Source organism: Phaseolus vulgaris, chromosome 2 (genome assembly GCF_000499845.2).
Source record: "Phaseolus vulgaris cultivar G19833 chromosome 2, P. vulgaris v2.0, whole genome shotgun sequence".
NCBI classification, from domain to species: domain Eukaryota; kingdom Viridiplantae; phylum Streptophyta; class Magnoliopsida; order Fabales; family Fabaceae; genus Phaseolus; species Phaseolus vulgaris.
The window spans coordinates 28,167,618-28,228,565 of record NC_023758.2 but is presented as its reverse complement, the minus strand read 5'-3'; the positions used below and the strand labels follow the sequence as shown (position 1 = coordinate 28,228,565).

At 32.0% G+C, this 60,948-nt stretch overlaps 4 protein-coding genes across 6 annotated transcripts; 3 read left to right on the top strand and 1 right to left on the bottom strand.

Annotated features, from left to right (window-relative positions):
• Window positions 1-10,002: 10,002 nt before the first annotated feature.
• LOC137811230 (uncharacterized) lies at window positions 10,003-12,978 on the top strand. Its single transcript, XM_068612885.1, has 5 exons — window positions 10,003-10,204; window positions 10,340-10,446; window positions 10,879-11,492; window positions 11,891-11,993; window positions 12,391-12,978. The coding sequence occupies exons 1-5, from the start codon at window positions 10,127-10,129 to the stop codon at window positions 12,431-12,433; spliced, it is 945 nt and encodes a 314-aa protein (XP_068468986.1). The 5' UTR covers window positions 10,003-10,126; the 3' UTR covers window positions 12,434-12,978.
• Window positions 12,979-14,036: 1,058 nt separating this feature from the next.
• Window positions 14,037-18,440, bottom strand: LOC137811228 (uncharacterized protein At1g32220, chloroplastic). The gene is made up of 7 exons (XM_068612882.1): window positions 18,169-18,440; window positions 17,098-17,191; window positions 16,910-16,998; window positions 16,753-16,808; window positions 15,849-15,995; window positions 14,793-14,918; window positions 14,037-14,496 (listed from the first exon to the last, which is right to left on the bottom strand). Exons 1-7 carry the CDS (start codon window positions 18,282-18,284, stop codon window positions 14,216-14,218), a joined length of 909 nt encoding a protein of 302 aa, XP_068468983.1. The 5' UTR covers window positions 18,285-18,440; the 3' UTR covers window positions 14,037-14,215.
• A 254-nt stretch (window positions 18,441-18,694) lies between these two features.
• Window positions 18,695-21,089, top strand: LOC137811229 (dolichyl-diphosphooligosaccharide--protein glycosyltransferase subunit DAD1). Its single transcript, XM_068612883.1, has 5 exons — window positions 18,695-18,941; window positions 19,030-19,077; window positions 20,167-20,254; window positions 20,459-20,502; window positions 20,784-21,089. Exons 1-5 carry the CDS (start codon window positions 18,858-18,860, stop codon window positions 20,865-20,867), a joined length of 348 nt encoding a protein of 115 aa, XP_068468984.1. The 5' UTR covers window positions 18,695-18,857; the 3' UTR covers window positions 20,868-21,089.
• A 15,212-nt stretch (window positions 21,090-36,301) lies between these two features.
• LOC137811226 (glycerol-3-phosphate acyltransferase, chloroplastic) lies at window positions 36,302-45,891 on the top strand. Of its 3 annotated transcripts, XM_068612881.1 has the most exons (14): window positions 37,325-37,479; window positions 37,596-37,619; window positions 37,719-37,816; window positions 38,363-38,449; window positions 38,609-38,706; window positions 40,951-41,008; window positions 41,597-41,698; window positions 41,795-41,856; window positions 41,964-42,074; window positions 42,526-42,604; window positions 43,707-43,826; window positions 43,901-44,014; window positions 44,665-44,841; window positions 45,386-45,891. In XM_068612881.1, the coding sequence occupies exons 3-13, from the start codon at window positions 37,784-37,786 to the stop codon at window positions 44,797-44,799; spliced, it is 999 nt and encodes a 332-aa protein (XP_068468982.1). In that variant the 5' UTR covers window positions 37,325-37,479; window positions 37,596-37,619; window positions 37,719-37,783; the 3' UTR covers window positions 44,800-44,841; window positions 45,386-45,891. The 3 variants fall into 3 exon arrangements, with proteins under 3 accessions (XP_068468980.1, XP_068468982.1, XP_068468981.1); XM_068612879.1 differs by lacking the exons at window positions 37,325-37,479; window positions 37,596-37,619 and adding an exon at window positions 36,302-36,860; XM_068612880.1 differs by lacking the exon at window positions 37,596-37,619.
• The last annotated feature ends 15,057 nt before the right edge of the window (window positions 45,892-60,948 follow it).

Genomic DNA, 60,948 nt, shown 5'->3' with positions numbered 1-60,948 from the left:
TGTAAAAGACACAAAACAAAAAATAGTTAAATATGTCATTAAATTAAAGTATTAATTAATTATTGTATCTGGTTGGAACTTTATCTTTTGGACATGAGAATATGAGAATATGTATTGAAGAAGATAGAACTGTAGAATTAAATAGTGTCCTATGACTGAGAGCAATGCCAGACTTAGTTGTTGAAGAATTTGGTCAACCCTATTAACACTTATAAATATGTATTTGCTACAATAAATTAATCATATGTTGAATTAATTCTGTCTTTATTTCTTTCAATTTCACCTTTATTATTTTTAATGAAGATAAGCTGGTGTTCAGAAAATTCTTCCAAATAATGCCTTCTCATACACTAACTTTGTTGTTTGCATTCTATTCACCACAATTATACTCTGCACTTCTTTTATGATGTTGTTTTGGTACAAACTCAAGTGTAGTTATTTTTATTAGTGTTTTTAGTTATCAATATATAATTTAAATTTATATAAATAACGACATAACTTGAAATAAAGATATTATGTAACATCCAGTGTTGTAAATACTATATCACATTCACTTCTGATAGAGAAAGGTTATATATTAAATTAACTATTTTATTTATTATTTATTATTTATTATTTAATGTTTAATTTTTAATATTTTAAGTTTTTTACAATATAAAATGTATATTAATAGAATATTATATAATTTATTTTATTTGTTATTTTAATATTTTTTTTATTATATTATAAAATGTATACTAATAAAAAAGGTTAATAATATTTATAATTGATATACCTTCAACTTAAACTTTATAATTGTTTACGTAGTAAATATTTCATTGTCATTTAGATGATTAATAATTATGTGTATTATTTTTGCAAATCCTCATATGTTAGGAAGGAAAGATTATCATTGAATATTTGTATTTTTCTTTTTGCTTTTTTACCTTTTAAAAATTGAATTTTAAGTCTAATCTTATAAAATTGATTCATAAGTTGAGATTTGCATTCACTTGTATACTAGAAAATGTTATAATTTTTAACACACCTCACACCGAGACCTTCCAACTTGTGTGTATATAGTGGACGGTCCGGTGTAGCTTGATAGTAGATGACTTATAAATCAAACAAACTCTTATTAGAATGGACTCTATATGACTCTAATACCATCTTAAAAAGTGAATTTTAAGTCTAAAACAATATTACAAAATTGATTCATAAGGTGAGATTTGCATTCACTTATATATTATAAAATATTTTTTTATCTATAATCGATATAAGATCTTCAATATTGTCACTTTAAATCTATCCACATAAAGTGTTAATTAGGTATAAACAAACACGGAGTAAATCACCAACACATTTTTATTTTGTCACCTATGAAGTAAAAACATGAATACGAATTTAAATACAATATCATACCAAAATACAATTAAATTGAAACTTATTGGACACATCACTATTTATATAATTATAAATCTATTAGAGTATATTAAAATTATGTACTAATTATAAAATTCAATAATTTTATATTTGTAATGTAAAAAAAAATGAAATAAAAATATCATTTAAATTAAAAAAATACAACATAACATAACTATATAATAAGTCACATTTAAATTCAAATTAAAAAATATAAATAAAATATAATAAGAAAATATATTTCAAATTTAAAATTTTAATAAAAAATAAACATATAAACAAATAAACAAATATGTAAGTAGTAAGCAATAAACAATATAAATAAATAAAATTTATGAAATAATTAATTAAATAATAATTTTGTATTGTCTAATAAACAATATAAACAACTATGTAACTGGAAAATAGTAAATAGTTTATAATAAACAAACTAATAATATAATATTATAAATCTTTCTTGTTGAAAAATGTTACAGATGAAATAATTTAAACTCTTAAGTTTATTTGTAACGTGTACTTATCCTTTTTTATTTTTTTTAATACAATACGTTTTTTTTACAATACAACATGTTCTTTCTTTTCCAATACAAGTTATATAACACATTTTTTTTTTCAACACAACACGTTATTTCTTTTGTAACCGATGCTTGATCAGAAATAAAATTTATGGGTCATATGTCTATCTTCTCCTATCGGTCCTCTCCTTTTTCATAGAGCGTTGAATACATGAATAAGATCACTAATAAAAAAAATGATATGTTCCTTATTTATTTCTTTTAATTAAAATAGATTCACCTATGATTTCAAGCTAAAACATGTGTCCATGGGTCTGGATCATGTTAACATTGACACGTCTAAGAATTTGGTTGTATTTGGCCTAAAATAGCATATTTGACACTGTCATTCACACATCCGTTAAGTGCACATGCTCACAATATGTTTAGGGTTTAGGTGCAAAAACACAACCTCAAAGTCACGTCAAAGTTTTATAGATCCTAACACTTACAACATGGATCTCATAAGTTGTGTATGTAATTACTATAGTTCAATTCAAGTTAAGTTATCATTCAATTAAGAAAAAAAAATTATAATTATTTGTGTTTTCTATTTATTTATTCTTCGTGAGATGGAGTCTCGAGTTGAATTTCTATCGGGGGATATGTATACAACTCCCTATAAGAAAATAATAAAATAGAATATGATTTTAGAGACTAAAATAATTAGTTACTATTTGATTAAATTAAGGACAATTTTATAAACTAAAAAAATTATTGGTATATAAAGTAGTTTCTATTATTAATATAAATTTATAAAATGGTTTCTAAATTGGTATCTAACCATTACCTACCAAGGTTCTATCTACTTATTACTTTATATTCTAAATTAGTCTCAATTAGTCTTTTAGAGACTAATTTTAAATCTAAAATATTAGTAGTTAAAACTAAGGTAGCTAATTTAGATACCAATTTAGAAATCATGTTATAAATTTTTATTAATAATAGAAACCACTTTAGTTATGAATAATTTTTTAGTCTCTAAATTAATATATAATTTAGTCAATATAGTAACTAATTATTTTTTGTCTCTAAATTTGATTACTATTTAATAATTTTTTTTTAGTAACTACAGGGGTGCACTTTGTTGATCTACACTCAAACTTAATAAACTGCATAATTCTTGCTTCATTAAATGTTCTGTTATTTAGCATTATTTAGTTCCTCTTCTTCCAAGGACTTCATACAATCACAAGCCAAAGTCCTATTCAATATACTTGAACTTACTCAAACCAAACCTACATTGATAGAAGTGTGGTATTGGCTTGCAAGGGAGAATTGTAGTTAAATTTACCTAACTATAGCAAAAGGTTAACACAACATAGGATGTGACAAAGTAAAAAATGCGACCTTACAAAATATTTCTTTTCCTTAGATTATTCTTAGTCAATAGTCCATTTACGAAAATCTCCATGCACAACATTTAATTTGATGGAATATTATCACAAGAGTTTAAAGGTAAGAATTTCGTTGTTGTTCACCATTTCATATTTGAGATGTGTCAATATGACAAAATTTATGCCACAAGTTTTAGTCTCTTATACCCATATATCATCTATACATATTTTGTTAAACTCGTTTTATCAAATAAAGTTTTTATATGTAATAATAAAAGATTATCATTCAAATAATTGTCTCCTCACAATAAACTTTCAATCTCACTTATTATCCACCCAAACACACATGTCTTTGACACATTGATTTTGTTGTTTTGATTTACGAATAACATGTTGAATCTTTGTATCAATTGATTCTCTTTGTCCAAAATCTAGTATTTGTCTCATCTCCCACTTTTCTATTTACCATATAGTCAAGCCATTTCTATTGATTTTCTATACCATATGCTTTCGTCATTTCACTCCACTAAATGAAGCACTTTTTATTTTTCTTATCGCCATCCAAATATGTACAATCTCCATATTTGGATTTCAATATTTTAGCTCAAAGACTTGTCATGTGATTAGAGTTTTCATCTCCATTTTCACATGATACAAGCTCACTAACTTTCACATATATTAGAATAATTTAAATCCAACCTTAAAGAAAACTTGCACAATACCAAAATACCAAATGATTTTCCTCTAATAAACAAAGAGAATTATCACGAGATAGTCAATCCGAATGTATTTTGCAATAAGTCTTCCCCCAAGTCAATCTTAAAGTTCACAAGTAGACAAAAAAAATCCAAAATCACCATACTTATGTCTAACAACACTCTTATTGTATCAACACTGAAATATGGATTAAAAAAATTGAGTAAGGAAGCAGATGTATTAAAACTCACCACTTTCCTAAGAGTAACTATTTTTTCAACAGTGGTTAAATCTTCAAAAGCTATACTTCCCCAAGAATAATTCTACCAAATATTCACTCCTAACATTTGATACATCCACAAACTAAATGTACTTTCAAAAGTTAGGCAACCAAAATGTATTTTGCAGCAAAATCTCCACCATGATAAAAAACACAACTAATATGCAAAACAAATACACCAAGACAATTAACATGTATGACTACACCTCCTCCCAAACATTATTGCATCCTTATGTAGCTACATATAACCTCAACAACTAGCCAACCTATACAATACCTAGCTTTTAGAGCTTCAAGGGCAAAACTATGTACTATGAGCCTTCTCCTTTATTATCATGTTGTTGCACCAAGACCACCAATTTAAGTAATCCAACTTACATAAAAGCATAAACCATTATGCCACATAAAGACTAAGATCCAAACAATTTCAAGTGTACACCTCCTTAAGCTAAAAAACACTACCTTATAGACTTAGCCATATTGCTTTATTTTTACATTACCAAAGGTTAAAACTTCCATTAAGTGGTTTACCCTGGGTTGCGATTTCCCTCGCTAAACCATAGGTTTCAAACCTCCGTAAAATAAAAACCAAAGCACCCACAATTAATATTGCAAAGAAAGCGCATCAGCCAGGATTCGAACCCAAGTCCTCCCAATAATCAGGGAAAGATTAACCACTGGACCAGAGAAGTTCTTTAGTCATATTATCATTTTTATTTTACTTATAATTATTAACATAATTTATACATATTAATATTATATTAACATTATTATTAATATTATATTAACATTATTATTAATATTATTATTATAATTAATATTATATTCATATTATTAATATTATTCATATTATTAATATTATTATTAATATTAGTATAAATATTATTATTAATATTATTATTAATATTATTATAAATATTATTATTAATATTATTATAAATATTATTATTAATATTATTATAAATATTATTATTAATATCATTATAAATATTATTATTAATATTATTATAATGAATAGTTTCCAGTGTCTCATTCTTCAAAATTTGATACTGTAAATGTAACCAAAAAATAAATTATGATGATGTATATATGTGATAAGTTAATGTCACTTCACAAACAACTTATTTTTACTTATTGAAATTCATAAAAACAATCTTTAAGAATTGAATAATAATTTCAATTAATGAAGTGCCTTCTAACTTCAATTAATGAATCAACCTCTAAGACCTAAGTTCAAAGCATATTTAAATATATATACCAGGCTAAACTCACTAAAATTTTTAATTATATCTATTTATTAAGAATTGAGAAAATATAAAATATAAAATATTTTATTGATGTTTTACAATAAACTTTTAACACTTAAAAAAAATTAAAAAACTCTATTATTTTGATGAGATTTTAGAATAAATATTTAGAATTTAACGAAGGTTTTAAAATAAACTTTTGGAAATTAACGAAGGTTAAAAAAATCTTTGTTATTTTATGGAGGTTTTAAAATAAACTTTTGTAAATTAACAAAGGTTAAAAAAACCTTCGTTATTTTGTGGAGGTTTTAAAATAAACCTTTGGAAATTAACGAAGGTTAAAAAAACCTTCGTTATTTTGCGGAGGTTTTAAAATAAACCTTTGAAAATTAATAAAGGTTAAAAAAACCTCTGTTATTTTACTGAGGTTTTAGAATAAACCTTTGGAATTTAGCTAAGGTTAAAAAACCTCCGTTATTTTGTTGAGGTTTTAGAAAAAACCTCCATTAATTAAATCAATTCCTAAGGTTATATTAACCTCCACTAAATAACCTATATTAAAACCTTTTTTTCTTGTAGTGCTAAATCAAAGAGGTTGTTCTCTTAATGTGATTCCAAGAATTTAGGCCACAAATACCCCACTACATCTCATAACATATACTAGCAAACACAATCCTTACTTCCCCTCTTTTTCCTCCTTGAAATTGGTTTATCTTAGCTCCTTTATTAAGCATAAACCAAAATTTTTTGACCAAAACAAATATGAGATTTCCTATTGCAAAAAAAAAAACATGCAAAGGATAAGTTAAATTTCTCACTGGTCTCATTGATCGAAATCCACTCATCTACACCATTCTCTATGAGATCTGTTATTGCAAGGACCTAGAAACAATCTTCTTTCTTCTGAGACTGTTGACTTCTCGGTCTTCTTTCTCGGTGCGAGTTCTCGGTCTGGGCTTTTGGCTTGGACTTCGATATGACTTGTAGACTCTCAGTTCTCTGGGCTAGGTCAACTGGATCTCTTGGTTCTTGGTATCGGTCTCCTCTCACATATGAGTGTGTACCTAAAAGGTGCTCCGATACTAAAGTAAGAATTGGTACTAGTTAATTATTAGATAAATTCACTCTACTTACCTCTTGGGTTGACCACCTATTTATAACACTTTCTTATTGGACTTCAATTCCAGTTGGGTTTTTACTCTTTGCACCTGATCTTCTTTAAGCACACCCTTTATGTTTTGGGCCTTTTAGATGGGCTTTGCTATAATAACTATTTATTTATTTATTTATTTAATTTTCACCTTTTAGTTTTCCTATCGGTCAACCTTTCGGCCGTAGACAGTACACAATCCAAGTTATTAATTTTAAGAACTCATGATGGAATTTTACACTAATAAGGTTACTTAATAATTTTCTTCCTAAACAAACCAAATTCTTCTTCATAGGAGTTTCCATATCACTCTCCTGTATCTTTTGTAATTTCCTTCTTTTATTTGGAGAAAAAACATTATTGAACTATGAAACACGCTTTCTTCTCATTCATTTTTCAAACCATAAACCTATAATATTATAACTAACATGATTATTTTTTAGAACAACTTTTTTTTTATCAATTGTGGAATTCAACATAGTAACTTTTTGATAAAAACCATAAAATCTCGATAATTTATTAATATTATATGAAACAACCACTTCCTCTATATAAAAGGTTGTGAATAACTTTTGTACCAATATATTAATGATATAACATGATAAATGTGTATTTTAAAGCTTTAGTGTAATATATTGCATATTTATTATTAAGAAAGATCTTTTTTTTTTCCGGTAAAGAATGAATAAATAAAATAAAAAGTAACATTTCAGGGGTGCCCTAACCCTTGTACAAAAGAGAGTAAGATTAACTTACTCAAAAGTCATAAAACCACAAGCATTACAAGAAAAGACAAATTAAAGTCTAGCTTCTTGATCTATCCCTTCCTTTTTAACATAACTACCTCAACACTGGTAACTGCATAAACCAATATTTCAGGATAATTTCCAAAACCAACAACATGGATACAATGACTTTGACATATTCCACAACTTCCAGAATTAACAGTGTTGACTCCACCAAGACAACGTATCCACAAAGATAACTCCTATATGTGATTAAAGATGTTGATGTTGATGCTCTTTTGCCATTCTTTATTGACAACTTTTAACACCTTTTGCATTAAACTCTTAAACTCCAAATAACAGCTATAGGACCTGGCTTCCTTGCTTCAAACTTACCACTCACTCTGCACCTACTAGACCATACTACCCCATCATTCGTGTAACATCATGACCTGAACCAAAAAACTTAACCTTTCTCTCCTCTCATCCATATGACAGATATCAAAGCATAACAGTTCTATTTGACAACAATAAACATGCAACAAATTTAAATTCAAAACCATAGAACAAGTGAACAAGTTAAGCAATTATACTCACCAAATTATTTTGTTACCATGTTAATGCAAATTAAGGGTGATAAAATCCAATCAGAAAATGAGAAGTTAATTTTCCTTATTTTATGTTTCAACCATGCCCATGATTGGACTTGTGCCATGGTGAGAATTTCCTCAGCATCTATCTTTGCATGATTAAAAATAGTTTTGTTTCTATGCTTCCAAGTACACCATATCACAGAAACTCATAGGGTTTTCCACAACTTATTGCCTTCATTGTTAAGGCAAATGGTGGAAAATTGTTCAAAAATTTTAACCACCTCATTAGGATTCACCGAACTAATCCCAAGCCACCTATTGCACATATTCCAAACTAAGATTGAAACCTTGCATGAAACAAGAATGTGTGATATCGATTCTTCTTCCCTCCCGCATAATGTATCTGTCAACATTACCCCTCTTTTTATACAGGTTTAGCATTGTTGCTATCCTATCTAATAAGACTCTCCACACATAAAACTGCGTCGATGGCATAACCTTCAGATTCCAAAGATATGCAAACACCTCCTGGACACTCCTTGTTCTATGATTTGTTAGAATTTTATAGGCAGATTTTACTGAGAAACTATATGAGGGAGGACCATTCCATAGTCATAAATCCTCCTTATCTTGATGTAGGGGAACCTGTTATACTTGCCATAAAATCTTCAACCATAGGTTTTTCCCACTCGAACCATTCCCTTCTCCAACTAAAAGCCCACTTCCACCCCTTTGTAGACCAACTTCCAAATCTCCTAATAGGTTTATCTTTAAGCTGAGAATTATTGTAAATCCTGGGGTATCTCTCTTTAAGCTGAGAATTATCAAACCATTCGTCTTCCCAAAATTTGAACTTCTCCCTTGATCCTACTTGCCAAACCAAATTTGGAACGAACCATTTGCTTCCTTGTTCTGAGAGGCTTACTTTCGATAAGTCATTCCACCATATAGATTTATACCCATTTTGAGCCGATGTAACTGAATTTGCAATTCCCCAAGACCCATATTTCGATTCCAGTACAACCTTCCAAAGACCATGCTCGGGAGATCTCAATCTCCATAACCATTTTGCAAAGAGTGTGTTATTAAAGATATCAATGCTCTTGATACCGAGTCCCCCCTCCTCTTTCGGTTTACAAATATTCTCCCAACCAATCCAAGCATTTTTCCTCCCTTTCGAACCCCATCCCCATAGGAAATTTCTCTGTAATTTTATAATTTCCTTGCTCACTCCTTTCGGGGCTTTAAAATAAGATAGGAAAAACAGAGGTATGACATTAAAAACAGATTTTTATAAGACATATTCTTCCCGCAAAGGATAGGTTCCTCCCTTTTCACATCGAAAGTTTCTTTCTAATCTTTGATAGCACAAGTTCCCAAAAAGAACACTTAGATGGATTACCACCAACAAGCAGGCCTAAGTAAGTGAAAGGTAATTCCATTAGGTTGTAGAATTTCATAGTACATATTCACCACATTCCTATCTATTCCAATCACCCCAGATTTACTCTTGTGAAAATTTACTCTAAGGCCAGAACTTAATTCGAAACATCTTATAATAGCATTGATAACCATGATATTCTGCACTGTGGACTCACAAACAAAAAGGATGTTATCGACAAACTGAAATAAATTCACATCTACATTCTTGTTTTCAACTTTTATTCCCAAAAATAGATTTTTTCTAGTCGTTTTTACTAACTCGGACGAACCTTGTACCTTTTTTTTGTTTTTGTGGCACAAGAAAGAATTGTTTGATTTTCAAGAATATAATTTTTAGTATTTTATGTAGAGATGTTGATAATTATAATGTTAGAATGATCAAGTCCAAACTATTAACTATTAACTATGATAGTATTAAAAATATATATGCTCCATGTAAATCGGCCTTTAACTCCTTTATTATCTATATCAACTAATAATTTAGGTAGATATTTTTTAAATGTTTTGAATTATTTTTATTTAAATTTCTGTTATTCTTTAAATATTTTATTTAAGAATATATAATTATACTAATCTGAAAATAGGTTTGTAACTTTTTACCCCTTCAATTTTTTGTATCATTTGATGGTGGTGTGAGGGTTTAAATTCGAAAGGGTTTTAGGATTGGGAAGAAGGAAGGTGCGAAATCGAAACACAGAGCATGGGGAAGAAGGAAGGAGATCTATGGGACGATTCAGCTCTCATCACTGCCTTCGACCACGCTATTTCCACTTACAAGGTTCTGTTCTCTCTCTCTCTCTCTCTCTCTCTCTCTCTCTCTCTCTAATGCCAAATAATTTCGTAACCATTTTTTCACTCTTCGTCATTCAAATTATGTGTTTGTCTATTAAATTCGCAATTTATATATTTACAGAAAATGCATATCAGCGGCAAGAACAAAGACGCCACCGCTCAAGAGGCGGAGACAGTGATCGGAGAAAAAGCCTCTTATGTTGACTTCGCAAGTTCCGACCCTACAAGGTTCAATTCAACTCTCGCATTAGTGAGCGTATAATTGTTGAACCAAAACACTCGATTGAAACATGCTTCAATCTTCTTCGTGTTTATTAAATAATATATATTCTATTTTTTTTTATCGAGCTACCGTGCATTCCGTGGTATTTCTCAAACGTGTAACAAGTTGTATCGGCATTATTATTAGTATGTCCTACACTGGACAATTTTAGTCTTTGTTTAGCCTTCCACTTCTCATAATTGTATGATGGAGTGCATTAAACCGAACATAAACCGTCATAGCTTGATGCTGTTGTGCCACCAAGAAAAGGTCTCAAATGATTTTTCAATGTTAATGCTGTCAAAGAGAAATTAGGTCACGATATAGGCTTATAGTACACGGCAGTAGTTTTTATTGTTATTCATTTTTCTCAATTTGTTTTGCTTTATTGAACTCAGGGATGCTGACCCGAATGACCATATTCCAGCTACTGACGTGCTTGATTCAGGTGAGACTAGTAATGAGTCAAAACTGGAAGAGGATCATCACATAGAGTCACTGGTAGACCAATCTTGCCTAGATTCAATAAGTGGTCAAGGCATCCAGAGTGGGCAGAGCGGTTATGCATATGCGGAAGGTGTAGATGATTATAATCAGTTAGTTGCGCAGTATTATGAACTTGAGGAGAAAAGGGTGAAGATTTTGGAGCAACTCAATCAATATGGCACTTTGAATTACCAAAATGAGGCTGCTGTTTCTAGTTCTAGTGTACCATATTCTAATTCTCAAGAGTATTCAATGGCTGCATACCAAGTTTCTGATCCAAATGCTGTCTGTACATGTTGCCCCTGTTATAGTCAATGTCTGCCAGCAACCATGAACACAGTTCATGGTTGCTCTTTGGGTGGATTATCTGTTGGCAAGCCTTGTAACAATGCTTCTGTGGAAATGGATCATAAAATGTCATTTCCTTGTGAAGATGATAAAATTCGCAAAATGGCAATGGGAGCTGCAGAGAAGGCACTGTCTACTATTAGAACAACCATATCTGGTGATTTTAATGTAAATGAAGGTAAATCCATTGTTTTTCTCACAATGTTTGTGTAGTTTATAGTTTCATGTGAACCATTGTAATTTGATTTGATGAGTTAAGAATTGAATTACATTCTAGTTGGCAATAATAACTTGCCATCACTTGTTGTTTATAAAGTTTGGTATCAACTGTTTTAATGTATGTTGGTTTTTAAACGATTCACATATTGTAACATAAATATTTCCTCTTTCCTTCTTGGGTTTTGTTTAGTTTGTTGATGAAACTATCACAGTTATCAAATGCTTAATGTCCTTCGACCTTGTTATGTTTCTATGGCTTTACTTTGTTATCTAGATATGGGGCTTTATTTCATTACTATCTCAATTTTTTAGTTTATTTGGTGATCATTATAATTGTGTTTGCTACATGCAATTCAGGAAAAGAGAGAAACAATTCTGAACCTGAAGAAATTAATGGTCCTGAAACGGATCTTGCTGCTGTTTTGAATGCCTGGTATTCTGCTGGCTTCTATACTGGAAAGTAAGTGCTAAGCAAGTTTTATTTATGATTAATGTTGGTCATTTGTTATTCAAGCATATATCTAACTTGCTATAGGTAATTGATAAATTTTATTATTATTTTAACAAAATATAGTGTTTTGGATTATCTGAGTATTATTAAACTTTTCATTACTTAAAAGACTTTAGTTTTTGTCTTTGTGCTATATATAATTGTTCATTCAATTGAAACACATGATTGAAGGAAATTATTTTTGGCACAGAATAATATGATTACATAATTAGTGATTATTGAGCTGTTTGCATAAAAAACTGTCTGGTTTACATGTTTAGTGAGCTGTTTGGGTTATCTCAAACAAACCTCTACCTGTATGTTTTCCTTTCTTTTCGTATAATGATTGGTGTTATGATGATGACAGGTATGTTGTTCAACAATCCATTCAAAACAGAAGACAAATATAAACAACTACATCTTCAAGTAGAGTCAAATGGGTTCTTATTGTGATTATTTCTCAACAATTGGGTTATTGATCTTCATCGTAGCTTCTTTGGGAAATCAGAGCTATGGTATTATGATCTGATTGGACAGGCTGGCTCATAAATTTTGAAGCCCCGGTGTTAGTTTTCTTAGCAATATTTTACTGGATATATTCAGGAAGTGTTTTTGCTGTCTGCGGCAGACATGAATTTCTTGCTCGATTTGGTTTGGATCGCGGAACTTTAAAATGGATAATTTTTTGTTGTTGTTTAATGTCTGTATTTAGTAGTTGGGTATTAGCGAGAGAAAAGTGATCCCATCACTTATTACTTTTTTTCTTAACTTCACAAGGAGAGTTGAAATGGTGTTACTGGGTCTATATGATGGCTTATGAGAGCCCAACCATGCTTGCGTCGATGCCAAAGTTGAATATCATCATATGTCTAATTTAGTCTGTGGTATGATTTAAGTTATTTCTATTGGATACATTTGGGTAAATAGTTTATTTAATATTGTGCTTATTCATTAAGTTTTTTTTTATCGTGTACTTGTCTATATACAAGTTATTTCTACAATTAAGAAAAATTGTTAAATTGTTTTCGCATATTATCCATGAAAATTGGTTAAAATAAGCTTAAAACAGCTTATGGACAAATCGTTGGTATTCTACTAGTGTTCATGTACAGTGTAAATAACATGATCTAGACGCAAGTTATTTCTTCATTGAAAATATTAACTATCATTTAAGTTTTTATTTACAGTTCACAAATGCCTATTAGTCTTGTCAATTTTACACATAAACCACGTAGGGCCCAAAAGCACGGTTACTAGAATGGCTGATGGTTGTTGTGTCTAATATTCCAAGGAAGATTTTGTTTACACTTCCTAATGAAATCCCACTTTTCAACAAATCGTATTGTTAACGCACCTATTAAGATGAGTTTCATATTTTAATTATTTTTTTGCTTACTCTTGTTTTCTACATCACTTTTTAGACCTTAACACTTGATATACATGTGAGAAACTCGTTTATTGCATTGCAAACTCTCCCTTCACCTCCATACTTCACCTAATTCTCCCTTCACCTCCATACTTCACTCCATACCTCTCCCCCAGCACCTTCATATTTTTTTTAAAAATTCTATCAATACTCATTTTAAGTATGGTAAAAAAATGTATTTTAAAATTCTATCAATACTCTTTTTAAGTATGGTAAAAAATATGGTGTTTTCTATTTTCATTTTCTGGTGGTGGTTGCTTGGGGCGATTGATAGTCCAATTAAGTTTTTCAATTATTGTCTTTTCATTAGCTTATTTTTTTAAAACTACAAAGTTCAGAAAAAAAATAGTAAAATGCAACAATAAAGTATAAAACTTTAAAAAAATATTCCTGAACTAAAAAACATTGAGTACAACAAAAGAATGAAAATGTTTCAGACGTATGTGGGTGTGGGGATGTAGTTAAAGTTATTTAAAAAGGTGAAGTTATGTTTCATTTAAAATTGTTTAAATTTTTTAAAAAGGTCAAAACTGACTTTTTGCAATTAATATTCGCAATTAATATGGAGATGGAGAGGAAAAATATGGTGGAGGGAGAATTTGCCTTATTGTATTATATATGTTTTTAACACCATTACTCATGATTTTGCTCCAAAAGCTACTGCTATTAACGCAGCGAGGAAAATGACCTCAATGTAGTTACTCCCTCCCTGTACAAATTTTGTAATTGCAGCTTTATCTCGGTTGACTTCCCACATGTAGGTAAATCATACCCGTACTTTATTGGCAGCTTCCTTGATCTGATCAATTGTAAAAATGCCAAAGAAGTCATCATCTGTGACACCATTGATAACTGCCAATGCAACATCATCAACACTAACAGGTGGAGCCAAGAGTAGATCAGATGCAGGAAGAGAGCTTAAAGGTTTGGTGAAGTTCTCTACTGCTCGTAGAATTTTTTCTGCTGGCTCCCCTACCAAATCCAGAGGAACCTCAAAACCATCCACTCTCCTTTTCCCATATATGAACGCAGGTCTTAAGACAATACCTGAAGATGTTAACATGACAGTGAAATTCAAGAATGCAATCAATAAAAACATTAAGACCTATCCATTAGCTTTATATCCTGAAAAAATATGATATTCATCTTCCAGAAAATCTATTGCAGGATCCTCAACGAGCTTTCGCTATATTTGTTTCAAAATAGTCTTTTCAATTCAACAAATTGAATCGTTTACAGATCTGGTCTGGTGATGCTATCAGCAAATAAGTAACCATTGGATCCTTATTAACAAATTTGGAATATCAATTTAGTTTAAGATCATGACAGACTAGAATAATGACCTGAACTGGGGTATTTAGAGAGAACCTCGGATTCTGCTTTCCTCTTTCCCGTGAAGTACCCAGAGGAAAGTAAAAATGATGGTAAGTTATAATCGTGAACTGAGATCAAGATGAATTTGGGAATTCCTGCAATGCAGAAGTGAGTGAGAACAGAATAGCACATTAATTTATTAATCTATGGTTCCATTCATAAATTCAAAGCATCTAAAGAAGAAATACCCCGAATAGAATGCAAGTATACACATATCTCAATAGAATTAACGTGAATGTAAGACAACGGCTTACAACAATTTCTCATCCAAACCAACAAGCTGAAATGTGAAGAAAATTTTGTGCAAAATGAACATGCTGAAGAATTGCGAAAGTGCCAAGGGATTTTTTGACACAACTGGTAAGTCAGAGTTAGCTGCTTGTTAGTTCAGGTCATAACTATTTCCTTATATTTCATTAATTCATTACTCGAGCAAGATTTCATTACTAATCACATCACATGCATTGTAGATGACATTATTACAATTAGTAACTAAACCTTACCTACCATTGATCCTATTGCTTGATCAAATTTTAAGTGACAACTGAAAATGATGTAATTTGCAGTTATAAAATTAGTTGCATTGGTTAATTCCACTACTCCTTCCCTAGATCCATAAATATTCTCAAAAAATAAATAAAGCAGAGCAAATTGGAGACAGCAAAGTGTCAGATAAGAATAGAATCTCTTCGGAGAAAAGAACTCTAGAAATTACATATGGATCCGTCTCCTACTAGCATATTTGTAAATAGTTGAGATCTTCTTGATGTAATGATACTGTTAGACAATTCATTACATTTGTTCAAATAAAACTACCTACCTGTGGTAACATATGACAATTAAATAATTTAAATGAGGTTGATGCTTGTTTCATAAAGATCAGAGAACATTGCTATCAAAAGTTTACGTCTTGCATTATGGAAGGGTATGAATGAAACTCTGTCTAAAATATAGTCTAACATGAATAATAAAGGTCGAACACAGGTGAATTTAACTGCAAATTAATGCTCAATGAGATGGTTCACCATATTCCTTTGCAGCATTCACAGCCACAACATTAGCCTCGCCATTAATTTTTTTCATCTGTTCGTCACTACCAAAACCTCCAAGTGTTGAAACAACTGCAGTAGCTCCAACAAGTACTTCATCCCAGTTTACATAAAAAACATCTCCTGCACATCAGGCAATATACTGATTAGCCTCCAGAAGGAAAAAATGGATATCACTTGAAAAATTGTTTATATGCCGCAACACATTATATTTTGTATATTTCATAATATACATTCAATGATATGATTATTATGTTAACATGCTACCAAATATCAGAGGAAACAATAGGATCTTTTCTATCAGATCATACTAGGTGTGTGTACCTTCAGGCTAACGTGATATACACCAACAATTGCAAGGAACAGTAAAGAAGATAATATTAAAGATAACATATTAACATTGACATTATACTTTAATAGGTCCAATCACAGTCTATTAAAATCTGCAGAACTATTCAAAGCAAATCCTGTTTATCATAGTTAATTCTGAGTTACCATGAATTCATAATACACTAATTTGACATCTATCAATCAAATGCTTAATATCAACTTCAAAACTCCAAAGTCCTGTGCTAAGATTGTGCCATAATTTTTTGTTACGTCTGCATGTCTTTTATCTATAAAAGGGTATAAACATAAGCACAATTAGAAAGGCAACATATAAATATGCACAGTTCTGTAACATAAACATATTGGTTGACTATATGAAGTGAGTAAATTATATGCATCATTATTGATCTTAATAGCTGCCTGCTCTTCTCAACAATCCACATGGTGTTTTACTCTCACCCTACCCTCTTTGTGTGTATGCTCAGATTCCCTTAATCAATATAAAGAAAATAATGATGTATCTGTTTATTATTAGGTTAAGTTAACATGCCTGAAATCCAAGTAACCTGATCTACCCATGCACCTGTGTAAGTAGGTTGCCCTGACCTGTAAAACAAAATGTTTGTTAAATAAGCAAAAACAAAATACAGAGACGAGGAAACGGATAGACAGACAGATGCAGGCAATTGGTTGGACATTTTTCAAACCTGCTTAGGCTTATGACCTCTATGCCCCTAGATACTGCTGCCTTGCATATGGCAGAACCAACAAAGCCATTTCCTCCTAAGACTACAATCTACAAAAAGAGACATAAATGCAAGAACTTTTATGTAAAAAGATCCAAAAATACATAATCTATGCCTCATATTATTAAAAGAATGAGATATATACATACCCGTTCACTTTTAACATCAGCCACAACATCTATGGTGTTGGATTTAGAATCAGCACTGACACCTGCTTCTGCATAACTAAAATTAACTGCAAACCTGCAGAACAGTATACATAAACCATTAGGCAGCATTCCATAGATATTTAAATCATGTCTAGGATCATTCAACAATCAGGACCCATTAAGCAAAGGGGGAAGCCAACTTGATCAATATCAATCACCATTGTTACGTAACTTCCACAATAACCCTCTGTACCAAAATCACCATACCATATCCCCATTAAGCAAAGGGGAAGTCAAACTTGGTCAGTATTAGTTACATAGCTCCCTAAATAACCCTGTATACCTCATATACTGAAATTCCCATACCATGCACAGCATACTGAATTCACCGCGTACCACCAGGTTCTCCTAAAAGGAGGTCCTGTAATGATAACGTAAAAAGTGATGAACTGTGCGCCTGTGCCACGGTAACAATGCATGACCATCACCAAATAGCTAAGCAGAGACCATCTAAACTTAATGCAAAGTGTTTGTCACATGCGACACAAAAAATTGAGAATTATATTGAAAAGAGTATGTACACTGCAGCACAAAATTACTACATAAGTGCTTTCCTTGATCAATACCAAATTCTTTTAGTTACAATCCAATGTAAACCATTGATCCTTGTTAAATAAGTTAACCTACAACATGCTGAAACCCCACCTTACAGTTCTATGTAGCCTAAAAAGACTTAGTTTCTTTTTACCACCCCAAACCAAATATCTAAAATCCTTAGAACAGAAACCACTAGCATAAACTCCTTCACTGAACAACCCTGAAATTGAACTTACAATCTATTACATCCACTTCCACCCTCAAACTGAAATTGACGAGTGTGAAATCAAACCACCCATCACCGAACAAGCAAAGAACCCAAACCCAGTAAACTAATTTCCCGGCCCACGTGTTCCAAACACTGACAAATAGCAGAAAAAACAAGAATTCCAGTTTTATTTTTAAAATTAAACCAGAAAAAGAAAATGAAGGAGAAGAAATTGTGAAGTCGGGGGAGGGGATTGGAGTACTAACCGGTGGTTTTTGAAATGCATGTTGGGGTGAGCTTGAAAAGGAGGTCTTGTGAGGGAGAAGGCTCTGGGAATGGGACGAGCGGAAACGGCAGGGAGAATAGACAAAAACGACGCCATTTCAGCTTAGGCACTTGTCAGAAGAGAAGAAGGGAGAGGGAAGAAGAAAGAAGAAATGAGAGAAAAGACAAAAAAAAAAAAAGGAAGCTGCTAAATTTATGGGACTTATAATTTGTAAATTTTGAAACCACTAAAATTGGTAAATGTCTCCTTCACTCTTCCCTAATCTCACTTTTCCTTATATATATATTTTTTCCATTTTGATTGCAGCAAAATGATACTATTTATAAAAGTATTTAATGTGTGAAATTTTTTAAATTCTAAATACATTAGAGAAAAGAATCTCTTTTATACCTATGCAAGTTTTGTTCTCTTGCTATTTAAATTATTTTTATTAACACGACAAATAAATAAATTTAAGTAATAAAGAAGTTGAAATAAAAAAAAAATCGGCTATTTTTTTTTGAAGTGGGTTAGGGCCTAAGCCCAACAGACAAAAAAAATGGAAATTTCTTGGAGTGATTTGGCAAAGACGACTTTAGAGTTCTGTGCGTTGAAGTTGGAGTTTAGAGAAGAGAAGAGAAGAGAAGAGGGTTTTTGTGGTGCATTGCCAAATCGCGAAGATCTGAGAGAATGGCGAGGTCTAGCAGCAAGGATGCACAAGACCTTTTCCGAGCTCTTTGGTCTGCTTATGCCGCAACCCCCACAAATCTCAAGGTTCCTTTCTTTCCTTCTCCATTCGTTCAAAAAATCTCTACACTCTTTTTTCCCTTTTTTCCAACCCCAATTTTTCTCTTTCTTTCAGATCATTGACCTCTACGTCATGTTCGCTGTTTTCACCGCTCTCATCCAGGTACTTTCCACTACTTTCACTGCATTTGTATCTTAATCCCTTTTCTAATAACATTTGCTTACTCAATTTCTCTCATTTGAATATCAATTTAGCGCGAGATCAGTCTGTTTTTTTATCTTGCTTGATGGATTTGAGTTTTACGCTGTTATTGGCCATGTCACCTTGGTATTTAAAAAAAAAATACTTGAATTCAGAAGATCTAGCCTTTGTTAGTTTACTGTTTTCTAAAATTTGATTGTGCCTGAGCACATTTGATCGCATTTCGGTTTTCTGGTTTGTCCTATGAACACTTGAACAAAGCACTGAAGAATTAGAGTAAGAGAATGAGAAAGCATCTCCCACCTGTTTCTGTTTTGTGTTTTTAAGAACACTTGTTTTGGAAACAACTTGTTAATTTAGAATCTGGATGAGAAATTGGTTGCTGAGAAGTGTGAAATTCTTTAGAAAAACAGTTTTGAAAATAATCAAAATGGAAGGGAATAACACGTGCCTGATCCTGGGAAGCAAATATATATATATATATATATATATATAGCCATTTCTGCACCTTCTTAATGGCGAATTTCTTCTTTTCTTAATAATTGAAGTTCAGGGAATGACGTTGGTATTCGATTAGCAACTGATCTGTATTTACTGGAAATATAAGCAGAATTTGTTTGTTGGTATTCGATTAACAGAATTTGTTTAATGGAAGATACATTCTTCTCTGAATTACCAAAGCTCAAGGAATGATGTTGCTATTCTATTAGCCTCTATCTGTGTTTACTGGAAATAGAAGCAGAATTGGACTATCTTGAATAAGGGTCTCTAATGCGCAATCACAAATCCCTCCTATTATGACCTTAGAGAGGAGGGTTGCAACAAAGTAGCTTGTGCCTTAGATGTTACTGCACAGGCATCGAGTGTGGATAAGTGCCTCCAGAAATTTGTAATCCTGTTTCTTTATTGCATATTCTTACAGCTTCTAGTTTTTAGAAGAAAAATGTACCGATGAAATTTTTTATTTTTTTTAAGGGCTCAATCTGTTTTGTGGGTTTGTGTTAAGTTGCATGTGTTGAAATCGAGTTCTTACTTTTTGTTTGTGAACAGGTAGTTTACATGGCTTTGGTGGGATCATTTCCTTTTAACTCCTTCCTATCAGGAGTACTTTCTTGTGTCGGAACTGCTGTTCTTGCTGGTAAGTGTTCTAGGTCTATAACAATTTGCAGGCTAGCTTGTTATGAATATACACACACAAACACATTTTGGTACACTATGAGCTCTCTGTGTCTACTAGATACATGTGCACGGCATGGGACGTATAAACCTGCTACGAACATATGTATAAAATCTTGTTCTCTGTCTATCTGATCATTGTCTTCCTTCCTTCATTGTGGACCAGTTTGTCTCAGGATCCAAGTGAATAAAGAGAATAAGGAATTCAAGGTAAAAATTCTTGTCTAGTCTATTTTGATCTTTGATTTGATATATTAAAATTGAGAACCTGCAATTACCCTTGCAAATTGCAACCCATAAGATTTTTAGGTTTCCTTCTTTTATCCGTCGTGTTATATTTCAACAATCTGGCTAACTGATGTAGTTTCAAACTTAGACCCCTACATCTTTAACACGACAAGTCAAAGCAAGAATGAAATGAATTCATATTTTGTGTTTGCTTGTTCACTTGATATATTCTTACATGTATTTGCCTTTTCATCGTACTGCAGGATCTTGCACCTGAGCGAGCTTTTGCAGATTTTGTTCTCTGTAATCTGGTGCTTCATTTGGTGATCATGAACTTCCTTGGTTAATTTGGGTTCATGTGGCTGTTGTTGGTTTTGATCAAACCTTGGATAATAAAAAGTAATAGTAGTATACCTAGACTTTTGTAATAGTATTTATAGGCAGTAACTTCCAACTATCTGCTTTAGTATTTTGTTGATTCCCGGGTCTCTGTTTTGATTGTAGAGAAGGGTGAGTTACAGAAGTTATTATTATTTTCATGGATATCTAAATCTGAGTAATACCCAAAACGCTGTCTGTCTTTCTCAATCACAACGAATCTATACATTTTTCCTTTGAGGGCAAATTTTCAGGCATGACGGGACACAAAGGAATAAAGGATTTAAAGGGAGAGATTAGACCGTGGCATGATATACTGATATGAATGTGAAAACAATAAGTTGCATGGGTGGCCATGAACCAGGATCTGACACATTACTTTATTGAGCAATTTATCAGTTCGTCTTTCCTTCACCTAACTTTTTATTTGCTCCATGGTTTCTTTAATGTATCTATTCCACCATTGGCTTCTTCATCAACTTTATCTTTTCCTATTGATTATCTCCGATGAGATGGAGATCGCAAAAGGGATTTTGTAGGTGTCAGTCTAATCTGAGTATCATCAGGATGTTGTCATCTATGAATTCTGTAAATTGTTTCATGTAAACAGAAAAGTTTTTGATTTGTCAACTTCACGGGGGACAAGAAAGGCAAAGCAATCTTGAACAGGGTGAGCCAGCCCCAATAAAGTTTTGGCGTCTTCCTCCTTACATAGTAGGCTACCATATTTTGGTAAAATACTACCGTGTTTGACATATAGTATAATCAGTCAAGTTTTCTCTTACTGAATAAATTGGCTAAAGAAGCTCTTGTCGGAACAAAATCGATAGCAGGGAAGCTTTTGCCGTGATACAAATCTCAACCCGAAGGAAATTAACGTCTTAGAACGAGTTTAGACTGTTATGGCTAAGCTAAAAAAATGGCTGTACAAATTCAGAAGGGAAGAGGTTATATCTTTTATGGTGTGTTTGGATTGGAGAGTAGGTTTGATAGAGTGATTTGAATGGAAAGTTTGAATAAAGTGAGATTATTTGAATTGAGGTATTGTAGTGTATTAATGAGAAAAGTTTATTAAAGTTGGTTAGTGATGTAATGATTGTGGAAATTTTTTTATTTCTTTTAAAATGTGTAAAATATAAGTTAGTAAATTTATCTTTGTTATAAGAAATAAAAAATATTAATTTATTTATATATTTACTTTTTATAATGAATAATGTTAATATTATTATTATATAAATTTATTTATTTTATATAAATGACTATATTTATTTTTATTATTATTTTTTTATTAATAATATTAATGATATTTTATCAAACTAGATTGAATTAGTTTAAAAATAAAAAAATAAAACACTTCATATAAATTACTTGAAAAGTATCTATTACAAGAAAATATACTAAAAATTAAGATGAAAATAATGTTCAAAATTAATAAAGATTATGGGTAAGTAATAATATTCAATTTTACTTTTTAGAAGGGTAAAAATTTAATAAGGTTTGGTCCATGTGTGTTTCTTCTACTATCGCGACACAGTATAGAGGAATCTTCTTCTCTATTTCATTGTCACACTTTCAATTCCTCCTAATCAGGTGATACAAACAACTTATTTCTTTGATATTCCATCCGCCTGAACACGGTTCACCTGATGCAAAGAGGTCATTAGTAAATCCTACATAGTTCACCTGGAAAGCTCCAAACTCTAGTCTGTAACATGAAAACGAGTAACGTGTATGGTTTTTTTAATATAAGGAGTTTCAAAATTTATTTTACCTACAGATTATTTTAGTAACAATCCAAATGTTTTGGTTAATGGTAAGTTTTGAATTTGGCTTAATGTTCAATTTGTATAATGGGTCCAATCTCTTATGTTACCTTCCACTTTACACGGAATGATATTTTTAGATTGTAAATCCCAAAACAAGTATGAATAGGTCAAATGCTTCAATACAATTTTCCAAAGACATACCAAAGATAGTAAATCATATATGGATCTAGAGTAGAGTTATCTTACTGTTATATAAAACTAATCTTATTATTACATTGAATCGCTCCTGAAAAAAAAAATCATATTGAACATTAACTTGACATTTATAAATATGGTCAATATTAATGGAATAAATACTCAATTATTCATTTTGACACTTTAACATAAATTAAAGTATATTTTTTTTAGGTAATCATCTTTTATTTACAATGTTTCAGTTCCTCATTGTCATTCAAACAATCTTGAATTACTATTATTGAATTTATCCATCCCACATTTTAAGAGTTTAGCTTCAACCAATAGTCAATCTTCTAAATGTTATTATTCAAACATGGAATATTGTAAATTTAAGGAAATATTTTAGTTAAATCTATTCAAAGTCTTCATGAATAAAAGTTAATTGTATACCTAAGTTTTCATCATTTTTACATGAAAACATACAAGACTAATATGAGAAGAATGTTGAGTTAGATTTGAGAGTATGTATCTAAAAAGTCTAAATTTGTTAAATCTATTTTGTTTCACTTAACCCCAATTGAAAAGAGGTCTTTTAGGTCAAGAGAAACTGTTAATTTGTAATCTTTGGGAGAGAAAGAGAACAGAAAAATTGATACATATATTCACTTAACAACTTCATTAAAATTGTTATTTCCACTTCATTAGACTGAAAATTGGATAGGAGGTTCTCGACATAGTATTCTTCGTTTTGACAATTGGGATCATGGATTTGAAGTCTGTAGTTTGATAAATCACTTCTCTACAATTTCTTGTTTTAGATTAATTTTCTTTGTTTTTCAATTTTGAAAGTTTTATTACCTTGGTGTATTGTCTCGTTGTAAGAACTTGTTTGTGCATTTGACGTGACTGTCTTGTATCACTTTTCAATCTTAGTGAAACTTGATTGACTAGCTTGTTTTTTATTTCTCATATTGAGAAGAGATTTGTTCAGTTTAAAATATTTGTGTCTCTTTTGTGGTTGTTGTTGTTATATTCTATTATTGTTACTTCTTGTAAATTCTTGCAAGTTTGAGAAATTGTTTACGCAACATACTTTAGTAAGTTTAGTTGTTGTTTCACTCATATTTACGAGTTTAATGGTTAATTCTATTTAAAGTTTTTCATGAATAAAATTTAGTTGTATACATAAGTTTTCATCATTTTACATGGAAGCATATAAGATTATAACATGAGAAGAGGTACGAGAATTAAAAACTATTAAGATATGTATACTTCATTACTAAAGCAGTACATCATATAGAAAAAATACTTACTCTTAAGAGTAGATGAGAGTGACATAATATTTGAGTATTTTTTTAATGTTTAAGTCTTTAAAGTATTGAATAGTTAAATAATATTTTAATAAATTCTTAGTTTTTTCAGTTTAAATGTTTCATCTTTACATAAAAATGGAGTAAGTGATGACTATCTACGTAGGAATGAAAGATAAAAAAAAGTTACTCCAATGATTGAATGTGAGTTATTTATTAAAATTGTTTCTACGAGAAAGAGGAGGAGTCTTACCGTCATTTGTTTTTCAATTGCAAATTTGCTTGAGTTGTTTGAAGTCAATGCTTTGAGTGGTTTGGTGTGACGTTCGTGATTCACAATGATCATGTGTCAAATTTTGTACAATTCACAATGCTTCAGGTTCGGTTAAAGATGTTTGAGTGCAATTTGAGTTGGAGTAGTGAGTGAAATCTGGAAACACAGGAACAATGTCATCTTTAAAAGGGGCATGAATGATGCGTCAGAAGTGTTCGCAATTGTTCAAGTAAAAGTTTGGTCTTAAAATTAGTCAAAGTCTCGTTGTGGTTCGTTCTCTTACTCTAACTGGTGTTTGGACCATTTGCTTGTATGAGGTTGGTTTCTTGATGCCTTTATTGCAAATTTTATTTTGTTAGGGTTTGTGGCTTTGTCAGTTTGGTAGGCGTTTTTTTGATAGGTAGGAGAGGATAAAGTGCAATTTTATATAAGAGTTAAACCACCCATGAAGTGATTCATATTTATTGATTTTTTATTGCTGATAAAAAAAATTATTAAAATTGTTCATCTATTCCAAAATTGCATATAATTTTACATGTTGGAGTATTATTTAAAAAAAATTATTGATATGATTATTTTTATCTAGTTTATCATCAAATTAGTTACTCTCCACGTTAATGAAAACAAAATATATTTATTTTTGTTCTTCATATATCTTAATATTTTTAAATGGTGGTGGAAGGGAGGGATAATAAAATTACAATAAAATAAATTTTTTTTTTTAAGTTTTTAAAACTAGTTTGATTTCTTTATTTATATAGATAGACATATGTGATCTCTTTATATCTTAATCAAATTACACCTTTAACAACCTCTAAAAGAATACAAATTTAATCCTCAAATTTCACATTTTCTATTAATTAGATAATGTATACAAAAATTTTACACAATAATCACTAACATTTAAAATATGTAATTTGTCATTATTAAATATCATATTTATAAAAATTTAAATTATGTCAAATTTGATAAACCACTTAACAAACTTTAATCGTCCCATTGATTAAATTTATATTTTATAAAAATGATACAAAATTAATCTAATTCTTTTATTTATAGTAGTAGAAACATACTAAAGAAATAATAATTATCAAATTATACGCAATTATTGTATATGATATTGTACGCAATTATATGTAATTAATTTAATAAATGATAGAATACCATAATTAGTGGATCCCTACATAATTAGCTTATAATTTGGGTAGAGAAAGTTTTCATACACTATATATTTCCTATATATTTACCGTAAATGGAGTTATGTAAATAAAAACATCTTCATCATTCTTACCATCTTATATAATTTTCTTATTTGGTATCAGACCACCGATCTTGGTCCTCTAACCGCCTCTCCATTTTTATGCGTTAAATAAGAGATATTGTCTGCTGGTACAATGTTTCACTGCCGATGAAATTCAGCAATTGGCAAGGACAATAAAAATTATCAAATTATACGCAATTATTGTATGCAATTATTGTACAATATTGTGCGCAATTATATGCAATTGTAGTTGTCTTTTATAAACTTCGGTAAAAATCACTTCAAAAGATTTTGCCACAAGACATGTATGAGACCGTTCCCACAGCCCTTAAAAGAAGAAAAATTGAGTAGGGCTTTCGAAATTTGGACGAAGATAAACCATTTTAACATTGGGAAGAAAAGTCTAAGGTTAGTAAGGTCTACTACAGGAATATACTGATAATATAAATTATATGATGGGACAACATGCACTATAGGGATATAATTGTACACGGGTTTCACCTACATCCACAAGTGAAACCCCATATTCTATTTACTATAACTGTTCCGTCCGATTGACCTGGGACGTCTCCGTGCGCGACCTCAACCGTCAGCTAGGGACTCCTTCCCACTGGTTACATGTGGATTCCTGCAAAGAATGACAAAAGGGCGCCCTAGCGGCCGTTTGCACTCCGACGCTCAAGTCAGCCAGCAAGAAACACCAAAAAACTATGCACCTCCGTATCGGAGCACCGCGTATGGCACTCTGAAGGTGGTAAAAAGGAAATTGTGTCTAGTGTGTATTTCTCCTTCTAGCAAAGATCTTTCCCTAGTCCCTTGTGCGTAACCTCAAGGCTCGAGTAAGCAACTAGAGAGTTTCTGGGAAATTTGCCAAAAGTTCGAACCCCGTTCCCAACATTCTCGGCGCTATTTAAACTACCCTAGCATTTAAAGCGCCTTAAAGCGCTTTTAATCATAAAACGTAACACATTAAATTAGCGCGTCTAATTAGAAAACGTAGCGCATTTAAGACGTTGAAACGCTTGGGAGCCTTTATAGTACCTTAAACGCTCGAAACAGAAACTGTATTAAATGACTTTAATTACCTGGTACCTGACTAAATGGTGTTTCTATTCTGACCTGGCTGTCGTACACGTGGAGGGCCTCACAGCGCCATGACCCCATCCGGGGACGTTTCTTCGTGTGAGTCCTCCTGCTTGGGAGTGCTACTGCGCAAGGGGTGACTTTTTTGGGTGCCAACTCATGCCCCCAATCATCTAGTCACACACTTTGAGAGCGTATCTGCCTTCCTCTCGTACCCTGCGCCTGGCTACCCTGGGCGTGACCCTCCTCTTGAGTCGTATCTGTCCCAAAGGCGTCTCTGGGGCGACAAGGGTACTTCACGAGTCAGGCTGCCCTACACTGGTGCTACCACTATGGCCTTGAAACCACCTTTATCTTCTCTTCATCACTACTCCAGATTTGTCGGGACTTGACGCCTTCCCACGGCGTCGCTCCCTCCATGGTCTTTCCTACCCATGGGTATTGGGGAACCACACTGTGATCGCCTTGTCTTAGTGATATTTAATCTTGGCGACGCCCTGGTTAGACGACGCCTTCACCTAGGCAACGCCCAGCTTTGGCGACGCTGGCACTTGGCGTTTCTTCACCTAGGCGACGCCTTATGTTGACTTTGAGTCCAGATGTTGACTTTGACCTTGACTTTGTTAACGCCCGGATATGGGACGATACAATAACATATATGATTTTATTTATGAAAGAGGTTTCCTCGATTCTGAACTAATATACTTCATATATGAGATAAGAATTCAAGGAGTTTTTTCGGCAGCAATGACATGGGAGAACAGTTATGCTTGTCAGAAAGCTTGTCAGAAAGAGATTTGTTTTCCGGATGGGATAACACTACAATACATTGAATCGTGTGTTCAATATACAACGACACTGCAGACACCAGAATCAGGAAAATCACAGAATTCAAGGTTAGATTACATTTCGTGATTTCTTGATATATTAATTTTTATAATTACCTACATCACTAAATATAAACTATTAATTATATTGTGCATAAAGAAGAAGCTAAAGCTGCACATCGAAAGAAAAAATTTATTAATTACAAATAGTCATTTTAACCAACCTTAAATAGAAAAACAATGGTAATGCATATAGAGGGTTAAAAGAAATATGGTTTCCTTATAACTGGTATATATTTGTGTGTCGTCATCTTCATTCCAATACAATAATATACAATAATGAAAATATTCATACTCACATTTGTACGCATCCAAATATTTATTAAATATTGTTTTTACAAAAGATAAAAATTAAAAAAAAATTATATTATCAATAATTTGATGTGAAAATAATATTTTTTATTATATTTAATAATAAATATATAAATAAATTGTCAAAATTTTGAAACAACGTAACAAATAAATCAAAAGTGTCTTATTAAGGAAATAATAATTATCAAGTTATACGCAATTATATGCAATTATTTTACGATATTGTACGCAATAATATGCAATTATAGTTGTCTTTTGATAAACATCGATGAAGATCTATCACTTGAGAAGATTTTGTCATAAGGCATTCCCACAGCCCTTAAAAGAAGAAAAAATAAGGAAAACTTTCAAAATCTATACGAAGATCAATCATTTTAACATTGGATACGATATTGAACACAATTATACACAATTCTAATTGTCTTTTGATAAACTTCGATAAACACATTTTAAAATATTTTCCACAAGGCACGTATGGGACAGTTCCCACAACACTTAAAAGAAGACGAAGAACCATTTTAATATACTATATGATGGGACAACATGCACGATGGGTCAGAAAGAGATTTGCTTTCCGGATGGAATAACACTACAATACATTGAATCGTGTGTTCAATATAGAACGACACTAATCACAAAATTTAAGGTTAGAATACATTTCGTGATTTCTTGATATATTAATTTTTATAATTACCTTCATCACTAAAATATAAACTATTAATGATATTGTGCAGAAAGAAGCTAAAGTTGCACATTGAAAGAGAAAATTTATTAATTAGAAACAGTAATTTTAACCAACCTTAAATAGAAAAACAATGGTAATGCATATAGAGGGTTAAAATAAATATGCTTTCCTTAAAACTTGTATATATTTGTGTGTCATATTCATTCCAATACAATAATATACAATAATGATAATATTCATACTTATATTTGTACGCATCCAAATATTTATTAAATATTTTTTTTTACAAAAGATAAAAATAAAAAAAAAGATTATATTATCAATGATTTGATGTGAAAATTATATTTTTTATTATATTTAATAATAAATATATAAATAAATTATAATTGCATATATTTTGAAACAACATAGCAAATAAACCAAATTGTCTTATTAAGGAAATAATAATTATCAAATTATATGCAATTATTATATGTAATTATTGTACGATATTGTATGCAGTTATATGCAATTGTAATTGTGTTTTAATAAAGTTCGGTGAAGATGTATCACTTGAGAAGATTTTGTCACCAGGCATGTGTGGGAAAGTTCTGCAGTCCTTAAAAGAAGAAAAATTGAGTAGTGCTTTCGAAATCTGGCAAAGATCAACCATTTTAACATTGGATACGATATTATACACAATTATATGCAATGCAATTGTAGTTGTCTTTTGATAAACTTCAGTGAAGATGTATCAGTTCATATGATTTTGCCACAAGGCATATATGGGACAGTTCTCACAGCCTTTAAAATAAGAAAAATTGAGTAGTGCTTTCGATATCTGAACTAAGATCAACCATTTTAACATTGGATACGATATTGTACGCAATTATAAACATTTGTAACTGTCTTTTGATAAACTTCGGTGAAGATATATCACTTCAGAAGTTTTTGCCACAAGGCATGTATGAGACAGTTCCCACAACCTTAAAAGGAAAAAAAATTGAGTAGTGCTTTCCAAATCTAGACGAAGATCAACCATTTTAACATTGGGGAAGAAAAGTCTAAGGTTAGTAAGGTCTACTACAGTAATACTGATAGTGTATTATATGGGTGGGACAAAAGGCACTATAGTTATATATTTGTACACAGGTTTCACCCACATCCACATGGTAGATTCTGTTTACTCGCTCAACAATAATAGTCTCAACAATAATGGTAAAAGTGACACGTCAGTGCAGGTTTGTTTTCCCATAACTCGTTTATCAAATTCTGCTTTTACGAAACCATGGATTTTGGATAGCGGAACAATCAATCACATTGCCTCTGATTTACAATTTTTCACATATACTTCATCATCATTTATTCCAAATGTTAATTTGTCCAAGGACTCAATTGCGCCCATCTCATCTACGGGCACAATTAAATTCAATGACAATATCACTTTCAAAGATGTTTTTTGCGTTCCTTCTTTTAATTTAAATTTAAATCTCATGTCAATTAGTAAGATAATCAGTTCACTAAATTGTTGTGTCGTTTTTACTCCTCATGGTTGCGTTTTGCAAGACTTGACTACGAGATGATGATTGGCTCCGTAAACAACATGCAGGCTTATACTACATGTCCCCTTCTTTCAAACCAAGCCCACGCATCTCAAATTTCGATCGACCTTGATTTATGGCACAAGTGCCTCAGCTTCTCTGGCGCGTCTACAACTTACATCTTCATTACTACCTATTAGTAAAAATCTCATTCTCATTCATAATAATTGTAGTATTTGTCACAAAGCTAAACAGACAAGGCTACCCTTTCCCATTTAGCACAATAAATCTCATTCTCCATTTAATCTATTGCATTGTGACATTTGGGTCCTCATAAAACCTCAACTCATTTTGAAAAACGTTTTTCTCTCAGTATAGTCGATGATTATACTAGATGTACTCGGTTATTTCTTATGAATCACAAGTCTAAAACCCAACATCTCTTAGAATCATTCATTACTTTTGCACAAAATCAATTTTAGACATCTATTAAAACCATTCGTGCTGACAACAGATTGGAATTTATTTCAATGCATAATTTGTTGTCTCAAAAAAGGTATTGAATGTCAATGCACTTGCGTCTACACTCCTCAACAAAATGGAGTAGTAGAACGCAAACATATACATATTTTAAACACATCATGAGCCCTCCTATTTCAGTCTCATTTACCATTAGAATTTTGGAGGTTGTGTATATCATTAATTGTTTGCCATCACCTTTACTAAAAAATAAATCACCTTTTGAGATGATATATAATCGCCCACCTTCACTTTCTCACCTAAAAACTTTTGGTTGCCTTTGTTACGCAACTGTTGTTTCACCTAAGCAAAAAATTTGATTAACGCTCTCGACAATGCATCTTCATTGGTTATCCTCTCAATAAAAAAGGATACAAATTATTTTATATAGATGCAGACATCTTTTTTACAGGTCGATGTCATCTTCCATGAAAGTGTTTTCTCATTCTGCCAACAGTCTCAACCACAATCCTTACCTCCATTACAAGGTATTTTGCTCGCTATTGACATTGACTTACCCACTCCTGTCCAACATTCACTCGATCCACCATCTTCTCCTACTCGTCACAATGCACCTAAACCTCCAGCAAACCAACCTTCTTCTCCTACTCGTCATAATGCACCCGAACCTCCAACAGACCAACCTTCTTCTCCCACGCCAGGAAGTCTGACACCCATTACTGAACCTTCTCCAACTGACCTTCCTATTTGACGATCCAGTCGCACATCAACCCCACCTTCCCGACTTCAAGACTACGTAACGGGATCCCAAGCCAAATCATTCGACCACTGCCCAAGACTGGGCAATGGAACCAGGTATCCTATGCATCATTTTCTTTCTAATTCACGATTTTCTTCTACACATAGTGCATATCTTGCTAACATCACAACCACCAAAGAACCTCACACTTATGCTCAAGCTATCCTTGATTCAAATTGGCAAAAAAGCAATGGACGAAGAGGTTTCCACCTTGCAACTAAATCAAACATGGACTTTGACATCGTTACCCGTTGGTAGAAACCCATCAGATGTATATGGGTCTAAGTCAATATATACAGCTCCACGAAAACATCATTGAAATGCCGCAATTCGAGTCCTAAATACATCAAAGGATCACTGGGACAAGGATTGCTATTGTCATCCGAGAACAATCTGACGTTGACAGCTTATTGCGACTCAAACTGGGGAGGTTGTCAGACAAACATTTTTCTTGGTTCTTTTATTATCTCATGGAAGTAAAAAAAATAGACAAAGGCAGAAGCAGAATACCGCGTAATGACCAATACTTGTTTAGAGATAGTTTGGTTGCGATATCTGTTGCAGGACTTAAAATGTCATGTAAATTGCAAGCTCAACTTTTCTGTGACAATCAAACGAGATTACATATAGCAGCAAACCCAGTATTTGATGAACACACAAAACACATTGTGCGAGAAAAATTACAAACCAGGATAAGGATAATCAATCCTTCATATGTACTGACATAGTGTCAGCTCACAGAAGGCACTGGACAATGATCAATTTTTGACACTACGACTCAATTTGGTTCATGATCTTCACCTACCAACTTGGGGGAGTATTAAAAAAATAATAATTGTCAAATATAATGATAGAATCCATGATTAGTGGATCCTACATAATTAGCTTATAACTTGGAGAGAGAAAGTCTTCATACACTTGTATATATTTAATATTTACTGGTTCATGGAGTTACGTAAATACACACAGTAAAATAAAGACATTTTCATTTTTTCTTACCATATTCTTATATAATTTTCTTATTAAACACGGGCGCAACAACGTTTGCGTATCTGCATTTTTTCTCTTTTACTCAACTTTCACAATGATAGAAATTTAACATACATATATATATATATATATATATATATAATTTTGGATGAGTCAAAAATGAAAAACAAAAAATAACATGTAAAAGAAAAATGATAAATTGATTAAATAACATTTGTTTTCTTCTTCTCCTATTTGAGTCTCTCTTCTTTTTCTTCAAGTTTTTTCTCTTCTTCCATTGATAGTTTTAGGATCGAAATGTGTGATGATGTTCACGTTAAAGTTAGGATTGACTTGATGGTAGATACAAAAAAATAATGGTTTTGGAGTGAAGAGAAGGATTGTAAATAAATATTATTTGATTTGATATGTGAGATTTAGTGTGAAAAAGTGTGAGTATACTTTACTCTTTTTTTTTGTTCTTGCCTTAAAATGATGAATTAAATAAAGAGTGGGGAGTCCGTTTGTGTATAAAAACTGTACATTAATATTAAATTAAAAAATACTTTTATTTTTTAAATAATTCATATAAAATGAAAAAATATTTTATTATATAATAAAATGAAATATATTAAATAAAATAGAATGAGAAGAAATTTGTGTATAAAAAAAAACAATTATAATAAAAAAATTCTTTTACATGTAGGTGTAGGTATTGATATATAAAAGAGTGGAGGGGTCAGCGTTGCCACCTTGGTGGCTGATTTGAGCTAATACGTTTTATTCTAAACGAAAATCGTTTGAAGAGAATGACTACTTCTTTTAAACATAAAAAAAAAATAGTTACATCTTCGTCATGCTCTTTTCTTTTTAAAGGTGTATCCAAAACTGTTATCATGGTGTAAAGTGACATTTCCTGATGTTTATGTTGCATATAATTCTTAGTTAATAAGTGGTTCATGCTTTATTAAAATATTCACGTCCTCTTCTAAAATAAAATTTCACTACATACATCCTTTTTGCTGCATTTTAATCTTTTCTCCCTTCCTATCACCATAATATATTATCTCGCTTAATTGAGAATTAACGTAATGTAATGCATGTTTTATATGAATATTTGTATTATTAATTAAATATGTTTTTCGTTTATATATTTTAAAAAACTATTAAAATAGGTTAGGTGTTAATTATTTGTTTACAGAATTATTATTCAATATTAACATATCAAAGTTCAGCAATTAAAATCGATTTTAATTTTTTTGTATAAAATAATTCTTTTTAAATAAAAGATATTTAAAATATATGATCTTATAATTATAATTAATATAAATGTGAATATTTATTTATAAATATTAACTATAATTATAAGATTCACTTTTAATATTAATTTTAATATTTATATTAATTACAAGATTAATTTTTAATACAAACCTGAGCATTTTTTTCTTGACAAGTCAGCAGAAATTAGGATTTGCTTGGTTTTGAAATTGGAAATGAGAGATAGATGCTGAATTGGATGAGAAAATAGCTAGTAAGGCAAAGTGTTTTTGGAGGTTATGTGTTTGGCAGGGCACCTATCTTAGTCTTAGACGGGGATAGGAGTGAACCAATGGATTCTAATTTCTTTGCATTCGCTCTTTGCAGTTGTCAACCAAAAAGGCATAATAAATCCCTATCTCAATCACTCATTTAATAACTGTTTCTTCTCAACTCAATTTTATTCACTTTTATTATAATACACTACCGGAAACACATATGAAAGAGTATATGTATATCCCTATTTTTCTTTTTTATGATAATAAAAAATTAATATACATAAAAAAAAATCTTGCATACATAAATAATTTTGGATGAGTAAAAACTGAAAAACAAAAAATAACATGTAGAAGAAAAATATGAATTAATTAAACGACTTTGTTTTTTTCTTATTCGATTTGAATCTCTCTTCTTCTTCGGTTTGAGTCTCTCTTCTTCTTCAAGTTTTTTTCATTCTTCCATTGATAGTTTTGGGATCGGAGAGTGTAGTAATATTCATGTCAAAGTTGGGATTGACTTGATGGTAAATACAAAAGAATAATGGTTTTACCAAATAATATAGTTGTTTGAAATGGAGTGAAGAGGGTGATTGAAAATAAAGGTTATTTTATCTTATATGTGAGATTTGATGTAGAAATATGTGAAAGTATGCTCTTTCTCTTCCTATGGTTTTCTTAAAATAAGGAATTAAGGAAATAGTGGAGAGTCAACATATAAAAATTGTACATTAATATTAATTTTAATTTTTTAAATAATTCATATGAAATGACAAAATACTCCATTATACTAATAAAATGAGATATATTAAATAAGGATAAAATTGGAAAAAAATTCTAGAAAAAAACATTTATAATGGAAAATCCTCTTTATATATAAATATAAATTATAATTATCTACATTATTATCCACAATATTATAAATATTAAAACTGGATCTTATAATTATAATTACAATAAATATTTATAATCAATATAAATATTATAATTAATGTTTATAAATAAGTTTTCACATTTATATTAATTAGAAATATTTATTATAATTATAAGATTAAATTTTAATATAAAAGAATATCAACTGTATTACATATTTAAATATCTTTAATATAAATAAATTATTTTATGTAAAAAAAATTTAAATTAATTTTAAATTTTAAATTTATAGACAATTTACGTAGATATTACCCATTATAATATCTTTTAATTTATTTTAGTAATTTTCTTTTTTTCAACCCATAATCTAAAATTTTGAAAGAAAATCAATTTCGGTACATTAAAAAAACATTTAATATTAAAAAAAATATTTAATCTTAACTATATGATGAAAAAAATTGCTATAAGGTGCATGAGTTTCTTTTTAAGTGATGTACGAATAAAAAAAAAAGTGAAAAAGAATACATCAGTTACTCCTTTTTCTTCTTCTTCATTTCTTTTTCTTTTTCGGATTTCAAGCACTCTATCAATTTTGGTATCAAATATGACATAAGATAGCATAGAACACATCAGGATAGGGAAAACACCAACTTGCAGGAAAACCATTTTATATTAACTTCCAAAGGAAATATCTTTCCAAACTAAAAACTAAGGGACAATAATTCATCTCAAGAGTTAGCCATATATTATCCCCACAATCACATCTCAATCCCAAAGTAATAATTATCGAAGAGATGTATTTTAAATTTATAAAAAGAAATTTAGACTTTTCTTATTTATGATACAACTGCTCCTGTATGTATTTAATATAGCTACAAGACCAAGTTAGTTGAATTTCCTTTTCCAATTAGGAGTTTTTTTATGTTTGGTAAGATTAGAGCTTCACGTGTTGTTAGCATTTCTCAACGTAATATACTTAAAAATCTACACACATTTATGATACATATAGGATAAACATAAATCCAGACACAAAAATATAAAATATGTATACTCTATAAAAATATAAAAATAAAAGAAGAAAAAACATAAATTTATATATTATATAATTATATTTTAGATTTTTTAGTATAAAAATGTTTTTTTATAATTCATTTAAAAAAATTTGTTTATTATTTTTATAATTATATTAAAATTTTATATGTTTAAACATATTTTTTATTTTAAAATTGTCTTAAAATCGAGTTAAAACTTTTAAAAATTCAATTTAAATTTAATATATGTTTTATTAATATTATGTCCAACACGAATAAATTATATCTAGTCTATAACATTTATGACAAATACTTTAAAAATATTACATATGATTTTTGATTATGTCAATATACAAATTTATTAAACTAAACAAAGTGGAGAAAAAATCAAAGTTGGAATTCAATGGAAGAATGATAAACTCAAGAAAGCGAAAATAAAAAATTATAGTTATTAATAATGAAAAGATTTAGAGAGAGAAGGGAGAGTTGAGTTTTATCCATCCAAGTATAGGATTCGTTGGAGGCGGTCCACGTGTCTTCTGATCACACAGTGGCACGTGGGTCCCAGGGAGACGAAAAGCACGTGTGCCCGCCAATCCCTCGGACTCACCACATACGAACGGATCCTATCTCTCTTTCTCTCTCTTTTTCAGCTTCTCTTTCGGGTTTGATCTTTGAAGAATGAGCATGACCGGTTCTTCAGCTTACTATGTGGCACACGCCATCCCTCCCTTCCTCCGCCTTTCCAACAAAACTATGTTACTCCTTTCCACGCCGCCAACCACATTCTTCCCTACGTCTACAACTCCTAGGGTTACGCTTCTCTCTTCAACCTCCTCCTCCTCCTCTTCCTCCATCTCTCTGCGATCTTCTACCGCGCCCTCGCCTTCCTGCTCCTCCGTCACTCCTAAAGATAACTGCCTCGCTTCCGCCAAACATTCTCCCCCTAACATGTCCGCTTCCGTCTCTTCCCGCACCTTCCTCAACGCTCAGAGCGAACAAGGTTCACTCACCTCTCCTCTTTCCTTTTTCTTCCTATCTTCACACTCCGCTTCTTCTCTATATGTTTATCGTCAACTTCTTCGATGTTTTTTTTGCGTTTGTTTATTTTCCTCGTGGAGTTTGCTCACGGAGGCTTCGCTCGATTTGTGTTTTTATTTACTTGTTTAACTATTGAGTTCAAAATTGAATTGAATAGAGAAAGCGCGGCTAGGAAGTTTGGAGGCTTAACTGAGGACACGGTGATTGTGTGTGAGGTTTTATTATTATTTTATTTTATCTTTTTTATGTTTTTAGGCACTGATTGAGGTTTGTGTTTTGGTTGTTGGAAATAAATACCGTTAATTTGGTGGCGTGAGTAATTTATTCTCTCTGTTTTTTTCTTCTTCTAATGGACTTTTCGGTTAGGTGATGAGCATGCGAACGATTCGATTATTTTATTGTTTCTTTATTTTATTTTAGTTTTTCATTAGCGGCTGGTGTTTTGAGTCTTGTCCTATTGCTGTGGTGATTTGAGAAAGGAGAGAATGAAAGTTATATGATCAGTCAGTGTTAAATAGCAAGGGTGTGTTTACCTGACTGTTTCTTTTCTAAAGACAAAGTTACTCTGCCTCGAATAAGAAGTAACAAATATTGTGTTTCGCATGTTTTATCATTTTTTTTCTTTCTGAATTGTGTTGAGCTGCAACTTCTTGTTCGTAACAATCTATCAAGTTTGACCGTCTCCGTTATTTCACAGGAAATTTGGGATTAAGATGCTCTGGCAAGCCCTGAATGAAATCATTTTAATTAATTTCTGTTTTTTTTTTCTAATCCTAAAAATTGGTTTTCCTTCATACCATATTCACTGCTTATTTTGCAGACGTTTTTGCTGGAATCAAGAAAGAAGTAGAAGCTGGATCTCTGCCTGCTAATGTTGCTGCAGGAATGGAAGAAGTGTACAATAACTATAAAAAGGCAGTAAGTCATGTTTATATTCACGTGCATCCTGTACTGTCATATGAACTTTTCCTAATATCTGTGATGTGGGAACAGATATTAGTTCACTCATAATTCACAATTAAACTGAACTTCACAAATCATGTCCTTCAAGCATATTGTTGTCTATCATCTATCCTTGTTTCTTTGATTCATGCATTGACACAGTTTACTATAATTTTTGGTGTTTGGTACTCTTTCTGTTGCTGTGTTAATAATGGTTTAATATGTTGTTGGTAAAATGTTGATTACTTGATTATCAATTCCAATAACAAATCATGGTTATTCAAAACACAAGCAATCTTCTTATTTGAGATCTTGCACCCGTGTTTATGCTTTGACAAATAAATATGTCTTTTTTGTGTTTTAATTGTTACCTGTATCTTCCTAGCCTTAGAGTGAGTATAGTTAGAATCTCATAACGGGTTAGTTAGCTTTAGTTATATACTAATTCTCTTTTTATCATTTTGTTATTTGAAAGAGTCAAATAACTTAGATACATTTCATTTTGTGTGCAATGCATTTCAGGTTATCCAAAGTGGAGATCCCAAGGCAAATGAAATTGTACTGTCAAATATGATTGCTTTATTAAATCGCGTATTTTTGGATGTGACGGTAAGATCGAAGTCTAGAAAATACTTTGTTAATTATTTCCACAATGGGGATATTTTATCTAGGAATTTGTCATGGCTTTTTGACTCATGCTGCAGAGTTAGTTTGCTATTGTTTCATGTTATTAATTGTCATTCTCAGAACATGAATGATCTTTAACAGGATCCTTTTGTTTTTCAACCACACCACAAGGCAAAGAGAGAGCCTTTTGACTACTACGTGTTTGGTCAGAATTACATCCGTCCTTTGGTTGATTTCAAGTGAGTTTACTAGCAATAGTTTCTCTTTCTACTGTTTAGTAGCAGTCAAATTTTTTTATCTATGTATTTTATTGTTGATCACCTATGCACATGATTATGAAAATTTAATGTGTAAGAATGATATCCTTGAATTAGGCATTTGTATTTTAGCAAGTTTATGACTACAATAAGCTAGGTTCCGAAGAATTTGTGAAAAACGTGTTAGGAAATTTTAAAGGTATATGACGGAGTGTCCATAACCGAAGGGATTATGTTTTTTTCTGGAGGAGGGGAGGGGAAGTTAACATGCAATGTGTATTTACACGCCCTATTGGAACTTTGAAGTCTCGATGTGTTTAACACATGGTGTTGAAGCCAATGGTATCAAGAACAATAGCAATGCAGTTGTGATGATTTTGTATGTTTCTTCTAATCGTGTACGAATTACAAATACAATGTACATGTGATTAAGGCATATCCTGTATGAATGCTGGAGTATACACCTTCCAATAGTTGCTAGCCCTTTGATCTTTATGAATTTTTGCTTGGTGTTTAGTGAAATCCCGTAATATGTTGAAGTGATTTTTGTAGAATAAAATGAGCGAACAATGTTATGCATGTGAATAAATGTAAGTTAATATTCTGATTGATAAAGCTTCCTGGTGAAGCTTGTAAGCAGAACACAAGACCATGGTTTGTGGTGTCTTGGAGACATATTCAAGATGTTATCTTCCTAGGATTCACCTGTAAATGCTGTGAGGCTTGGACAATGAGGAATTGCAGTTTTGCTGTGTCTAATGGTCTGAGCTGTCAAACTATAGTATATTGAGCAAGAATACTGAAGTTTTTAATCTCTCCCAATCTTAAAAAAATTCTGCTTCATTTTTGCAACTTTTTATAGCGTAGATTCTTTTAAAAAAATCTGCATAGGCTGTTAATAGACAAACTAATACTCCTATGATAGGACTAGGATTGTGGGCTTAGACACTGATAATAAGCCCAAGGTCCAGAGGGTGAAAGGAGAAAAAAGGGTGTGAAGAGAAGTTCTGAGGTGGCAAAAGTTGTAACATAATTGGTGAAGGAGTGAGAGGGGTACCGAATATAAGGGACATAAATAAGAGGTAGAGGGGAGAAATCTGTTGGGAGGAAGGAATGTTTTTTTCCTTGAAGAAGCTTGCTCTGTGGCAGTAGGATCGTTAATCCTACTGTATTTCTGAGATTGTTTTTAGTAATCATCTTGGAATTATCTCATCTATCTTGTTATTCTCTTTGTTCTTTTTTGGATCCCTAACATTTGGTCTGACCTATTGGATACAAACGGACAAGTGGTCAGAAATGTTGGCAAATGTCATTGAAGAAAATGGAGGCTAAGGTCACAACACTGAAGATAGAAGTCACCGATCTAAACGCTCTGCAGGTTATGCAACTCAAGACTGATGGAGTTATTGTGAGGAAATAGTGGAATGATAAATTATAGTGGCAGCTACAAGGGCTTACCCTGATCCAAACAATGGTTCACTTGATGAGTTCCTTCAAGCCATGAAGAAGGTGCAGTTGTCGTTGTTTGATGGTGAGGATACCGCAGGGTGGATAGTGTGTGCAGAGATTTATTTCCAGGTACAGGGAACTCATCTTGATATTATTAAGGTGAAGCTGGCACAACTCTATACGGAGGGCTCGACCATACATATTTTTAAATCACTTATAGATGAACACACCAGTTAGATGCGGGAACAATTGAAGATTGAACTCTTGGAGCGATATAGCTGTTGCAGCAATTTGTGTCTTGTTACTGGGTATCCTTCTCAGTTTCCTATGTGCCCTCAAAAGGAGATTTATTATGAATTGGTGATGCATGCAGAACAGGCAAAATTACTCTTGTTCAGCTGTGACACTCTTCTACAACATATGATTTTATTTCTGGTTTTATCTGGTAGTTAACTTGATTCTTCCTGGTTGTATCTAGAGAAGAGCTCTTGATTCTAAATGAATTCAATATTCCCTTATTTGCAAATGTTAATTTAAAGGTTTGAAATCATGCCAATTACTTCAGAAATACCTCTATTTCAATTTCATAGAACTGGATACAACTAATAGCCATCTAAAACACTTCCTGAAGTGTAATTCTTGGATGTAGCAATCTGTATACCCCATTTATATTCATGGCACTTAAAGGCCCATACATAATAAGCTCGTATCAGGACAATGTCTATTCCTTTTGCCTGCACCTCAAAGCTATTCCTAAAGGTGATATTTTTGTTGCAGAAATGCTTATGTTGGCAACATGCCCCTTTTCATTGAAATGGAAGAGAAACTCAAGCAGGTACCAATTTCTAATACGCTTTCTTCATATTGAGCGATTATTTGCTGTTAAGTATTGGTAGAATTTGTAATAACCTTATCTCACCAATAGGGTGAGGGTAGTAATCTAAAGCCTAGTATTCCTCCTTTATTACTTCTATCTTAACCCAAAGTTCGGTATCTATGTCTGAGGTTTATTAGATGTGTAGAAGTCTTTAGTTTAAATCTTAGACCGAGATTGTGGGAATTGACCCATATCATGTGTTTGTTTTTCAATTTTTCATTATTGTAGCATGAACTATTCGTAACTGCGTATCTGCATTACTATTATCCCAGAAAATCAATAGCATCATCATAAGATTGTCCTGGTATTCTGGTATAAGTTAGATACTGAGTTGATGTTTCTAATGCTTCTGCTGTATCTATATAATTTTTTTAGGAAACACTGCTTATTACTTGTGTATCAGATATATAGAAGGTCTAGAAGAATTGTCTGTACTTTACATGCCTGACTTGATTCTGATTTGTTGGTTCTTGTGTATGTATGTCCTATGTTAGCATTTTCATAGATGTGGGGGAAAATGTTGAAAGAATGAAAAAATTACTGCAGGGACACAACATCATCTTAATGTCAAATCACCAAACTGAAGCTGATCCAGCCATCATTTCATTGCTTCTTGAAACACGACTTCCCTATATTGCTGAAAACCTGGTACAGTTTGCATATTTATAGTCTTGCTATTTTGAAGCATGGGCTATACATATTTATGATCCTTGAAGTAATTGAATTATGCTGTTTGTTCTTCAGACCTATGTTGCAGGAGATAGAGTTATAACTGATCCTCTGTCCAAACCATTCAGTATTGGCAGGTTCATTTTGTACCTTTGTTTATCAAATTAAAGCTTTGTGATGTTGTACTTCCTTCTATAAAGAAGTTGACTTCTGAAACTTTTTACTTAAACTTTCGTTTTAATAGGAATCTCATTTGTGTTTACTCTAAAAAGCACATGCTTGATGATCCGGCACTTGTTGAGATGAAAAGAACTGCAAACATACGAGCTCTGAAGGAAATGGCTATGCTTTTAAGGTATATATCCCTTAGTTTATGGCTAAATGGCTGCTTTTAGTTAGGAAGACCAACCATTGGCCTTAACGTACTGATTAAGGGAAGAAAAATAGAAGATATTTATTATAAAAGTATTTAGTTATTGAAATTTGAAAACCAAATTCTTTGATACTTGTTTTCCTTATGAATAATTAGAGATGGTAAATAGGGTTTCTTAATTATTATCCAGTGCCCTGGTACACTTTATGCAGAGCATAATGCGTCAATTTGAGTGCATGCTTATTAATCAATGCCCAGTACCCTTTGTTCAGATCATAATGCATCAAATTGAGTTCTGTTTTCTAGAATCTGCAATGAGATCATAAAGGAAAGAGGAAGTAACAGCAGTGGGCATGTTTACTTTAGATAGTATCTTTTGTATGTAATGGTTATTTATTGGTCAAATGTCCGTCATCTTGGCCTTCTTGTTCAGGAATGGATCACAGTTAGTCTGGATTGCCCCTAGTGGTGGTAGGGATCGCCCAGATGCCCAGACCAGAGAATGGGTGCCGGTAAGTTCACCCTCTTGTTAAAGTAAAATATAAATAGTGTGGCACAGTTTTAGTTTAGTCAAACTTCTTTTACAAATATAGTTTTTGACATTGACTAGAGGACAAATTGGATAAAGTTCATAACAAACAGTTAGAGGAAAAGAAAATAGAAGTTAAAACATGTCAAATTCCTCTTATAGATTACAATTAACTTATGTATCTCAACATTAAAAGAACTAATCGGCAAGCATCTGAAAAGATTGAAATGCACAATTTGATTTTAACTTGTATGATAAGTTTGATTTATTTTACCTTATTTCCTTCTCTTATATGTAATTATTGAAAAGTTTGTATTGGCATTTAGTGCTACAGTCTTGTACCCTTCCAGAAGGGTACTGCAACTCTTGTTCTTTATGGTTATTCTGTAATATGCTATTAGAACATATTCTTTAAAAGGAATTAAGTTAGGCAGGATTTTATCTTGTTTAAAAGCAGGCATGTATCTTGTTTAGAAGCAAGCAGGATGTGAGTCAGATATAGTACTCTATTTAAGCACAATAAATTATTTGCAAGGGTTGCTTTGGGAATTTTTTTATTTCTGAAATGAATGAAATGTTATCTGATCCAGTGTGTTTGATTCAACAGTGAAACCTTATTCCACTTGTTGGGCTATAGATTTTTTTTTTGGAGGGGTGGCTAGAAATGAAATCCTGATTTGCTCAATATTGAGTTCGCTCAAATATTGATTTTTAGGCCATATATTCTTGCACGTGTGTTCTATATTATAATTGTACTTACATTTTAAGTTCTTATAGCCTTGGGCTGGTTTGCATGTGCTTTGTCCTTCATTCTATGTAAGAAAAAATTATTTAAACATTGGAAGGTAAGTTTGAAGGACTGTATCCAAGGTCCAATACTTTGTTGGTGCTTGTGAGCTATTTATAAAAGGGGTCACAAGTATAGGGTATATATATCAATGTCCTATTTTGTGAATGCAGTCATATAGAATGCTGACCTTGAGATGTATCAGTGTCATACATTGTAAATAAAAGTATTGCACAATTTCCAGCTCCATAATATTTACATTACCATTTTGTTGATGTTTTGGCATATTAATATTCAGGCACCCTTTGATATTTCTTCGGTAGATAATATGCGAAGACTTGTTGAACATTCAGGTCCACCAGGTCATGTATATCCTTTGGCAATATTGTGCCATGATATCATGCCCCCTCCACTAAAGGTATGGTGTTCTTGTCTTTGAGAGTCTGTCCTGATATTTTATCTCAATTTTAATGCGACCATGTAATTTTGTAGGTTGAGAAAGAAATTGGGGAGAAAAGAATTATATGCTTTCATGGGGCTGGCATATCAGTGGCTCCAGCGATAAGCTTTTCTGAAACCACTGCTACTTGTGAAAATCCTGAAAAGGTAAGTTGAGTTTGATGACCTGTACTTGAACTAAATTTATTGTCATTCATTCTGGCACTTTTATTCTTGGAATTCACTCGTCATTTTTTATATTCAAACTGAGAAGATGTGACTGACTGCTTAAGAATGGGATACAACATGAAATGATTTATAAACCACTTGTAACTAAGTGCCGATGTAGTGGTATTTTGCTTTGAGAAGTGCTATTTGTAAGACAAATTTTACAACAAAGAAAGAGAGAGAAGTATGGGATGTGATGGGTGTTGTGATAGAGAGAGGTGTTAATGTATAAGTTGTTATATGGAATTACAAAATAGTATAATAAGTCATGTGAACCTATAGGCTTCCTACCCCGTCTTTTGGAACTCATTTGTGCCAATGTATTCTTGGGATGTATAGCACACCTACAATATTTGCTGGTTGAGTGTAGTTTTTTGTAGTGTGATGAGCACCGTATGATTCTAATCTAAGGCTAAAGGATATATGTAAATAAAGTCAGTATTCTGTATCCTTGGGTTCCCTGCTCGTGTTCACTTATTATTTTTTGGTTGTATCAATCTGAACGTGGAAGTTCTTTGACACATGAAATTCAATATCTGGAAGATTCTTTTATTTTAACTTGAATGATACAAGGTGGGTTTTTTGTGTAGGCTAAGGAGGTCTTCTCAAAAGCCCTGTACAATTCTGTGACTGAGCAATATAATGTGCTGAAATCTGCTATACAAGGAAAAAAAGGATTTGAAGCATCAACTCCTGTAGTTACTTTGTCACAGCCATGGAAGTAGTTGAAATCTGCATCTTTTTCATTACACTTTCTTCTGATGCAGGTACAATTCTAACTACAGAAATTTTATATTTGCTAGTGTTTATTGCTTTATGATGGACTGCATGATTTTCTTGAGGCTTGAGCTGCAATTTATTATTGCTTTTAATATCATTCTTCATTTTCAATAATGTATAGCTAGTAGCTTGAAATTTTTAATATGGTGAAAATGATAATAAGCCTTTATTTTGGGTGTTGTTTTGGAGTTGTCGTTGATAGTTACTTGAAGCATTTAAGATTTTTGTGTGTAAGATGTTCATAGCACTTCACTGATTTCTAACTTTTTGGATGTTAATATGGTTCGCTTACCCCTAAGTTAAAGATTTTTTAATTGTAATAATAATATGAAATGTAAATTACAGCTCGAATGTTTCTAGCCCCAGATACTATCTAGTTAATTTGTTTACCACATGAACTTATTCGGAATTAAGCTATACATTAACGGTAAGAAGCAGATGCAAAATCCAAATAAAATGCTTGTCTTTTCTTAAAACTTAAATTGTACATTAATGTGCTATATTCCATTGACTCTATTTTCATGGATGGAGGCTCCAACTGCGTTGTTCCCTTTCTGAAGCAAGTTGCAAGACCACAGTCAAACAAATTCGACTGATCTACTCTGATGAGGGACTGCCTAATTACTACACGGAATGATTTAGCTTGAAGATTGCAGTCAAATACATATTTTTGTCATTTTCCCTTTGCTCTTGCTTGCCGATGTCAGCGTTCAATTAATCTGGAATCTGTTTCAGAAGGTTCAAATTCAGCTGGTTACTGTACAGGTCTCTCTTAGTTCGGTGTCTGATTCGGTTCATTGACTGATAAAATACTAAATTTTTTATCTACAGTTCTGTGATCAGGTTAGCTAGCTGAATAGATAAAAATCTAATCACTACCATTAGTATTTTTTATTAAGTCAACTTTGTTCCATAATAGAGGAAGAGATGTTAATATTACATGTTCAAAATCGAATTGTTCAGACGGGATCAGTGAATAAATTGATCCAAGTGTTACTTATTCATGTTGGCAACATAAAAGCACTCGAGTTACAGTATTTTCTCATGTTTATCGTTGTTTTTGTGCTAATGATAGCTGTAAGATATGAGGAACTCTTGATGTCTGAATCAATATCATGAAGATATGGTACATTTTTATGGTTTCCATGTTAAAAAAAATTAGCTAATGATTTCTGAACATATTTAAGCCTATCACTATTGCCATGAAGCCTGAATGGAATATTGCAGCTATTCATTGCTGTATCCTGTTTGGTATCATGCAAGTAGGAGAAGTAGAAACAGTTGAATGGAATAGTGGAAATGACGTGGGATTTCATAGTACTGTTTTCCTCCATTGTAGCTATTCATTTTTCATCAATCAAACATCTTTAATTTTTTATTTTATTTTATTTTCACAAGTTCCGAATCACTTTGTTTCTATTTCATTCACAAAACATTCTTCACTTTTTGATAGCTGGCATCGTTTCTCTCGGTTCACCTTTGATTCTGCCGTTTCATACAGTGTTCAACAAATATTTAAATCGTTTCAAAATAGCTGTAGTCCCCCTTTTATCTGGTTTTAGATATTTTAAATCTATGAATTTCCTTATATTTAGACTAACGAAGTAGTTAGTGAGAGATATGGGTGGATATACACGTTATTACAAATATCGCCCTTCCCCATGCCATGATAATGGGCCTAGTCTTTGTTTTGCTATTCTATTGATTGATTATTGAAGATGGTTTAATATACAAATTCATGCTTTCATTAAAAACGAATATTTTGCATTACCTCTCTTATTTGGTCTCACTTTATGCAACTCGTTTCCCTGAATTTTGAAAAACATGCGAATAAATCTGAGGACATTGTAAAGTTACACGTCAAAAGCTGTCTTGTCTTTGTGTTTCAATCCTTCGTGGTTCGATAGATCCTCATTCTAACCCATTACAACGTCACAAGGATCTGCGTGTTAAGCTTCAACCATTAAATATTTCTTGGATTATTGTATCGAGCAGGCTCAGAGAGGTTGTTACGACCTGAGTAACACATTGTTTCGTTATTGTTGTGGCATTCTGTGCGAAAAAAGAAGCCTATCGCTCTAAAATTAACCCTCCTTCAATTCTTTGTTTTAAGTAAATGTTGGTTAGCTAATGAGGATCTTTGAAATTTTAAAGTTTGATTATTGACTAATAATCTGCATTAGGATAGGTAACTTATAGAACATGATTGGAAGTTATTATTAAAACTTGTGACTAGCCTTTAAATGAGGTGGCCTTCTTTCCTTTTTAAACTTTTAAACTTCTAACCAGATGTAGAGAAGTCAGACAATTGCTGATTCCCCTTTCTTCTTTACCTCCACCCTTTTATGCGCACCTTTCTCTAAATTCTTCCCCTCATTTTTGCTTCAGCTTTCCATTTCCGTTGTCCCTTTTAAGTTTTGTGTTTCTAAGTTTGGATATTTTGAATAACAGTGATTTTATTTTACTACGTGTAGATATGGCAATACTGTCAGTGGCCTCAGGTGCATGCAAGAGTTAAATACTCGGCACCCAGCCCCTGCAGTGCAGGATTCCAAATGAGTTAATGCGACCAATGCCTTTCCACTTTCCTTCTGTTTTCTATACGAAATACGAGAACCAGTCGACAGCCAAGGGCACCGCCCCATTGTTTATTGGTTTAGTGTTCCTTTTTTTATTACCCTTCACAACAACATCAACCAAGTAACGACATATGTTAAAATTAACATATAAAAGTACCAAATTGTTCATGTCTATAAATTTCATACATACCAACTAGGATCCAATCTAACAAAACAAACATGTCTCTTACAACGTTAAACTTTGAATCTTAACTCAGAAAGATTCTACATAGATACTCCACTAAAACAAAATATACATACGATACTTTTTTTCAGAAACTTCTTCATAACACAATCTGTCCTACAGACCTTTAATTGATTAGCTTCTCAAAATATGCAACTGAAATTTTTTAAAAAGAAAATTAACTTCAAAACAGCAGAAAATACATCGAATTGATTGAAGTAAAATTCTAAGACGAAGTAAATAAAGTAGTGTGATATTCATATTTGAATATCCATGTACATAACAACTTTTACGATCCAGTTTATAAAAAAAACATGATGGCAACTCTTGTCTGGTCCCCAAAACCGTAAGTAGTAACGTTACGACACTGCTCGTGTGTAATGAAGCTTAGGGAAATGTGATTTGAATAACCCTAAAACGAGTTGTTTGAGGTTTGATGCACGAGGCTCTGGAATAATGTCACATTCTGATGCAGGTAAAATTACTACTTTATTACTCACGATCACCAACGAGCCTCACCAAATCTTTCCGAGGACTGTGCATGTTCCTTCCATCACCCAATTCAGTTTCTAACTATAATATATATCTATACATCACACCAAATTTTTGCATTAATGTCCATAAATAACTTACTCTACTCCTTCAATTGGAATGACTTTCTTCCTTTAATCATTAAAATAGAATTAGTATAATATATGATTTTTATTCAGAAAATTAATACAGCATATATATGAACTGTTAATTCCAAAAATATGTATGGAGGAAGGTCGGAAGAAGTCAAGAGAAGAGTACACGTATTAAGGAAATAATGATTATCAAATTATACGATATATATTATACGGAATTAATTTGTTAATGATAGAATCATGATTAGTGTATCACCACATAATTAGCTTTGTAATTTGAAGAGAAAGTCTCAGTATATATTTCTTAGGAGTGATGTAAATACACAAAAGAACAAGACATTACCATTTTTCTTACCATCTTCTTATATACCATTTTCATTTTTTCCTTTCTTACCATCTTCTTATACCATTTTCTTATATAGTATACTGTCCCGAATTGGGTAGGTATTTGGCCGAGCTCACTAAGGGCCCATAAGGGGAAGGTGATAGCGTGAGAGCTTAGCATGGGCTGTGAACCGACCTAACAGGTCCAAAAACACAACCTGTTTTGGCCTTGGCCCAGTATTGCGCAACGCTAGCAAGGGACAAATTCCACTAAAGTAAAATATAACGTTTTTCCTACACACACATATTCCCGATAGCGTAATAAATATAAATACCATATTCCCGATAGCGTAATGAATATAAATGTCATATCCCCGATAATTTAATAAATATTATCCCCAGTATCCCTGATTACATTGTTTAACTATTCTGATTTATATACTTTATATCCAGATTTTATTGAAAGTTACTGTGAAATGACACATTAATGTCGGGTAAGACCAATGTCAGAAATCCAAGCTCATGTACGCTTATAAATAGACAACCACCTATAGGGAGCATCTAACTTGCATCTTTGCAGTATATTTTATCATACACATTATATTTTGTGCTCTCACTGACTTGAGCGTCGGAGTGTAATCACAGATGGAGCCCCCCTCATCCCTAGAACCTAGAAGATCGGTTGCTGAAACCTGAAGGTAATTCCTAAGCACCTCATCCACTAGCCAACCGACCACTAGAAAGGAATCCGAGAAGAGCTCATCCATACTCCGACCGACTTCGAGCCGGCGAGAACATTTGGCGCCCACCGTGGGGTAGGTAAAGCTGTCCCTACTACCACCAATCACTTAAGATATACACATGATTTTGATATTGATTCTGCAAATCTTATTTCAACATTTAAATCTATTGAGAGATTATCCTTGTAAGAAAAAAAAGACGAATTGGAAGAGATTAGACAAATCTCGATAAATAGAACATGAATCCAAAAAATAAGATAAGTATTATTTTATGCAATACGTATTTCAGTGACATATTTTATGCTCTTACCCACTTGATCGTTGGAGTATTGACAACATGTGGAATCTAAGGAGGGTACTTTACAATTATATATTCTTGCTTATTTATACTATTCAACAGGAATCCTACCGACTCATTATCGCCTTGCGCGACCAGAGAATATTATTATCGTCCCGTGCGATCAAAATTATTATTGTCCCAATATAATTGTTGTTATTTAGATATATTATAATTATCATCACTTAAATTTGTTGAGATTTTATCCTGAAAATAGAAAACATAATTGTTGTTGTTTAGATCTATTATGATTATCATTTAAATTTGGTTGCCGTCACTTCAGACCTGAGTAGTCCGATAAAAAAAATAATAACGAGTTTTTAATTTGGTCACTAGAATAGCGAACCTGAGTAGTTCGGTCGCCACTAACCAGAGTTTTTAATCTGGTCGCTACAGTAACGAACCTGAGCAGTTCGGTCGGAAGCAACTCATAATTTTAAATCTGGTTGTCATAACTACGAACTTGAGAGTTTGTTCAGAAACGAACCTGAGTTGTTCGGTCGCCACAAACCAGAGTCTTAATCTGTTTGATTTCAATAATGAACCCAAGCAGTTCGGTAGTTTGAACAATGAACCTGAGCAATTCGGTAATTTGCGTAGCAAACCCGAGAATTCAATCTAGTAGCGTACATAACGAACTCGAGCAATTCAGTCAAAATCTAACACCAGAATTCAATCTGGTAGCGTACATAACGAACCCGAGCAGTTCGGTCTAGATCTAACACCAGAATTCAATCTGGTAACGTACATAACGAACTCGTGCAGTTCAGTCAAAATCTGACACCAGAATTCAATCTGGTAGCGTACATAACGAACCCAAGAAGTTTGGTCTAGATCTGACACCAGAATTCAATCTGGTAGCGTACATAACGAACCCGAGCAGTTCAGTCAAAATTTGACACCATAATTCAATCTGGTAGTGTACATAACGAACTCGAGCAGTTCGGTCTAGATCTGACACCAGAATTTAATTTGGGAACGTACATAACGAACCCGTGCAGTTTGGTTGAAATCTGACACCAGAATTCAATCTGGTAGCGCATATAACGAGCACGAGTAATCCGACCAAGATCAAGCACTAGAGTTGTCAACTTGGCTAGTTTAACCACGAACATTGGACTGCCAAGAGTTTGGTCGATGTGGTCGACCTTCTAGGGTTTGGACCCTGAATTTTTAATAAGCTATTTCCTTTTGAAAAATGAGTCAATGTTAGGAATTGGGCCGACGTGACGGACCTGCCAGGGTTTAGGTCGAGTTGCCCGATTACCAGGCTGCTCGGTATCCATGTCTGCAGGATCAACTTTCCAAGCCTTTTCGCCTCGTTAATTCGACTCAAGGCTGGGGGCCTATGTACCGTCCTGAGACTGCCAGGAGTTGGGCCGATCGACGATTAAACGCCACCAACCATCTCTCACCTTTAAGGCTCGACCATTTCCTTTACCGACAACCTGATGGTCAGCTAGGAAGTTTGTCGATCTCACTATAGACCCACATGAAGTGGAACGTGGACCGACCTCCCTACTTCGCACAACCAAGAAGTTTTTCGATCTCACCGTAGACCCACACGAAGTGGAATGTGGACTGACCTCTGTCCTTCGCACAACCAAGAAGTTTGTCGATCTCACCGTAGACCCACACGAAGTGGAATATGGACTGACCTCCGTCCTTCGCACAACCAAGAAGTTTGCCGATCTCACCATAGACCCACATGAAGTGGAGTGTGGACCGACCTTTGTACTTCGCACAACCAGAAAGTTTTCCGATCTCATCGTAGTCCCACACGAAATGGAATGTGGACTGACCTCTGTCCTTCGCATAGCCAGGAAGTTTTCCGATCTCACCATAGACCCACACGAAGTGGAATATGGACCGATCTTTGTCCTTCACACAGTCAGGAAAATTGCCGATCTCACCATGATCCATCGCTCGGGGCTGAGGTCTGATGGCCGACCCATGTCGGTACTGGACCAATGTGTAACAGTTCCCTCGGATAGCCTGATAGCGCTTTAACCAAGGCTGAGGGGCTGTGTACTGTCCCGAATCGAATAGGTATTTGGCCGAGCTCACTAAGGGTCCATAAGGGGAAGGTGATAGCGTGAGAGCTTAGCATGGGTTGTGAACCGACCTAACAGGCCCAAAAACACAACCTGTTTTGGCCTTGGCCCAGTATTGCGCAACGCCAGCAAGGGACAAATTCCACTAAAGGAAAGTGTACTGTCCCGATACTGCCAGGAATTGGGCCGATTAGGTTTGCCAGGTATTGGGCCGATTGGGCCTAATATGAATCAGACCGAGGAGGCTTGATAGGAAGGAAAGGCAGGCCTAAGCCCAATCCGAAAGTCTTAGCAAAATAAACATCCTAAAACGGCTTCGCAAAATCTAATAAATACTCTGATTCGTTGGCGCAATATCCCTGATTATATCGCTTGAATACTCTGATTTACTTGCACAATATCCCTAATTATATCGCTTAAATACTCTAATTTACTTGCACAATATCCCTAATTATATCACCTAAATACCCTTATTTGCTTGCACAAATGTTCCTGATTATGTTGCGTAACTGCTTTGATTATATGACAAAAAATGTTCTGATATATTCAGATTTTAGGAAAGGTTACCATAATATGCCACATTAATGCCCGAGAAAGCTAGGGTCCAAAGGTCAAGCCCATGAAGCCTTATAAATAGGCGACCACCCCCAGGGAGTATCTCAACTTGCTTTTTTACATTATACTCACTAGATATACAAAATTTTATCCTCTTACTGACTTGAGCGTCGGAGTGTAATCGCAGGAGGAGCCCCCATTTGTTATCTAGAAGCTGATCTACTAAAGCTTTAAGGGAGGCCATCAGGAGCTCATCCGGATTCCGACCGACTTCGAGCCGGCGAGAACATAAAGTATAACGTTTTTCCTACACACACATATTCCCGATAGCGTAATAAATATTAATACCATATTCCCGATAGCGTAATGAATATAAATGTCATATCCCCGATAACGTAATAAATATTATCCCCAGTATCCCTGATTACATTGTTTAACTATTCTGATTTATATACTTTATATCCAGATTTTATAGAAAGTTACTGTGAAATGACACATTAATGTCGGGTAAGACCAATGTCAGAAATCCAAGCTCATGTACGCTTATAAATACACAACCACCTATAGGGAGTATCTAACTTGCATCTTTGCAGTATATTTTATCATACACATTATATTTTGTGTTCTCACTGACTTGAGCGTCGGAGTGTAATCGCAGATGGAGCCCCCCTCATCCCTAGAACCTAGAAGATCGGTTGCTGAAACCTGGAGGTCATTCCTAAGCACCTCATCCACTAGCCGACCGACCACGAAAAAGGAATCCGAGAAGAGCTCATCCATACTCCGACCGACTTCGAGCCGGCGAGAACATTTAGTATCAGAGATTTTGGTGCTTTGACATCCTTTACATTTTTATCCGCTAAATAAGAGATCATGTCTGACGAAGAAGACACCAGTAACGAGTCCGATGGAAACCATAACGAGTCTGATGGAAACCATAACGAGTTCGATGGAAACCTGGTACAAGGCTTCATTGTCGAGCAAATTCAGAAATTGGCAAAACTGTTTACTCGCTCAACAATAATGGTAAAAGTGACGCGTTTATAAACGTTACAGTTCTGTTTGCCCATAACTCGTCTAATTATTCTGCTTTCACCAAACCATGAATTTTGGATAGTAGAGCAACCAATCACATTGCATCGATTTACAATTTTTCACACATAATTCATCATCATTTATTTCAAATGTTAATCTGCCCACAGGCTCAACTGCTACCATCTCATCTACGGACAATTAAATTCAATGACAATATCACTCTCAAAGATGTTCTTTGCGTTCTAATTCATGTCCGTTACTAAGATAACTAGTTCACTAAATTGTTGTGTCGTTATTTTTTCACATGGTTGGTTGCGTTTTGTAGGACTTGGCTACGAGAGGATGATTGGCTCGGGTAAACAACACGCAGGCTTATACTACATGCTCCCTCTTCCAAACCAAGCCCGTGCATCTCAAATTTTGACTGACGTTGATTTATGGCACAAGCGACTCAGACATCCTTCTTCGGCGCGTCTACAACTTGATCTTCATTACTACTATCAGTAAAAATCTCATTTTCATTCATAATAATTGTAGTATTTGTCCCCAAAGCTAAGTAGACAAGGTTACCCTTTCCTTTAAGCACAATAAAATCTCATTCTCCATATAATCTATTGTATTGTGACATTTGGGGTCCTAGAAAAACTCCAACTCAATTTGGAAAACGTTTTTTTCTCACCATAGTCAATGACTATACTAGATGTACTTGACTAATTATGAATCACAAATATGAAACCCAACATCTCTTAGAATCATTCATTACATTTGCACAAAATCAATTTCATGCATCTATTAAAATCATCCGCGTTGACAACGAATTGGCATTTATTTCAATGCGTAATTTTTTTCTCAAAAAATGTATATTTTAAACGCAAACATGGACACATTTTAAACACAACACGAGCCCTCCTATTTCAGTCCCATTTATCAATAGAATTTTGGGGAGAATGCGTTTTAACCGCCACATATATCATTAATTGTTTATCATCACCTTTACTAGAAAATAAATCACCTTTTGAGTTGTTATATAATCACTCGTCTCCACTTTCTCACCTAAAAACTTTTGGTTGCCTATGTTATGCAACTGTTGTTTCACTTAAGCAAAAATTTGATCCGCGCGCTCGACAATGCATCTTTATTAATTATCCTCACAATACAAAAGGATACAAATTATTTGATATAGATGCAGACACTTTTTTTACAAGTCGGGATGTCACCTCCCATGAAAGTGTTTTCTCGTTCTGCCAACAATCTCGGACACAACTCTCACCTCCATTACAAGATATTTTGCCCGTTATTGACATTGACTTACCCACTCCTGTCCAACATTCATTCGACCCACCATCTTCTCCTACTCATCACAATGCACCTGAACCTCCAGCAGACCAACCTTCTTCTCCCACGCCAGGAAGTCTAGCACTCATTACCGAACCTTCTCCAGCCAACCTTCCTGTTCGACGATCCAATCGCACATCAACCCCACCTTCCTGGATTCAAGACTATGTAACGGGATCCCAAGCCAATCATTCGACCACTACCCAAGACCGACTGAATGGAACGAGGTATCCTATGCATCATTTTCTTTCTAATTCACGATTTTCTTCTACACATAGTGCATATCTTGCTAACATCACAAGCACCAAAGAACCTCACACTTATGCTTAAGCTATCCTTGATCCAAATTGGCAAAAAACAATGGATGAAGAGCTTTCCGCTTTGTAGCTAAATTACGTTGACCTTGACACCGTTACCCGTTGGGTAGAAACTCATTAGATGGAAATGGGTCTATAAAATAAAGTACAAATCGGATGACAACGTCGACAGATATAAGGCGCACCTTGTCGCAAAGGGTACACTCAAATTGAAGGTGTCGACTAATGCAAAACTTTTTCACCAACAGCAAAATTAACAACTCTGAGGTGTCTCCTCACATTGCAGCGACCAAAAATTAGTTTATTCACCAGCTAGATGTGCAAAATGCCTTCTTACATGACAAATTGCATAAAATTATTTACATGGACTTGTCACCCAGACATCGTCGACAGAGGGATAACATTGTATGTCGACTCAACAAATCCTTTTATGATCTCAAACAGACATTCAAACATGTTCTTAAAATATTATATTTCTTTTTATGTATGTATCTTTTTTAGTCAATAGTTTAGAAGTATATAAACATCATTGAAATACATCTTAGAATAAAAGTGCAAGGTAAGTTTCATTCTGGTGTGTAAGATGTTGCAGTCCAGGGATTTTATAAAAGTAGACAAACAAATAAAAAATAAAAATAAAACCAAATAATTAAGATGGTTTGTACGTCAATTCCGTATTAATATACTTCTAAAAATACAGCGCAAATTTTATTAAAGTAGACATAAATGAACTGAAGCAAAACCAAAATAATTAGTTTTTTTCTGGTCCACAAATAAATTGTACGCAACAAAATTTTATTCAAATCACATGTACATCCACTCTATAGTAAAATTAAAAAAAAAAAGTGATGGAAGTGTGGATTTTATCCAAAGGTATAAAATAAAATAAAAAATTCAAATTAATATTTTTAATTTAAATTAGTTTATGTATAAGTTAGTTTTCTTTATTATATTTTTAACCATAAGTAAACTAGTTTTAACTTATACAAAACAATTTTATTTTTTTAAAATCTATTTGAAGAATCTCTTCCAATATACAAAAAATGCAAACTCAAAATATTACTTTGAAAATATCTACACATGCTATATAAACTAATAACCTATTGCTAAACCAAATAATTTGAGAGGGAGATATGATATAGTAGTTTTAAAAAGTTAGAGCATATTAGAAATAAAAGGGAAAATAAATTATAAATTAAATTTGGATGTTCTAACCTTAGTTTTTGCTGAAGCAAAAGGAAGAGGTTGAGTTAGGTTTGAATGTGTGAATGAAAAAGGAGAAATTGTGTTTATTTTTTTAATCCTGAACTTAGCACCATTATTGGCCTCTAAACGATGTGATTAATTATTATAAGTTGTCAATTATGGTACAGTTGCTATTGTCGAATGCTTTTATATAAAGGTAAATTGGTCTGCCATTAAAAGAAGTTAAGTTATTTTTTGATTTATAAGCAATGTGGTCAGTGTCACTGAACCTTTGCTGATAAGAAAGAAAGCCAAAATCAAAGTATAGAAATAGCGGAAAAATGTCAAAAAGGGAAGGAAGAATTTGACTACTAAAAATAGAACTCACGTGACCCTAAATTAGAGCCCAGATAATTATAGGAATAACTAATTACATAAATTTTAAAGAGTTAGTATACATTAAGTTTTTTATTAAAAAAATTATATCTTTAATTTCTCACTTATTTGGTTTAACGACTTGCTTTCAACTATTTTTTTTTCAATGTCTATCTATAACTATTAAAGGTTTCAATTTAATCTTATTTTTAAAAAAATATGTGAATGTTTTCTGAATTTTTTCTCAAACAATATTTTTTTAAATTACTCAACTAAATCTTGACACTCTTTGTTTATCAAAATAGACCTTTTAATCTAAATTTTGTCTTTCTTTTTTACTTCACATATGAAAAAGCGAACAAAATTGGAACCTAATTTTTCACTTTTTTAAAAAGTAAAAAATATATTAATTTAATAAATGATTAATAAATATAATAATGATAATAATAATTTTTTAATTGAGTTCTAAATAATGAATTAAATTGAAATTTTTCTTAATAATAAAATAAAACATTTGAAACTAATTAATAAAAAAAGAATATCGTATTAAAATAATAATTTCAAAAAATTTATAATAAATATATTTTTTAGAGTAGCTTAAAAATTAAAAAAAAAGTGTATTAATAAAAATAAGAATATATTATTAATTTAAGAAATATGAATATAAATAATATTATTTGATTAAAAACATGGTTGAAAATGAGTAAATGAATAGTAATTTAAAACTAATTAATATTATTTTTATTATATGTTATCAACATAAATTAAAAAATAAATAAATGTGTAAGTAATACTATACTGTATGAATTTGAATTTACTATAATATTATATATATATATATATATATATATATATTTGAATTAGTCAATAAATATATAGATTTTATGAAAATAATATTATAGATACAAATTTTATATTTGAAATAAATGGTAAGTGTCGAGTAGTAAATTCAATTTTAATCTAACATGTAAGTATCATAATCATATTATGTCAGGTTCTAGTATACATAAGGGTAGTACTATAACAATTTTTTTTTAATTTATATTAATAATCACTCATATAAAATAATATTAATTAATTTTAAATTAACACTTATTTATTTATTTTTAAACTTTTTTATTCTATGAATTTATTTATAATGTTCTTATTTCTTCAATTAATGATATATTAATATTTTTATTAATATAATTTCATATAGTTTTTAAAATTACAATGAATAGTGAATTTAAATATTTAATAATTTTATTTTGTATTATTTAAAAAAATAATATTTTAATATAATTATTTTATTTTAATTTCTATCAATTAGTTTCATATATTAAATTGTTTTATTTCATTATTTAAATTATTTTAAATTTAATTCATTATTTAAAACCTAAAAATAATGAAAACATAATTTATTATTATTATTACTTATATTTAATTTTATTAATTATTTATTAAATTAATCTTTTTGTTATTTAAAAATATGAAAATTTAAGGAAGAAACCAAAGACATATGAATGAAAAAAATTATGTACTTAATTTAGTTATAAGGAAGTGACTTCTAAACCATGAATAGTAAAAATAAGTACACGTCATTCTAACATTCCTAATTTTATTCATATTTACTAATATATTATGCATATAATATCTAATTAACATATAAACATATATTGTTTTCTCATATTTATATCTAAAAAAAAATATCCCTTTTCGTAGGGATTTAATATATACATCAAAAAGTTTAAAAACAAAACAAAGCAAAACATTCAATTTAGATCTATTTAATCCTCCTGCTGCTCATTGAGGAGCTCTATTACCTGCAACTTCATTTATTCCTGTGTGTTAATTAACACGATCATCACATATTAAAGAAAACAAACACAAAACAAAGCATGAGGTAAGCTAGCTATTTTTAAGAATTGTAATATAAATTTAACTTTTAAGAACAAACATAATCCATCAAATTCTCATAATTTACACAAATTCATCAAATGTCTATCATAACTATCATCCACATTATTCATGTCAGATCTTTATTGACTCACATACTCAAACATTTGACTCTACTTTCGGAAGACTTGTATATTGAAATTAGAATCCTGAGACCTACACCTGTCATACTACTCGTTGTGAATCCACACAGTCATGCGCATAAACATCTCAATATCTCATCATCTAGTATGATAAGATAAATTCATATGACCTGAAAGACCAGATTATATTTCAAACCATAAACAAAGTCATATGAGAATCAGGATGTCTCATTCCAGACCTAACATATCATTATATCAATATACCCTAAAAACAATCTCAACACGGTATTTCCTTTCCTGAAAATATTATGTTTGATCTCACTTTCACATCATTCAATATCTCATGTAACACATCAATACACCATACAATCATAATATATAATTTAAACTTTCTAACAATCCAAATATATCCAAGAAGTTATTTAACAATAGTAATCCAAAATAAACTATGCTAAAATAATAATAATAGTAATATCCATATATGTATACAAAATTTTGGATTGATCGAAATAGTTTAGGTTGATCTAAATGACATCAGAGAGCACCCAAAAATTTTAGATTGATCGAAAATATTTTAGGTTGATCTAAATGACACCAGAGAGCACTAGAAATTTTGGATTGATCGAAAATATTTTAGGTTGATCTAAATGAGACCAGAGAGCACCAGAAATTTTGGATTGATCGAAAATATTTTAGGTTGATCTAAATGACACCAGAGAGCACTAGAAATAACAAAGTCCATGCTATAGCTGAAAATTACTCTAATTCAACTTCAAACAACCAATAATCAACAACATTATAATTTTATAACAACAACCATATATCAAATTTCACATTCAAATCTCAGTCAATTACTAATATACTTAAAACAAACAATCATGGAAGAAAGTTTGAGACTGGTGACCACGTCACCCTCACATCCAGATCTTCTAGCCTAGTGTTCTATTGGAAATTAAGGCTAGCTTCCCTTACCTGAAATTTAGCAGATATTCGCTAAGAGCTCCAAATCCACCAAGAACTTAAAGGTAACTTAACCTGTACCACAAAGTCCTAATCAAGAATCTAACTATATCACTAGGATCCTGAGCTAACAGAGATTAACCCTGAAGCTATAAAGGTCACATGCATAGCAAGGACAAAACAACCTAACAAGTTCAAAATTTGACTCAAAGAGAAGAGTAAAAATGAACTTACTCTATCAGAGATTCTGATTGGGCAGTCTTGTAGTACTCACTGTCAAGAGTCTGATGGTGGACTCCGATGTCGAAAGAATGAGCGAGGAAGTCAGAATTGTAGGGAGAAGGGAGAGAAAATGAAAAAAACTTTCTAGAGAGATGGTGATTCTTTTTAAAATAAAACCTGAATAACTGAATTTCTATTTATATGTCATTTTCATTTAAAAAATTATTCAATAGTCATTTAAAATATACCACTTTTATTTAAATTTTCTAATCCTTACAATCATAAATAGAATTAGTTTACTGACAGAATTCGTGTGGTCACAATAATTTTTGCTTTTGTTTATTTTTTAAAATTTAATTTGGTGATGTTGTCTGGTTTCCATTTTGCACCTATTTTTCTCTCACCACCTGAGTGCTAATGTTCTCCTAAATTCATAAATATAAATCTCACCAAAAGTCAACACAATGTTTTCTTTTCTACTATATTTATTGTTAATATCGGATGCAACTTTTCATAGGAATGGTACAATCCAAAACTCAATTATTAGAAATATTTACAATTTAGTTTGGATTGTTTTTTTTTATATGCACTCTAATTCTAAAATATAATTTGACATTTAATTTAGTCAAGGGTAAGTTTTTTAATTATATCTTACTTTCATCTATTATAATATATTATAAATGAGATTTGACTAAGGAAACCTTCACACGCTAACACTCCAAAAATTTACTATTCATTGTACTATAAATTCATTAAAAGGTTACAGATCTTATTTATAGTTATTCAAAATATAAACTTAAATATACACATTATAAAACTATAAATACAAATATTCACATAAGAATGATCAAGAATAAAAGATTCTATTCCTTCTAAATGTTGTTCCAACACTTGTATACATATTATAGACATCGTATTTCATAATATAAATAAACATGATATACATGTGTAATATAAAGAAATAACTAGATTAATAATTTATAAATAATTTAGTTTTTTTAATTAAATATAAATATATAATGTAAGGAACGAGGAAAAATAGTCTTAGAGTAGAATGGTACAATTAAAATGACACCTAAATATTTTATTATTAAAAGGGAAAAAGTTATATAAATATTAGTTATTCAAGTTTCATTTTAAAATAACTACCATCTCTCTATAAGTTCTTTTTTCATTTCCTCTTCCTTCTCTTTAAGATTCTGACCTCCT

Coding starts and splice junctions, on each gene's coding strand:
- LOC137811229 (XM_068612883.1), top strand. CDS start 18,858: ATGGCGAGGTCTAGCAGCAAGGATGCACAAGACCTTTTCCGAGCTCTT. Junction 19,078..20,166: donor TTTTCACCGCTCTCATCCAG/GTACTTTCCACT, acceptor GTTTGTGAACAG/GTAGTTTACATGGCTTTGGT. Junction 20,255..20,458: donor CGGAACTGCTGTTCTTGCTG/GTAAGTGTTCTA, acceptor ATTGTGGACCAG/TTTGTCTCAGGATCCAAGTG.
- LOC137811230 (XM_068612885.1), top strand. CDS start 10,127: ATGGGGAAGAAGGAAGGAGATCTATGGGACGATTCAGCTCTCATCACT. Junction 10,205..10,339: donor ACGCTATTTCCACTTACAAG/GTTCTGTTCTCT, acceptor ATATATTTACAG/AAAATGCATATCAGCGGCAA. Junction 11,493..11,890: donor TGATTTTAATGTAAATGAAG/GTAAATCCATTG, acceptor CATGCAATTCAG/GAAAAGAGAGAAACAATTCT.
- LOC137811226 (XM_068612879.1), top strand. CDS start 36,539: ATGAGCATGACCGGTTCTTCAGCTTACTATGTGGCACACGCCATCCCT. Junction 42,075..42,525: donor GAAATGGCTATGCTTTTAAG/GTATATATCCCT, acceptor CTTCTTGTTCAG/GAATGGATCACAGTTAGTCT. Junction 43,827..43,900: donor TCATGCCCCCTCCACTAAAG/GTATGGTGTTCT, acceptor GTAATTTTGTAG/GTTGAGAAAGAAATTGGGGA.
- LOC137811228 (XM_068612882.1), bottom strand. CDS start 18,284: ATGGCGTCGTTTTTGTCTATTCTCCCTGCCGTTTCCGCTCGTCCCATT. Junction 17,192..18,168: donor ATGCATTTCAAAAACCACCG/GTTAGTACTCCA, acceptor ACTGTTCTGCAG/GTTTGCAGTTAATTTTAGTT. Junction 16,809..16,909: donor GAGGTCATAAGCCTAAGCAG/GTTTGAAAAATG, acceptor TTTGTTTTACAG/GTCAGGGCAACCTACTTACA.